Source organism: Aethalodelphis obliquidens, unplaced genomic scaffold (assembly GCF_003676395.1).
Source record: "Aethalodelphis obliquidens isolate GAN/ISIS:26980383/991018 unplaced genomic scaffold, ASM367639v1 scaffold32, whole genome shotgun sequence".
NCBI lineage: Eukaryota > Metazoa > Chordata > Mammalia > Artiodactyla > Delphinidae > Aethalodelphis > Aethalodelphis obliquidens.
This window is the reverse complement of record NW_020837976.1, coordinates 21705250-21777338: the sequence shown is the minus strand read 5'-3', so window position 1 is coordinate 21777338 and position 72089 is coordinate 21705250. Positions and strand designations below refer to the sequence as shown.

Below are 72089 nucleotides of genomic sequence, written 5' to 3'. Positions count from 1 at the left end.
CAACTAGTCTCAATAATTTTGTAGATAATATTTTTTATCAGATTAAGAATGTTCTTTTCTATTTTTAGTTTGTTAAGAGGTTTTGGGATATTTTAGGTTTTTTAAAATAATGATTAGGTATTGAAGTTGATTAAAAATTTGAAAGTATTAAGATGATTATATTATTATTATGTTAATGTGATAATTTACATTGACCAACTTTTTTTTTTGGCCAACTTGTTTTTAAAAATGGATTGACTTTTTAAAAATTGAAATTATTCAGATTTTCTAATTTGTTCTTGTACCAGATTTTTAAAGTTATGTTTTCTCTGAGCAATTTTTAATTTTACCTAAAATTTCATATTTATTGACATATAAGTATTTATATTCCACTCTTATTATCTATTGATATTTTAAGTATGTGTAGTGATATAAACTTTTTAAGACTCTTGTACCTTGTTTTTGATTTAATAGAGTTTTTGTTCTCATGTATACTTTTCTTCCTTCTACTCTTATTTGTGCTTCATTTGCAATATTTTTAAAACGTTTCTTTATGAAAAACCTTATAATTTTACAAATAGGTCTTGAAGGCAATAATTTCTCTGAAAGTACTTCATTAACTGCATGCCACAAATTTTGATATATTGTTTTCTTTAGTGATTATTTAACATATTTTCTAATGTTACTTTTTTATTGACCATTAGAGTATTCAGAAATGTTTTCTTAAAATTTTTGAAAATTTAGGGATTTTAATTTTCAAACATTCGTTTTTAGTTTCTATTTTGATTCATTACAATCAGTGAAGATATTCTGTATGTTTTAATTTGTTTTATATTTTATTTGATTTATGATCCAACATATTATCCATTATTGTAAAATTTGCATGGTTATTAAAAATGTGTTCTACATTTTTTGTGACCTAACTAGATCATTTTGATAACAGTATTTTTCAATTTCTCTATCTATCTACTGATTCATTGTCAGTTTGTCTATCAGTTTGTAAAGACAGTTATTATTTTTAACATCTTTATTGGGGTATAATTGCTTTACAATGGTGTGTTAGTTTCTGCTTTATAACAAAGTGAATCAGTTATACATATACATATGTTCCCATATCTCTTCACTCTTGCATCTCCCTCCCTCCCACCCTCCTTATCCCACCTCTCCAGGTGGTAACAAAGCAACAAGCCGATATCCCTGTGTCATGCGGCTGCTTCCCACTAGCTATCTACCTTAATTTTTTTAGTGTGTATATGTCCATGACTCTCTCTCGCCCTGTCACAGCTCACCCTTCCCCCTCCCCATATCCTCAAGTCCATTCTCCAGTAGGTCTGTGTCTTTATTCCTGTCTTACCCCTAGGTTCTTCATGACATTTTTTTCCCTTAAATTCCATATATATGTGTTAGCATATGGTATTGGTCTTTTTCTTTCTGACTTACTTCACTCTGTATGACAGACTCTAGGTCTATCCACCTCATTACAAATAGCTCAATTTCGTTCCTTTTTATGGCTGAGTAATATTCCATTGTATATATGTGCCACATCTTCTTTATCCATTCATCTGATGATGGGCACTTAGGTTGTTTCCATCTCCGGGCTATTGTAAATAGAGCTGCAATGAATATTTTGGTACATGACTCGTTTTGAATTTTGGTTTTCTCAGGGTATATGCCCAGTAGTGCGATTGCTGGGTCATATGGTAGTTCTATTTGTAGTTTTTAAAGCAAACTCCATACTGTTCGCCATAGTGGCTGAACCAATTCACATTCCCACCAGCAGTGCAAGAGTGTTCCCTTTTCTCCACACCCTTTCCAGCATTTATTGTTTCTAGATTTTTTGATGATGGCCATTCTGACTGGTGTGAGATGATATCTCATTGTAGTTTTGATTTGCATTTCTCTAATGATTAATGATGTTGAGCATTCTTTCAGGTGTTTGTTGGCAGTCTGTATATCTTCTTTGGAGAAATGTCTGTTTAGGTCTTCTGCCCATTTTTGGATTGGGTTGTTTGTTTTTTTGTTATTGAGCTGCATGAGCTGCTTGTAAATTTTGGAGATTAATCCTTTGTCAGTTGCTTCATTTGCAAATATTTTCTCCCATTCTGAGGGTTGTCTTTTGGTCTTGTTTATGGTTTCCTTTGCTGTGCAAAAGCTTTGAAGTTTCATTAGGTCCCATTTGTTTATTTTTGTTTTTATTTCCATTACTCTAGGAGGTGGGTCAGAAAAGATCTTGCTTTGATTTATGTCATAGAGTGTTCTGCCTATGTTTTCCTCTAAGAGTTTGATAGTTTCTGGCCTTACATTTAGGTCTTTAATCCATTTTGAGCTTATTTTTGTGTATGGTGTTAGGGAGTGATCTAATCTCATACTTTTACATGTACCTGTCCAGTTTTCCCAGCACCACTTATTGAAGAGGCTGTCCTTTCTCCACTGTACATTCCTGCCACCTTTATCAAAGATAAGGTGTCCATATGTGTGTGGGTTTATCTCTGGACTTTTTATCCTGTTCCATTGATCTATCTTTCTGTTTTTGTGCCAGTACCATACTAAGACAGTTGTTTTTCAGTCTCTGGTTCTGACTTAGGCTTTTCTATTTATCCCTTTGTTTCTGCTTTTATTTTATATTTTGGTAGCATACAAATTTATGTTAGTTATATCTTTCCCCTGAATTAGTCACTTTTATTATTATTAAATGTTCATCTTTTTCTCTAGTAATAAATCTTACCTTAAAGTCTATTTAGTCAATGAATTTATATACACAAGTTTCAGTTACTATTTGCATGGTATATCATATCTCCTTGATATTTTGAATTTTATTTTTCTGTGTCATTTTATTTTAGATGTAATCTACAGAGGATCAAATATTGTTTGTTTCTTTTTTGTCTATTACTTGGCCTATTTATTTTTATTGTCTGATAATCTTTGCATTTTAATTGGAATATTTATTTATTTTTAATTTAATTATAGTTAAATTTACAATGTTGTGTTAGTTTCAAGTGTACAGAAAAGTGATTCAGTTATACACACACACACACATATATACGTGTGTATAAATACACACACACACACACACACACACATATATATATATATACATATATATATATATTCTTTTTGAGATTCTTCTCCATTATGGGTTATTACAAGTTATTGAGTATAGTTCCCTGTGCTATACAGTAGGTCCTTGTCGTTTACTTATTTTATATATAGTAGTGTGTATATGTTAAACCCAAATACCTAATTTATCTCTCTTTCCATCCCCTTTGGTAACTTTTTTGTAAATAAGTTTATTTGTATCATTTTTTTTAGATTCTACATATAAGTCATCTCATATGATATTTGTTCTTCTCTTGATAATCTCTAAGTCCATTCATGTTGCTACAAATGGCATTATTTCATTCTTTTTTATGGCTGAGTAATATTCCATTGTATATATGTATGACAACTTCTTTATCCATTCTTCTGTTGATAGAGATTTGAGTTGCTTCCATATCTTGGCTATTGTAAATAGTGCTGCAATGAACATTGGAGTGCCTGTATTTTTTCAAATTAGTTTTCTCTGGATATACAGCCGGGAGTGGGATTGCTGGATCATAAGGAGTTCTATTTTTAGTTTTTTAAGGAATCTCCATACTTATCTCCATAGTGGTTTTACCAATTTACATTCCCTCCAACAGTGTAGGAGGGTTTCCTTTCCTCCACACCATCTCCAACATTTATTGTTTTTAGACTTTTTTCTTTTAACATCTTTATTGGAGTATAATTGCTTTACAATGGTGTGTTAGTTTCTGCTTTATAACAAAGTGAACCAGTTATACATATACATATGTTCCCATATCTCTTCCTTCTTGCATCTCCCTCCCTCCCACCCTCCCTATCCCACCCCTCTAGGTGGTCACAAACCACCTAGCTTATCTCCCTGTGCTATGCAGCTACTTCCCACTAGCTATCTATTTTATGTTTGGTAGTGTATATATGTCCATGTCACTCTCTCACTTTGTCACAGCTTACCCTTCCCCCTCCCCATATCCTCAAGTCCATGCCATTCTGACCAGTGTGAGGTGATACCTCACTGTAGTTTTCATCAGCATTTCTCTAATAATTAGCAATGTTGAGCATTTTTTCATGTGCCTGTTGGCCATCTGTATGTCTTCTTTGCAGAAATGTCTATTTAGGTCATCTGCCCATGTTTTGATTGGGTTATTTGGTTTCTTTTTTATATTGAGCTGCATGAACTGTTTGTAAATGTTGGAGATTAATTCCTTTTCAGTCTCTTCATTTGCAGATATTTTCTCCTATTCCATGGGCTGTCTTTTCATTTTTTTTATGGTTTCCTTTGCTGTGCAAACACTTTTAAGTTTAATTAGGTCCCACTTGTTTATTTTTGTTTTTATTTTCATACTCTAGGAGACGGATCCAAATACATATTGCTGCAATTTATGTCAAAGAGTGTTCTGCCTATGTTTTACTCTAAGAATTTTATAGTATCTGGCCTTACTTTTATGTATTTGATCCATTTTGAGTTTATTTTTGTATATCGTGTTAGAGATGTTCTAATTTCATTCTTCTACATGTAGCTGTCCAGTTTGCCCAGCACCACTTATTGAAGAGACTCTTTTCTCCATTGTATACTCTTTCCTCCTTTGCTATAGATTAATTGGCCATAGGTGCATGGGTTTATTTCTGGGCTTTCTATCCTGCTCCATTGATCTATATATCTGTTTTTGTATCAGTACTACACAGTTTTGTACTGTAGCTTTGTAGTATAGTCTGAAGTCAGGGAGCCTGATTCCTCCAACTTGAGTTTTTCATTCTGAATATTGCTTTGGCTACTCAGTATCTTTTTTGTTTCAATACATATTGTAAAAAAATTTGTTCTGGTTTTGAGAAAAATGCCATTTGTGATTTGATAGGTATTGCATTGAATCTCTAGATTGTTTTGGGTAATATAGTCATTTTGACAATAGTGATTCTTCCAATCCAAGAACATGGTATATCCCTCCATCTTTTTGTATCATTTTTTTATTTCTTTCATCAGCATCTTATATTTTTTTGAGTACTTGTCTTTTGCTTCCTTAGGTAGGTTTATTCCTAGGTATTTTATTATTTTTGATACAATGGTAAATGGAATTGTTACCTTAATTTCTTTTTCTGCTCTTTCATTTTTAAGGTATAGGGATGTAAGAGATATGTGTATTAATTATTTATCCTGCAAATTTACCAAATTCATCAATGAGCTCTTGTAGTTTTCTGTTAGTGTCTTTAGAATTTTCTGTGTATAGTATCATGTCATCTGCAAACAGTGACAGTTTTACTTCTTCTTTCAAATTTGAATTCCTTTTATTTATTTTTCTTCTCTGATTGCCATGGTTAGAACTTCCAAATCTGTGTTGAATAAAAGTGGCAAGAGTGGACATCTTTGTCTTGTTCCTGATCTTGGAGGAAATACCTTTAGTTTTTCACCATTGAGAATGATGTTAGCTGTGCATTTGTCATATATGGACTTTATCATGTTGAGGTAGGTTCCCTCTATGCTCACTTTCTGGAGAGTATTTATCACCAATGGGTGTTGAATTTTGTCAAAAGCTTTTTCTGCATTTATTGATTTATGGTTCTTTTAATGTATTGTTGGATTCAGTTTACTAGTATTTTGTTGAGGATTTTTGTATCTATGTTCAACAGTGATATTAGCCTATAATTTTATTTTTTGTACTATCTTTGTCTGGTTTTGGTATAAGGGTGATAGTGGCCTCATAGAATAAACTTGAGAGTGTTCCTTCTTCTGCAATTTTTTGGAATAGTTTCAGAAGTATAGGTGCTAATTCTTCTCTAAGTCTTTGGTAGAATTCACCAAGAAGCCATTTGTCCTTGACTTTCATTTGTTGGGAGTGTTTAAATTACTGATTCAGTTTCATTACTGGTAAATGATCTGTTCATATTTTCTATTTCTTTCTGGTTCGGTCTTGTGAGGTTGTACATTTTTAAGAATTTACTCATTTCTTCTAGGTTGTCCATTTTATTGGCATATAGTTGCTTGTAGTAGTCTCTGATGGTCCTTTGCATTTCTGTGGTGACTGTTGTACTTTCTCCTTTTTCATTTCTAATTTTATTGATTGAGCCTTCTCCTTTTTGTTTTCTTGATGAGTCTTGATAAATGTTTATCAATTTTGTTTATCTTTCCAAAGAATAACTTTTAGCTTTTAATTTCTAGGAGTTTAAGAAAAATAAATTTAGTGCTTTAGTGCACTGAAATTATTTTTTATTGCCAGATGACACTCCCCAGATGATTTTAAGGTTTATATTTTTCATCTCACTATAGCCCACTGTCATCCTGTTTTGTATGTTGAACTCATAGAAACTGATATCTATATTTGGCAGTGCATAACCTGCTATAAGGATCATCAGTTTTATGTCTATTTTATATTAATATTTTTCATATTTATTTATTTAATATGTATTAGAAACACTTAATGTGTCCATGTGTTATAAACATATTGTATGTCTCATCATGCCTACTGTAACATCAGACACCTAATAAGTGCTGGGATGATTGAATAGTTTGTGCAGCTTGCTGGGTTCACACATTATTGACTTAGACACAAGGGAGTAATGAAACTGGAAATGCTGAGGTAAGATTTCACACTTCTTTGGGGATACCACAGATAGAAAGTTGAGGAGACCATAAAGAAAAAGATTGATAGACTTATTTTGTTAATCAAAATACTCTATATTAAAAAAAGTCAATTTGTGAGCTGAGAAAAATTTATAAGAAAAATAATCATCAGTATCCTTTATATATAAAGAAATATTATAAATCTTTAAAAAATAAATGTAGGCACTATTCTACATCTGTGAAATACAACAATGAATAAAAAAGACAAATTGAACTTAGAGTCTAGTGGGGGAATAGACAGAATGCATTAAATATAAGTTAATTCTAAGAGGTTCTTGTCTTCTGAAAGTGATCTGGACCTGTTTAAACTACACTATTTGCTCAGTAAGTAAACAACTTTATGTACTTTATGTTATGTTATATATACACATGCACATGCACACAAGAAAATACTTTGAAGTCCCCTGATGGGGCTGCAGTGGAAAGTGCTAAGCAACTTCAGGCGTCTCTGGGGTATACCTTGCAGGATACAGAATAATAAGTTAGGACTCTACAGTACAACAGCATTGTTTGAAACAAGGTTCTTACTTTTCCAGACAGGGAGATTTTAATTAAGGTATGGTATCAGAAGAGAGGGGTGACTGTTATTTTGTTGGAGAAAGATAGAAAATTGTTATCTTATTCCTTTTTAAAGACCATTAACTATAGATAATGATAGATGCTCATTATAGTTATATTGAGTCATTTTTTAACTCCTTGAAAAATGGTAATCTACAAATGGTATAATTACTAAGTTTCAGTTAACCAAACTCTAAAGCTTGTGGATAGATGAGTGATGAAGATACTTTTTTGGCCTCAACCTGTTTAGTTCAGGAACGATGACACACAAAACCTCAACCAAAGCAAAAACTCTTTTGAACCAAAGATGAAATTTCAAGTTTAAATAAAATGATGCCATTTTGTTATGCTATGACAATATTTTACTAAATCAGTACAATCTGAAGCATCTATAATAATAGGCTGGCTGGGAATACTTCACTGTAGCTATCCCAAGTGAAAGCAGATACAAGCAAGATCTGTCTCAGTCTAAAATAACCATTGCAAGAGTGTAGGATTCAACTCTATGATATTTCTAAGGTGGTAATGTGGAATCTTTTTATAAAATGATTGATTGGTATTTCAAAGCAAATTTATTTTCTTGAAGTCTGAGCAAAGTGCTTGAGGCTTTTCACAAGTACAACATATGATATATTAATGTTTTTTTCAGTAACTCTGCATTTTACTCCAGTCAGGTGCAAAAAAATTTAATTTTAGAGGAATCAGTCAAGGTTTTCAAAGACAAGAAGATGATATTTTAAAGCATATTTAGATTTATTCAAAGTCCTCTCCTCACTGCTGGGTGAAATAGTTAAATACAAGCATCTCTTTCATATAAACATAATATTCAGTTGTAAAGCCCCGTAGCAAAACTCAGAGTCCAGAAATGCTCCAGTTTTGTCAACTTTTATAACTATGATAATATTTTAATGGGGAAAGGAAATACTATAGCTCTACTTTCTGTTTGGTAAACACGCATTTCTGAGGTAAAGAACCAAAGCTTCTCAAGGTATGGATGTTTCCTACCAAAGGGCACATTGAGATTTTTATAGCAATGTTTATCAAACTGCAGGTTGGAATGACTCATTAGATTGAGATTCAGTGACCCATTTAGTGACCCATGACCCATTAGAGGAACATGCAATCAGTTTTGTGAATTATTTTGCTTTTCTACTGCAAAGTAATAGAATAGGATGGAATGAAATAGAAGATAACACAAAGAATAGAACAGAATGGAATAGAATAGAATAAAATAGATCAGAATTAGTCACATGTACAGAGGTCACATCATATAGATATATGTGTGTGGGGGAAGACATATAGATTTCTTAACTGTGCTAAGGTGACAGGTGTTTATTAAAAGATAATGGATACAAGTTAAGAATAAGTTTACTTCTGGATATTCCAAGACACAGTACTATATTATTTCTTATTTCTTTGTATTTATTTTTAAATGAAGTATAATTGATTTACAATATTATATTAGTTTCAGATGTACAACATATTGATTTGATACATTTATAAATTAAAATATTTTAAATAAAATATTTTATTAATATATATTAACTCCGTTTAATGTTATTTCAAAATAATATATATTTCCCTGTACTGTATAATATATCATTGTTGCTTATTTATTTTATATGCAGTAGTTTGTTTTTCTTCATCCCATACCTCTATCTCTCCCCTCTCCACTTCCTCTTATTTATTTTATACATATAAGTTTGTACCTCTTAATCTCCTATCCTTAACTTGACTTTCCTCCCTTCCCTCTCCACACTGGTAACCACTAGTTTGTTTTCTATGTCTGTGAGTATGTTTCTGTTTTATTATATACATTTGTTTGTTTTATTTTTTTTAGATTCCACAAATAAGAAGTGATAACATACAGTATTTGTCTTTCTCTTATTTATTTCACTAAGCATAATACTCTCTAGGGGAGAGAGGGAAGATGGCGGAAGAGTAAGACGCGGAGATCACCTTCCTCCCCACAGATACATCAGAAATACATCTACACATGGAACAACTCGTACAGAACACCTACTGAAGGCTGGCAGAAGACCTCAGACCTCCTAAAAGGCAAGAAACTCCCCAGGTACCTGGGTAGGGCAAAAGAAAAGAGAATAAACAGAGACAAAAGAATAGGGATGGGACCTGCACCAGTGGGAGGGAGATGAGAAGGAGGAAAGATTACCATACACTAGAAGGCCCTTCGTGGGCGGAGACTGCAGGTGGTGGAGGAGGGGAGCTTCGGAGCTGCGGAGGAGAGCACAGCCACAGGGGTGCGGAGGGCAAAGCGGAGAGATTCCCAAACAAAGAATCGGTGCCGACCTGCACTCACCAGCCCGAGAGGCTTGTCTGCTCACCCAGTGGGGTGGGCGGGGCTGGGAGCTGAGGCTTGGGCATTGATCGGAGCGCAGGGAGAGGACTGGCAGCGTGAACAGAGCCTGAAGGGGTTAGTGCACCACAGCTAGTCGGGAGGGAGTCCCGGAAAATGTCTGGAGCTGTCGAAGAGGCAAGAGACTTTTTCTGCCCTCTTTCTTTCCTGGTGCGGGAGGAGAGGGGATTAAGAGCGCTGCTTAAAGGAGCTCCAGAGATGGGCGTGAGCCACGGCTAACAGCGTGGACCCCAGAGATTGGCATGAGAAGCTAAGGCTGCTGCTGCTGCCACCAAGAAGCCTGTGTGTGAGCACAGGTCACTCTCCACAACTACCCTCCTGGGAGCCTGTGCAGCCCGCCACTGTCTGGGTCCCGGGATCCAGGGACAACTTACCGGGAGAATGCACGGCGCGCCTCAGGCTGGTGCAATGTCACGCTGGCCTCTGCTGCTGCAGGCTCGCCCCGCACTCTGTACCACTCCCTCCCCCTGGCCTGAGTGAGCCAGAGCCCTGGAATCAGCGGTTCCTTTAACCCCATCCTGTCTGAGCAAAGAAGAGGCGCCCTCCGGCGACCTACATGCAGAGGAGGGGCCAAATCCAAAGTTGAACCCCAGAAGCTGTGCGAACAAAGAAGAGAAAGGGAAATCCCTCCCAGCAGCCTCAGGAGCAACGGATTAAATCTCCACAATCAACTTGATGTACCCGGCATCTGTGGAATATCTGAATAGACAACGAATCATCCCAAATTGAGGAGGTGGACTTTGAGAGCAAGAATTATTGTTTTTCCCCTTTTCCTCTTTTTGTGAGTGTATGTGTGTATGCTTTTGTGTGAGACTTTGTCTGTATAGCTTTGCTTTCACCATTTGTCCTAGGGTTCTATCCGTCCATTTTTGTTGTTGTGTTTTTAAAAAAATTTTTTTCCTAATAAATATTTTTTATTTTAATATCTTTATTTTATTTTACCTTACTTTATTTTCTTTTCTTTTATTCTCTTTCTTTATTTCTACTTTTTCTCCCTTTTATTCTGAGCCGTGTGGATGAAAGGCTCTTGGTGCCCCAGCCAGGAGTCAGTGCTGTGCCTCTGAGGTGGGAGAGCCAACTTCAGGACACTGGTCCACAAGAGACCTCACATCTCCATGTAATATCAAATGGTGAAAATCTCCCAGAGATCTCCATCTCAACACCAACACCCAGCTTCACTCAACGACCAGCAAGCTACAGTGCTGGACACCCTATGCCAAATAACAAGCAAGACAAAAACACAGACTCATCCATTAGCAGAGCGGCTGCCTAAAATCATAGTAAGGCCACAAACACACAACCAGACGGGGACCTGCCCACCAGAAAGACAAGATCTAGCCTCATCCACCAGAACACAGGCACTAGTCCACTCCACCAGGAAACCTACACAACCCACTGAACCAAGCTTAGCCACTGGGGACAGACACCAAAAACAATGGGAACTATGAACCTGCAACCTGCCCAAATGATACCCCAAACACAGTAAGATAAGCAAAATGAAAAGACAGACACACACACAGCAGATGAAGGAGCAAGGTAAAAACCTACCACACCTAACAAATGAAGAGGAAAGAGGCAGTCTACCTGAAAAAGAATTCAGAAAAATGATAGTAAAGCATGATCCAAAATATTGGAAAAACAATAGAGAAAATGCAAGAAACATTTAACAAGGACATAGAAGAACTAAAGATGAAACAAGCAACGATGAACAGCACAATAAGTGAAATTAAAAATACTCTAGAAGGGATCAATAGCAAAATAACTGAGGCAGAAGGACAGATAAGTGACCTGGATGATAAAATAGTGGAAATAACTACTGCAGAGCAGAATAAAGAAAAAAGAATGAAAAGAACTGAAGACAGTCTCAGAGACCTCTGGGACAACATTAAAAACACCAGTATTCTAATTACAGGGGTTCCAGAGGAAGAAGAGGAAAAGAAAGGGACTGAGAAAATATTTGAAGAGATTAGAGTTGAAAATTTCCCTAATATGGGAAAGGAAATAGTTAATCATGTCCAGGAAGCACAGAGAGTCCCATACAGGATAAATCCAAGGAGAAACACGCCAAGACACATAGTAATCAAACTGTCAAAAATTAAATACAAAGAAAACATATTAAAAGCAGCAAGGGAAAAACAGCAAATAACACATAAAGGAATCCCCATAAGGTTAACAGCTGATCTTTCAGCAGAAACTCTGCAAGCCAGAAGGGACTGGCAGGACATATTTTAAGTGATGAAGGAGAAAAACCTGCAACCAAGATTACTCTACTCAGCAAGGATCTCTTTCAGGTTTGATGGAAAAATTAAAATTTTTACAGACAAGCAAAAGCTGAGAAAGTTCAGCACCATCAAACCAGCTTTACAACAAATGCTAAAGAAACTTCTCTAGGCAAGAAACACAAGAGAAGGAAAAGAACTACAATAACAAACCCAAAACAATTAAGAAAATGGGAATAGGAACATATATATAGATAATTACCTTAAATGTAAAAGGATTAAGTGCTCCCACCAAAAGACGCAGACTGGCTGAATGGATGCAAAAACAAGATCCATATATATGGTGTCTACAAGAGACTCACTTTAGACCTAGAGACACATACAGACTGAAAGTGAGTGGATGGAAAAAGATTTTCCATGAAAATGGAAACCAAAAGAAAGCTGGAGTAGCAATACTCATATAAGAAAAAAATAGACTTTAAAATAAAGCCTATTAGAAGAGACAAAGAAGGACACTACATAATGATCAAGGGATCGATCTAAGAAGAAGATATAACAATTGTAAATATTTATGCACCCAAAATAGGAGCACCTCAATACATAAGGCAAATACTAACAGACATAAACGGGGAAATCGACAGTAACACATTCATATTAGGGGACTTAAACACCCCACTTTCACCAATGGACAGATCATCCAAAATGAAAATAGATAAGGAAACACAAGCTTTAAATGATACATTAAACAACATGGACTTAATTGATATTTATAGGACATTGCATCCTAAACAACGGAATACACATTTTTCTCAAGGGCTCATGGAACATTCTCCAGGATACATCATATCTTGGGTCACAAATCAGGCCTTGGTAAATTTAAGAAAATTGAAATTGTATCAAGTATCTTTTCCAACCACAATGCTATGAGACTAGATATCAATTACAGGAAAAGATTTGTAAAAAAATACAAAGACATGGATGCTAAACAATACACTACTTAATAACAAACTGATCATTGAAGAGATCAAAGAGGAAATAAAAAACCACCTAAGACAAATGACAATGGGGACACGACAACCCAAAACGTATGAGATGCAGCAAAGGAAGTTCTAAGAGGGAAGTTTATAGCAATACAATCCTACCTTAAGGAACAGGAAGCATCTCGAATAAACAACCTAACCTTGCACCTAAAGCAATTACAGAAAGAAGGACAAAAAACCCCAAAGTTAGCAGAAGGAAAGAAATCATAAAGATCAGGTCAGAAATAAATGAAAAAGAAATGAAGGAAATGATAGCAAAGATCAATAAAACTAAAAGCTGGTTCTTTGAGAAGATAAACAAAATTGCTAAACAATTAGCCAGTCTCATAAAGAAAAAAAGGGAGAAGACACAAATCAATAGAATTAGAAATGAAAAAGGAGGGCTTACCTGGTGGCGCAGTGGTTGAGAGTCCACCTGCCGATGCAGGGGACATGGGTTAGTGCCCTAGTCCGGGAAGATCACACATGCCATGGAGCAGCTAGGCATGTGAGCCATGGCCACTGAGCCTGTGTGTCCGGAGCCTGCACTTTGCAACGGTAGAGGCCACAACAGTGGGAGGCCAATATACCGCAGAAAAAAAAAAAAAAGAACAAAAAAAAATGAAAAAGGAGAAGTAACAACTGACACTGCAGAAATACAAAAGATCATGACAGATTTCTACAAGCAACTCTATGCCAATAAAATGGACAACCTGGAAGAAATGGGCAAATTCTTAGAAATGCACAATATGCCAAGACTGAATCAGGAAGAAATAGAAAATATGAACAGACCAATCAAAAGCACTGAAATTGAAACTGTGATTAAATATCTTCCAACAAACAAAAGCCCAGGACCAGATGGTTTCACAGGCGAATTCTATCAAACATTTAGAGAAGAGCTAACACCTATCCTTCTCAAACTCTTCCAAAATATAGCAGAGGGAGGAACACTCCCAAACTCATTCTACGAGGCCACCATCACCCTGATACCAAAACAAGAGAAGGATGTCACAAAGAAAGAAAACTACAGGCCAATATCACTGATGAACATACATGCAAAAATCCTCAACAAAATACTAGCAAACAGAATCCAACAGCACATTTAAGCGATCATACACCATGATCAAGTGGGGTTTATTCCAGCAATGCAAGTATTCTTCAATATTGGCAAATGAATCAGTGTGATATACCATATTAACAAATTGCAGGAGAAAACCATACGGTTATCTCAATAGATGCAGAGAAAGCTTTTGACAAAATTCAACACCCATTTATGATAAATACCTTCCAGAAAGTAGGCAATAGAGGGAACTTTCATCAATATAATAAAGGCCATACATTACAAACCCACAGCCAACATCGTCCTTAATGGTGAAAAACTGAAAGCATTTCCACTAAGATCAGGAACAAGACAAGGTTGCCTACTCTCAGTACTCTTATTCAACATAGTTTTGGAAGTTTTAGCCACAGCAATCAGAGAAGAAAAGGAAATAAAACGAATCCATATCGGAAAAGAAGAAGTAAAGCTGTCACTGTTTGCAGATGACATGATACTATACAAAGAGAATCATAAAGATGCTACCAGAAAACTACTAGAGCTAATCAATGAATTTAGTAAAGTAGCACGATACAAAACTAATGTACAGAAATCTCTGGCATTCCTATACACTAATGATGAAAAATCTGAAAGTGAAATCAAGAAAACACTCCCATTTACCAGTTCAACAAAAAGAATAAAATATTTAAGAATAAACCTTCCCAACGAGATAAAAGACCTGTAAGCAGAAAATTATAAGACACTGATGAAAGAAATTAAAGATGATACAAATAGATGGAGAGATATACCATGTTCTTGGATTGGAAGATTCAACATTGTGAAAATGACTCTACTACACAAAGCAATCTACAGATTCAATGCAATCCCTATCAAACTACCACTGGCATTTTTCACAGAACTAGAACAAAAAATTTCACAATTTGTATGGAAACACAAAAGACCCTGAATAGCCAAAGCAATCATGAGAACGAAAAATGGAGCTGGAGAAATCAGGCTCCCTGACTTCAGACTTTACTACAAAGTTACAGTAATCAAGACAGTATGGTACTGGCACAAAAACAGCAGTATAGATCAATGGAACAGGATAGAAAGTCCAGAGATAAACCCATGCACATATGGTCACCTTATCTTTGATAAAGGAGGCAGGAATGTACAGTGGAGAAAGGACAGCCTCTTTAATAAGTGGTGCTGGGAAAACTGGACAGGTACATGTAAAAGTATGAGATTAGATCTCTCCCTATCACCATACACAAAAATAAGCTCTAAATGGATTAAAGACCTAAATATAAGGTCAGAAACTATCAAACTCTTAGAGGAATACATAGACAGAACACTCTATGACATAAATCACAGCAAGATACTTTTTGACCCACCTCCTAGAGAAATGGAAATAAAAACAAAAATAAACATATGGGACCTAATGAAACTTAAAAGCTTTTGCAGAGCAAAGGAAACCATAAACAAGACCAAAAGACAGCCCTCAGAATGCGAGAAAATATTTGCAAATGAAGCAACTGACAAAGGATTAATCTCCAAAATTCACAAGCAGCTCATGCAGCTCAATAACAAAAATACAAACAACCCAATCCAAAAATGGGCAGAAGACCTACGTAGACGTTTCTCCAAAGAAGATATACAGACTGCCAACAAACACCTGAAAGAATGCTCAACATCATTAATCATTAGAGAAATGCAAATCAAAACTACAATGATATATCATCTCACACCAGTCAGAATGACCATCATCAAAAAATCTAGAAACAGTAAATGCTGGAGAGGGTGTCTAGAAAAGGGAACCCTCTTGCATTGCTGGTGGGAATGTGAATTGGTACAGTCACTAAGGAGAACAGTATGGAGTTTGCTTAGAAAACTACAAATAGAACTACCATATAACCCAGCAATCCCACTACTGGGCATATACCCTTAGAAAACCATAATTCAAAAAGGGTCATGTACCAAAATGTTCACTGCAGCTCTATTTACAATAGCCAAGAGATGGAAACAACCTAAGTGTCCATCATCGGATGAATGGATAAAGAAGATGTGTCACATATATACAATGGAATATTACTCAGCCATGAAAAGGAAAGAAATTGAGCTATTTGTAATGAGGTGGATGGACCTAGAGTCTGTCATACAGAGTGAAGTAAGTCAGAAAGAGAAAGACAAATACCATATGCTAACACATATATATGGAATTTAAGAAAAAAAAATGTCATGAAGAACCTAGGGGTAAGACAGGAATAAAGACACTGACCTACTAGATAATGGACTTGAGGATATGGGGAGGGGGAAAGTTAAGCTGTGACAAAGTGAGAGAGTGACATGGACATATATACACTACCAAACGTAAAATAGATAGCTAGTGGGAAGCAGCCGCATAACACAGGGAGATCATCTCGGTGATTTGCGACCACCTAGAGGGGTGGGATGGGGGGGTGGGAGGGAGGGAGACGCAAGAGGGAAGAGATATGGGAACATATGTATATGTATAACCGATTCACTTTGTTATAAAACAGAAACTAACACACCATTGTAAAGCAATTATACTCCAATAAAAATGTAAAAAATAAAACTTTCTAGGTCCACTCACATTGATGCAAATGGAAGAATTTCATTCCTTATTATGGGTGAATAATATTCCATTATGAATATAAATAAGATGTGGTATATATCTTTATCCATTTATCTGTTGATAGGCACTTAGGCTGCATCCATATCTTGGGTACTGTACATAAGACTGGTATGAACATTGGGATGCATGTATATTTTGAATTAGTGTTTTTGTTTTCTTTGGATACATAGACCCAGCAGTGGAATTGCTGGATCATATTGTAGTTCTATTTTTAGTATCTTGAAGAAACTGCATACTGTTTTCCATACAGGCTGTACTGAATAACAATCCCTTCCACAGTGTACAAGGATTCCCTATTCTCCACATCCCTACCAACATTTGTAGACCTTTTTTTGATAACAATTTTGACACGTGTGAGGTAATATTCTGCTTTTGATTTGCATTTCACTAATGATTAGTGATATTGAGCATTTTTATGTGTGCCTGTTGGCAATCTGTATATCTTCTTTGGAAAAAATGTCTCTGCAGGTCTTTTGACTGTTAATTGTGTTTTTTTCTTTTTCTGATATTGAGTTGTGTGAGCTGTTTATATTTTGGATATTAACCCCTTATTGGTTACAACATTTGCAAATATTTTCTTTCATTCAGTAGGTTTTCTTTTTATTTTGTCCATGGTTTCCTTTGCTATGCAAAGACATATTGCTATTTTAAATGACAAGATAGAAATAAGTGATTATGAAAAATGCTAAGCAGGGCCAAGTTCCTCCATTTAAAAAATAAGCACTGAAATGTTTGTCACATTCCAGGTCCTCTACTGGTGCTGGAGCTACAAAGATAAAAAATCTAATACCCTCTCCTTAAGGGTTAAATGAATATTTAATATTTGAATATTCACCATATTTGAATATTCACTAAATAGGTTGCATCTTTTTGGTCAAAATTTATTTGTAAATTATTAATTCTTACCTAATGTGTAAACACAAGTATTTAATTATATATGTTAGTATATTTAAAGATAAGACTATAAAACCCTGTAATTTCTGTTTATGGGAAATCCCTTAAAATTGACATTTTTACACTTTATCTTATACATTCTAGATGTAATGGCATCCTATAAATGCTGCCAATTTGAATACTGTATTGTCCCCATTTACTAGATTTTCATGTGATAGAGAGGTCTCCTGTCATGGAGATCACATAGCCTTCACACTCACTTTTGATATTCAGCAGATGTGGTTCAATTCTCTTGCTTATGGATTTGCATTTATCCAAATATTTATTAAGTTGACATATTGATATTGAAGGATTTTTTTCTGACAAGTCAGGTTATAAAAAGAAACACAGAAGATCCAGAATTTTGCACAAATTTGCTGAAACTCTTTTCTATATTGTCCCATACTGCTTCGAGAATTAGATTTGTGCCAGTACCATACTGTCTTGATTACTGTAGCTTTATAATATAGTCTGAAGTCTGGGAGCCTGATTCTTCCAGCTCCATTTTTCTTTCTCAAGATTGCTGTGTCTTTTGTGTTTCCATACAAATTGTGAATTTTTTTTCTAGTTCTGTGAAAAATGCCATTGGTAGTTTGATAGAGATTGCATTGAATCTGTAGATTGCTTTGGGTAGTATAGTCATTTTCACAATGTTGATTATTCCAATCCAAAAACATGGTATATCTCTTCGCCTGTATCATCTTTAATCTTCATCTTTAATCTTTAATCTTCATCAGTGTCTTATAGATTTCTTCATACAGGTCTTCTGTATCCTTAGGGAGGTTTATTCCTAGGTATTTTATTCTTTTTATTACAATGGCAAATGGGAGTGTTTCCTTAATTTCTAGATCAATGGAACAGGATAGAAAACCCAGAGATAAATCCATGCACATATTGTCACCTTATTTTTGATAAAGGAGACCAGATTATACAATGGAGAAAAGACAGCCTCTTCAATAAGTGGTGCTGGGAAAACTGGACAGCTACATGTAAATGAATGAAATTAGAACACTCCCTAACACCATACACAAAAATAAACTCAAAATGTATTAAAGACGTAAATGTAAGGCCAGACAATATAAAACTCTTAGAGAAAAACATAAAAAGAACACTCTATGACATAAATCATAGCAAGATCCTTTTTGAACCACCTCCTAGAGAAATGGAAATAAAAACAAAAATAAAGAAATGGGACCTAATGAAACTTAAAACTTTTGCACAGCAAAGGAAAAAATAAACAAAATGAAAAGACAACCCTCACATTGGGAGAAAATATTTGCAAATGAAGCAACTGACAAAGGATTAATCTCCAAAATTTACAAGCAGCTCATACAGCTCAATATCAGAAAAACAAACAACCCAATCCATAAATGGGCAGAAGACCTAAATAGACATTTCTCCAAAGAAGATATACAGATTGCCAACAAACACATGAATGGATGCTCAACATCCGTAATTATTAGAGAAATGCAAATCAAAATTACAGTGAGGTATCACCTCACACCAGTCAGAATGGCCAACATCAAAAAATCTACAAACAATAAATTCTGGAGAGGATGTGGAGAAAAGGGAACCCTCTTGCACTCTTGGTGGGAATGTAAATTGATACAGCCACTATGGAGAACAGTATGGAGGTTCCTTAAAAAACTAAAAATGGAACTACCATTTGACCCAGCAATCCCACTGCTGGGCATATACTCTGAGAAAACTATAATTCAAAAGGAGTCATGTACCACAATGTTCATGTCATCTCTATTTACAATAGCCAGAACATGGAAGCAATCTAAGTGTCTGTCGACAGACGAATGGATAAAGAAGATGTGGCATAGATATACAATGTAATATTACTCAGCTAAAGAAAGAAATGAAATTGATTTATTTGTAGTGAGGTGGATGGATCTAGAGACTGTCATATGAGTTATTTGTAGTGAGCTGGAAGGATCTAGAGGCTGTCATACAGAGTGAAGTAAGTCTGAAAGAGAAAAACAAATATCGTATGCTAACACACATATATGGGGTCTAAAAAAAAAAAAGTTCTGAAGAATCCAGGGGCATGACAGGAATAAAGACGCAGATGTAGAGAGTAGACTTGAGCACATGGGGAGGGGGAAGGGTAAGCTGGGAAGAAGTGAGAGAATGGCATGGGCCATTATATATATATATATAAAACCAAATGTAAAATAGATAACTAGTGGGAAGAAGTCACATAGCACAGGGAAATCAGCTCAGTGCTTTGTGACCACCTAGAGGGGTGGGATAGAGAGGGTGGGAGGGAGATGCCAGAGGGAGGAGATATGGGGATATAGGTATATGTATAGCTGATTCACTTTGTTATAAATCGGAAACTAATACATCATTGTAAAGCAATTATACTCCAACAAAGACGTTAAAAAAAAAAGAATTAGATTTGTAGAGAATGGTTTGTGCAGCATTTGCCACTATACAGGCTCAAAGTGAGATTTTCCTACCTGAAGGAACATAGGAACAATGGAAATTCAAGCCCTCTATACTTTGGTGTTATACAGAATATATATTTAAAATAATAAAGAGGGGCTTCCCTGGTGGCGCAGTGGTTAAGGATCCACCTGCCAATGTAGGAGACACGAGTTCGAGCCCTGGTCCTGGAAGATCCCTCATGCCATGGAGCAACTAAGCCTCGGACCACAACTACTGAAGCACACGCACCTAGAGCCCATGCTCCAAAAGAAGGGAAGCCACCGCAATGAGAAGCCTGCACACAGCAACAAAGCATAGCCCCCGTTTGCTGCAACTAGAGAAAGCCCACACGTAGCAACGAAGACGCAACACAGCCAAAAATAAAAAATGTAAATTTATAAAAAATAAGATAAAATAATAAAGAAAAATTAAGAATGAAAGTTTTAAAAGTTAAGAGGAAATCTTTACCTAATAGTAAATTCAAGTTCCTACATATGATGTCACCATCTTCTCGCTGTGTCTTCATATCACCTTCTTCTTTTTAGCTCTCTGTGTCCAAGTTTCTTTTTATAAAGACACTAGTGAAATTGGTAAGGCCCACCATAATTACCTAATTTTATTTTATTTTATTTAGTGTACCAATGCATATATTTAATCAGAAGAGTACATCATGTGTTCCCAGTTTCCTCATTTACACAATTTCTCTCAGTATATACTTTTCAGCCACCATATGAGCTAAAAAATTTTGCTCAATAATTTACATCTTTTATACATAGTATGTCTCTGAGTTTTGTTTTGTTTTTCTTTAACTACATAATTACCTAATTTTAACTTTATTGCCTCAGTAAAGACACTATCTCCAAATATGGGCATATTCTGAGGTACACAGATTTAGGACTCCAACATATGAATTTTGTGAAGGACATAATTCAGCCCATAACAATGATTAATGACTCTATATACCTTAAGAAACAGCTACTATGTCAATTTTACAAATGATGAAACCAGTACTAAGAAGTTAGGTGAATGATCTAAATTCACTCAACCAGTACAGAGCAATCCAGACTTTGAATCTGGGTATCCTGTGTCTAATTAGGCATTCTTCCTAGTTATGATTTATCTGTTCTATAAGGCACTCCAGAATATGACCCTGCATCACATTTTTCATTTTACCTCTTACTTACTTGCTACATAAGACATTCTTGCCTTCAGTCCTTTGCAAATCTCCTATCTACACCTCTATCTCTGCCTGTCAAGATTTTATATATCCATGAAGTTTTTACCTCAAATATCAACTATTTTATAATTTAAAACACCTGGTAAGATTTTTAAAAATCTCGATGTCCTCTCTATCATCCACGGCAATTAAGTCAATATCTCTGGAGGAAGAGACCAGAGAAGAGTATGTATTTATTAAAGCTCCCAGATGATTCTAATGTGCAGCCAAAATTGAGAACCACAGACTTAAAATCTTGCCTCATTCATAATCAGCTGATCTTTACCAACATTTTTCCCAATTAAATTTTTATATTGGAACTAAAGACATCCATTAACCAAAACCAGAATGCAAATATAAGTTCATATTTTAAGATTATCTTTTATGATATTTTCTGGCTTATTCTTTCATTTTCAAGAAAAACAATGCACACATATTGAAATTTACCACTTAAAGTAATTACCCATGTATATTATATATATATCTTATATTAAAAACAATATTATAATGAACTAAAACTCTATGGCTGTCATGCATCAGAGTATTTATATTCCCAAGAATACCAGATGAGAACATTTCATTCTGATTTGCTTTATATCTTTTATTGCAATGGACTTTACTTTTTGGTACCACAGAAGTGTTCTCATATTGATATAACTGTTAATACCATCCCCATCAACATCCTCCTTCTCATCAGCATCATTAATCACTTCCTAGCTATTGACATCAGGAAATCATTGCTTCTCACTTTGGTTATTGCAGTAACTTTCTGCCTCATCACTTGCTTCTTTTCCATTCTCTAATCTTTCTTCCACTTTGCTTCACAGGTAGCTCCCTACAGATTTTCTTACCTTAGTCTCCCATTGAAAGAACTTCAATGGCTCCATATACACATAGAAACATGTTAATGCCTGGCATTTAATACTTGGCATTCAAATTCCTGTCAAATGTGGCTTCTATGTGAAATTTGCAGTATTTGCTCCCATAATATACCCCCTTGTAACTTATGGTCTCTGGAGACCCAGTCATCCTTCCCTCAGTATATCCCAAATATGTTCTGCTAATTCCAGTGTCTGCCTGAGAAAATCCTAAAGTTTCCTTAAGATCAGATTATATCTATTCCATCAAAAAACCTTTGCATAATCTCCCCAATGGAATTAGTGTCTATTTATCATGTTTCTTTAGAACTTCTCTGGTTCTCTTAATACAGGACCATGGATGGGATTTAAAAGTTCATTAGTAGAATTTAAATTATATTTACAATTTTGTGTGTATATGCATTTCCCAACTGTACATTTTTCATCAATATCTTACTAATTCCATGACCCCAAAAGTGAGTACAACCCAATGATCTATGAGATAATTTACTTAACTGTATTTTCATTCAGACTATACTATCCTAGACAATAAGGTCTGAGTCTTAGTTATCTTTGTAGTGACCTCGGAATTTGGCTTAAAGTGTAAGCATGATCTGGGAACAAATGGAAACTGAGTTAGTTCATAAAATATTGTGGACATTTATTTATATTATGTGGATAATATATTATGTAACTCTCTTTAGCTGGTTAGACTATACATGTACAAGAATGAGGTAGCCAGGCCAAGTGAGCAATATCATAAAGGATATTTTAAATAAATACTAAGATCAGGAAACCTGGAGATTTCTTTCCAGGAACAAGCAATTGACATATGAAAATCATAGTGGAATTCATCATCAAAAGAGTAAGAATTCCTAAGGAGATAAAGAACTCTGCTGGGTGAGAAGAAATATGAGAGTTTTTATTTTCCTTTCTATATCTCTCTAACACCTTATCCAGTTCCTTGAGGTAACTGGTACTTAATATAAGTTTATGGATTACATGATTAAATAAGTAAATGAGAAATACCCATGTGGCTGAGACATATACATTTAGTGGAGGTAAGTTGTTGAAACAGGTGAGATTATCTCATCTGTCCTAGAAAGGGCTATGCTTTAGTAAAAAAAAAAAAAAAAGGAAAGAAAAGAAAAAAAGAAAAGACACATTTGGAAATGATTTTCCTTTACACCCCTAGTTCATAAGAATCAGTGAATTCTTTTTACAGACCATGTATTATTGCAATGAAAATGCTGAAACAAAAATAAGTAATATCCCAGATGTATTAATGGCTGAAGTTCAGCTCCATTTGACAACGATTTATCAATGTTATATTACTAGTGGGTTATAGCATAGGTGGTAATTGTGGGGATAAAGTCAGACAAGGGTGTGAGAAATTACTTTCAAATCAATTCTTAATGCCTAATCTTTAGCACTTTTGTGACCTTCTTCTAATTCTTTCAATATTCATCAATTGATAAAGCAAAAGAAAAATGATGTTAGCTTAAAGTTTCCACAATTTGGGGGGTTAACATAATATTGGAATAGGTAAAAGTGAATTTTATGACAATGATTGGTATCCAGGATAACTTCTTACCATTGCTAATATTTCTAAATGGAAACAATAAAACAGTACAATTTACAGAGAATTTTGAATTGGAGTTTTAAGAACCGCAGTCTTCCCCACCAATAGACACCATTATGAAGGAAAGAGAGCATAAAATATACCAAAGTTAAAAAGTTTGTGTTACACATTTCTTTTCCTTTAAATGTGCACATTGTTCCCAGTGTTTCGTTGCCCGTAGGCTTATCACCACCGTAGGAGAAATGAATCCAGAATTCTCCAGGAGGAGAAGCCTGCTAAAGCATGTTCTAAAGAGGAGAAAAAACAATCTGGATTCTTAGTTTGGTGTGATGTGTCTTGGTTTCAGAACAGGCAGATAATGCACCAAATGTACTAGCACATTTCATACAGGGGCAGAGTTGGAAAGTTTCATCTAGCCACAGGGAAATCCTAGTGGTAGTAACCATCTGATTAGAGGTACAGCAGGATGATAGCTCACAGCAGGGCTTGTCACGTTAGCTTATGATAGGCCAGAAAACTCTGCTGTTCAAGTAGTCTGCACTTGATCATTCCAAACGAGGTAAGCCCTACTCAGATCCAGTGCCTGTTAATAACTATCGTCATTCTACCACTTCAGGTGTTTGAGATGAGTAATTCCTCTAATTTTCAGCAGGATAAGTAAATATTTTTCCTAGTCCTTTTATAATTGTTTTGAGATGCAGTATATACAAATTGTTGTTGTTGTTGTTGTTGTTGTTAAGGTATTTTGTGTTTGATTTTCTCTCCTCAAATTTGCCATAAAATCAAAATTTCTTTTAAGTGCAGGTGTACTATAGAAATCTTTAGTGCTACAGGGAAAGAATATCTCAGCTAGGTAAAGGCAGTTGTTCTCAAACATGAGCATGCATCAGAAGCTCCTGGAGATGACTTGTGAAAACAAACATTATTGGACCCCACCACCAGTGTGTCAGATTCCCTGGGTCTGGAGTGGGGCCTAGAGTAGGAACAGGTGATCCTGATCCTGCTTGTCCAGGGACCACACTTTTGAGAACCACTGACATAAGGGAGTATGGATCAAATTTAGAGAAGGTGGTAAAATTATGAGGAAACTCATGCTGTTTCTAAGGTATCATGTTATTTTTATATGTGAAGCTCATGATGCTGTCCATGAACATGCTGGGCTTTGGTGTTTTTGTTCATCTATGTGTATTTACCTTCCAAGAGTGGAATAGGTTTTTTACATGTAGCCACTCTCTTCATCCACCCTCTTCCTGCAAGTGGCAGTGGTTGAGGATCATCTAAAACTGCTTTGCAAGACACTGACTCAGGCCAGTTTGGGGAAATAAGAACTTAGTAAATAAAATTTTCCACAATTTTCCATTCAAGATGATATAAAATATTAATGTTTTATCCTCCTACATTTTAAAAGGGAATAGTCTTTTCCTGTTTTTTCCTTTTCTTTCTTTTATTTTTACATTTGGATTTGCAAGTTCATCACTAAAGAAGTTCTTCATTGCCTTTCCTAAACATTTGTCCATAGGCAGCACTCTGTGAAATGTATTCCTAGGTCATGGTCTTATGGTAAATAACAGAAGGACTTAAATTCTAGGATAGCCAGGTGACTAACAAAACACACACACACACACACACACACGCACATGCATGCACACACACAGACACAGTCTTCGAAAATCACCTTCAAAGAGAAGAACAGAAATCTAATCTCTTCATTTAATGCTTAAGTAAATATAACTCTGTTTCTCAACTCACCTTTAAATAGCATGTTCTTTTGGGGAAGACACCACTTCTCTTGGTTAAATCTTATGTCCTGTCACTTGCATGACTCTAGAGACTGAGTTCAAGTTAGCATCTCAAGCCCTTGAAACTTACCACTACTTAGTTATGGATATATCAACTTAGGGTAAAATTACAATGACTATATACTTTCATAGCCTACTCCTGAAGAAATATAGTACTGTTTACTTCCTTTGCCTTCAGACTCTCCTTTCTGAAAATACTAAAAAATTTACAGCATACACCTGCATAAACAACCAAATATATTTTTCCTGAAATAGATTATTTCTTACTTGTTCCATCTAAACTTCTTTTTGACAGAGAAAGTCTTTTCCCTTATTTGTTTGGTTTTATTAGCTGATCTAGGATAAATTTAAACTTATCCCCCACTAGTAAGATGAGATTCACATTTGCTTATTATGCAGAGAGAGTAATATGTAAATCTCAGTTTATAACAAAAGTGTGTTCTTTAACAAAACAGCATTGTCAAAGAACACATTACTAACACAGACAGGAAATTTGGGCAAGCTTTTAGTTTTTTCTTGTAAATAATTCACAGTTTAGAGATTTAAAGTGGTGAATTATAAAATTAGGATTATCCAACTTGACATGTATACTATGCATATTAAATAATTACATTTTTACTTATAACATAGTATACCAATTGAGAGGTTGTAGGCCCAGAAGAATTTATTTTATATTTAAAAACTTCCTTTTCTATTTGTCAAGAGCCAAAAATTTAACAAGTATGAATGTATGAATAGATTGATATCAAGAACTAACATAATTTAAAGTGTGGAAAGTCTTTGGGAAATTGTGATGAGATAGATCTCTGGGTCACAGTGGACAAAGAACTAAATATGATTCATTCGTGTAGGAAAACTCCAAAATGATGTACGTAAAATGTTAACAGTGGTTTTGTTGTGGTTTTGTTTATTTTTCTGGGTAACAGAATGATTTTTTCTTCCACTTCATTTTACCTGTCTGTATTTGATAGGTATAATGTAGTGAATACATGTTGCACATGTTGCATTTGTAACATTTTTCGATATGTATATTCCTATTCCCATTTTCTAAATTGTTTTGGGTTCGTTATTATAGGTCTTTTCCTTCTCTTGTGTTTCTTGTCTAGAGAAGTTCCTTTAGCATTTGTTGTAAAGCTGGTTTGGTGGTGCTGAACTCTCTCAGCTTTTGCTTGTCTGTAAAGGTTTTAATTTCTCCATCAAATCTGAATGAGACCCTTGCTGGTTAGAGTAGTCTTGGTTGCAGGTTTTTCTTCTTCATCACTTTCAGTATGTCCTGCCACTCCCTTCTGGCTTGCAGGGTTTCTGCTGAGAGATCAGCTGTTAACCTTATGGGGATTCCCTTGTGTGTTATTAGTTGTTTTTCCCTTGCTGCTTTTAATATGTTTTCTCTGTATTTAATTTTTGACAGTTTGATTAATATGTGTCTTGGCCTATTTCTCCTTGGATTTATCCTGTATGGGACTCTCTGTGCTTCCTGGACTTGATTAACTATTTCCTTTCCCATATTAGGGAAGTTTTCAACTATAATCTCTTCAAATATTTTCTCAGTCCCTTTCTTTTTCTCTTCTTCTTCTGGAAGCCCTATAATTTGAATGTTGGTGCGTTTAATGTTGTCCCAGAGGTCTCTGAGACTGTCCTCAGTTCTTTTCATTCTTTTTTCTTTATACTACTCTGCAGTAGTTATTTCCACTATTTTATCTTCCAGGTCACTTATCCGTTCTTCTGCCTCAGTTATTCTGCTATTGATCCCATCTAGAGTACTTTTAATTTCATTTATTGTGTTGTTCATCGTTGCTTGTTTCATCTTTATTTCTTCTAGGTCCTTGTTAACTGTTTCTTGCATTTTGTCCATTCTATTTCCAAGATTTTGGATCATCCTTACTATCATTATTCTGAATTATTTTTCAGGTAGACTGCCTCTTTCCTCTTCATTTGTTAGGTCTGGTGCATTTTTATCTTACTCCTTTATCTGCTGTGTGATTTTCTGTCTTCTCATTTTGCTTATCTTACTCTGTTTGGGGTCTCCTTTTTGCAGGCTGCGGGTTCGTAGTTCCCGCTGTTTTTGATGTCTGTCTCCAGTGGCTAAGTTTGGTTCAGTGGGTTGTGTAGGCTTCCTGGTGGAGGGGATTAGTGCCTGTGTTCTGGTGGATGAGGCTGGATCTTGTCTCTCTAGTGGGCAGGTTCGTCTGGTGGTGTGTTTTGTGGTGTCTGTGGACTTACTATGATTTTAGGCAGCCTCTCTGCTAATGGGTGGGGTTGTGTTCCTGTTTTGCTAGTTGTTTGGCATAGGTTGTCCAGCACTGTAGCTTGTTGGTCATTGAGTGAAGCTGGGTGCTGGTGTTAAGATGGAGGTCTCTGGGAGATTTTCGCCGTTTGATATTATGTGGAGCTGGGAGGTCTCTTGTTGACCAGTGTCCTGAAGTTGGCTCTCCCACCTCAGAGGCAGAGCCCTGACTCCTGGCTGGAGCACCAAGAGCCTTTCATCTACACGGCTCCTCAATTTGGGATGATTCATTGTCTATTCAGCTATTCCACAGATGCAGGGTACATCAAGTTGATTGTGGAGCTTTAATCCGCTGTTTCTGAGGCTGCTGGGAGAGAGTTCCCTTTCTCTTCTTTGTTCTCACAACTCACAGGGGCTCAGCTTTGGATTTGGCCCTGCCTCTGCGTGTAGGTCGCTGGAGGGCGTCTGTTTTTTGCTCAGACAGGACAGGGTTAAAGGAGCCGCTGATTCGGGGGCTCTGGCGCACTCAGGCCTGGGGGGGGGGGCGGGGGGAGGGAGGGGCACTGCGTGCGGGGCGGGCCTGCGGCGGCAGAGGCCGGTGTGACGTTGCACCAGCTTGAGGCCTGCCGTGCGTTCTCCCGGGGAAGTTGTCCTTGGATCCTGGGAACCTGGCAGTGGCGGGCTGCACAGGCTTCCCGGAAGAGGGGTGGGGATAGTGACCTGTGCTCGCACACAGGCCCCTCGGTGGCGGCAGCAGCAGCCTTAGCATCTCCCGCCTGCTCCTGGGGTCCGTGCTTTTAGCCGTGGCTCGCACCCATCTCTGGGTTTCACGCTTTTAGCCGCCTCTCGCGCCTGTCTCTGGAGTTCCTTTAAGCAGCGCTCTTAAACCCCTCTCCTTGCGCACCAGGAAACAAAGAGGGAAGAAAAAGCCTCTTGCCTCTTTGGCAGGTTCAGACTTTTCCCCGGACTCCCTCCCGGCTAGCTGTGGTGCACTAACCCCTGCAGGCTGTGTTCACGCAGCCAACCCCAGTCCTCTCCCTGCGCTCCAACCGAAACCCGAGCCTCAGCTCGCAGCCCCGCCCGCCCCGGTGGGTGAGCAGACAAGCCTCTCGGGCTGGTGAGTGCCGGTCGGCACCGATCCTCTGTGCGGGAATCTCCCTGCTTTGCCCTCCGCACCCCTGTTGCTGTGCACTCCTCCGCAGCTCCGAAGCTCCACCTTCCGCCTCCTGCAGTCTCCGCCCGCGAAGGGGCTTCCTAGTGTGTGGAAACTTCCTCCTTCACAGCTCCCTCCCACTGGTGCAGGTGCCGTCCCTATTCTTTTGTCTCTTTTTTTTTCTTTTGCCCTACCCAGGTACGTGGGGAGTTTCTTGCCTTTTGGGAGGTCTGAGGTCTTCTGCCAGCGTTCAGTGGGTGTTCTGTAGGAGTTGTTCCACGTGTAGATGTATTTCTGGTGTATCTGTGGGGAGGAAGTTGATCTCCGCGTCTTACTCTTCCGCCATCTTCAAGGTCCCCCTCTGTAACATTTTTAAAGGAAAGTCTGTTATTAACAATATCTTGATGATGAAGATTATTGAGCATGACATTGTAATTTTACTTTTACTGAAATTGTTAGTATAGAAATTTTGGAAGATTTTTGGGTTTGGTGGTCAAAGTATAACTTTCTTCCAGAAAGAAAGAATGGCAGAACTTTTTTGCAGCTATATCTATGGCCCTATTATTAAAAGAGACACATATTAGGTGTCCATTAACTTATTAGTTTATTAACCTTAGATTTATTACTTTTTGGTCAAGCTATGTTTAAAAGATATCAAAGAACTATTAATAGCTGATAATTAGCTCCTTGAATTGGCAGGACTCTAGAGTATTCTGTAGATATATTTTAAACTTCTTTCTGACTCTTATTTCTAAATTAGGGTCAATAAGGCATATTTGTAAAGATGGTAATGTATTTATGACAGTATTCTTTTTAATTTCCATACTCATCTATCTTTTCATACCTGTGCTTCCATTTCTCCACTTCCATTGCCCTACTTCTCTTGGTTGAGGACAATAATTATAGCCTCCTTACTAGCCACTCCCCACCCTCAACACTCCGTTTTTTCTCCTTTTCAATCACATTGATGCCATATTAAACTTATTAAACGATGAATTTCTAGCTTAGATTTCAAATGACTCTATGAATTACCTCCTTAAATGCTTTCAAATTAATTACTCCTAAATCTCTCTAATGAACTGTATACTCGGTCTGAAATGAACTATTCATCTTTTCCCATACATCCCCTCATCTGCATCTGTGTACATAAAGCAAAGTGCTTTGCACAAGCTGGCCCAGAGAAGGTGCTCAGAAAATGCTCTCATTTCTATCTTTCGTTGTCCATATTCTCTCTATACTTACCACGATCAAGAGTCCTGAGAGGGCTTTCCTGGTGGCGCAGTGGTTGAGACTCCGCCTGCCGATGTAGGGGACTCGGGCTCGTGTCCCGTTCCTGGAGGATCCCACATGCCGCGGAGCGACTGGGCCCATGAGCCATGGCCGCTGAGCCTGCGCGTCCGGAGCCTGTGCTCCGCAACGGGAGAGGCCACAGCAGTGAGAGGCCTGCGTACCGCAAAAAAAAAAAAAAAAAGTCCTGAGAAAAATGTCGCTGCATTTAGGGAAACTTTCCTAAAGTATCCTAACTGGAGTTCATCTGTCCCCCTTTTTGATGGTCATAGAACTTGGTGGTATTATTCATAACTCTTATATTTTATATGCTGTGGCATAGTGATTTCTGTATTTCTCTTTATTGAACTGAATGCCCCTTAAATTCATATGGTCTCAGTATCACCAATATTGCCTAATATATACTTCCACATAGTAAGTGCTCAATAAATACCTGTTTAATTAAGGAGTAAAACCTGTAGCCTCTTGGAGATCCTTAGTGGGTTCCCTTATTAAACTAAACAGTAATCCTTTTCCTGACATTTTCTTGTCACAATTGAAAGATCATTCTTTTGAAATTGTGGTCTCAGGAAAGGTAATTTAAAACTTATCACCCAAAACTAAAATTCTGACTTTAGGGGGAAAAATTCTGTTTTAGTTCTATATTTACAAATATGTGTACCCAAATATTAACAACCTTTTCCATATTCTCTATATAATGACCACTCTGAAGGGTCCTAGTCTGGCAGAAAGAGAAGTGAGAGGCAAATCAGATTTATATTTCAGGGAAATATACCCAAAAGTTTAACTTCCTTGGACTGTTGTAGAAAGCTGTTATAAGGCCTTCACAATATGCTAAAATATTCCTTTCCCAGAAAGACAAATTTAACAGTGATTCTACCTGCCAATACTTCATTTCATTCACTTCCAAAAATGAGTTGGTAAATGTAAGATGTTTGGGGAAGTACTGATCAAATTTCCTCAGAAGGATTTTTACTGTAAAACTAAGTGTTCTAACTTTTATATTCAAATATTTTTAGTTTCTTGTCTGTCACCTATGTATGAACAAGTCTTTATATTAAAAAATATTTTGGCAAAATAATACTTTATCTTTTAAAAAAATTATTATGGCCATAAAAGCCAAAATTTCCTATTGGATTATAATCAGCAAAAATGTTATGTTCCTTAGGGAAATGATTTCATTGATTAATAACTATTTACCATTTTTGTATTGTTCTGCAAATCCCCACCCCCATCTTCCACATTGAAACTTATCTGCCATGACTCATTGTCCTAAAATCTTAGTTTGGAAACTTAAAACAATGTAAAATTAGTCTTGTATTGTTTCCCCAGTGAAACACTGGGCCACTTCTTCATAATCACTAGGGTCTTTATTTTATAAGCAAAACTCTAAGCACTGGGCTTATAAAAACCCAGACCTATACAATTTCTAGAAGTAGATATTGTGAATCTGTAATTTAATAAGCTCCAGAGATTTATTCATGCCAAACCTTGAGAACTGCAGATTTAATAGGTTAGTTCTCTTGAAGAATAGTGACATTTTAAAAACTATTTTAAAATGACCAATTTCTCTTTTTTGAGGTAACGTAAAATTAGTATGTAAGTTTCAGGTGTACAACACAACATTATATTTAGACATCTGTATACATTATAAAGTGATCCAACTTCTAAAGGCAGTGCTAACTAATGTTAAAAATATTAGCTCAAGCTACAACTGTTCTGAAGGGGTCCTGCATTGCTTTTCAGGGGCTGACTTGTTCCTTACAAATACTAGCCACCATCTCCATTGCTAGGATGGCTGCTTCTGTTCTACAGCCATGTGAGACTCCTTTTATAAGGAGAAATCAGGAGTTTGGAGATAAAGATACCAATTTGAATATTCTTTGGTTGTAGAAAAACAGTTGGAGCTGGAAAGTCTGCTTGCTCCTTGGTAAGAATTAACTGTGGAAGACAAGTAGGTAGAAATAAAGAAGACATGGGAAGAGTAAAATAAAAGGTACAAGATCACATTTGCTTATACCATTTTATTTGGTTACTTCAAGTGGTTTCAATTACACAATTTAATTCTTCATTCATTAAACTACTTTTTTTTTTTACATTGACGTTGCATATTCTTAAATCAACAAAACAATAAACTGGTGGTATTTCCTTCAGGGATCTCTGAGTACAATGAAAAGGCAGGGAATCTATGTACAATTTGGATAATTAACATTGATCTTCCATGCCATAATGTAAAGAGAAGTTTATGCCATTTTGCTTAGGTGAGAAAAGAGTAATTTCCAGGTGCTAGCATAAAGAAAATGATGACCCAAATCTGAACAAATTAACAGAGAATCTCTGCCTTTTATTCCTCTGATCATTATTGCCAGCAACTCATTGCATGCCAGCACACTGATATGTGTTGGGCATGTATTAAGAGTTATGAACAGTAGTGCAGTAAAGATACTACAGTAAATATAGGTAAACAGTTCATGAGTTACCAAGCAAATGAATTTTACAAGTTGCAACAGTAATAAATAGGAAACAAACAGGTATAAACAGTGATAACAGTGAAAACTAATTCAGAGATTGTGGTCAGAAAAGACTTTTTCTGACAAGGTCTGCTTTAAGTGTGGAGAGTAGATTATATACTTTGTTGTTCTTATATAACTATGTGCTCTTAAATTAGCATGCATATTTTGTATACTTTATTTACTTGTATATGATATGTTTCAGAAATAACAAGTTGATACAATGGTTAAAATTTTCCAGACATTTTTTACTATTGTCATTTAAAACCCAAAGCACATAACATGATATATAGAAATGGCTCTTTTTGATGAGCACTCTAATTTCTCCTCCATTATGTTATTGTTCATACCCTTCCCCCATGTCATAATGACCACTTGCATTTCCCAACTGTATTATTTTATGACTGTGTGCATTTGTAGGTCTTTTAACTTTATATGGAGGAGTGGCCCTACCTTATCCTGGTCACCCCTATCCTAAGCTTTCTAGCTAACTTGTATTTGTTCCATAATCCTCAGCTAAAATGTCTCCTTCATTTTGCCTCCCTCTTTTTTATTAGATTTATTGATTCCTATAGTATCTCATACAAATCTCTACTTAACAGTTTTTTTTACATACATTATGTTCAATTGTTGCTTTTCTTTTTTGCTTCTCCTACAAAAATGTGACTTCTTGAAAAGAACAATTGTCCATTCTCTGGATTGCCAGCATAATCCACAGTAATTGGCTTAGGGTAGTTCTCCAATAAATGTCAGGTAAATGAAGTTAGTGATTAATTGACTACACAATTGCTATTTAATTCCTGTTTTCTCATGTCACATCAGACTGGTTAAAAATAAGAAACTCTTCTGAGAAGATGGGGTATTTCCATATTCCTCATGTTAAGTACAACCAAAAATTCTGGACATTCAATACAAAACAAACACAAGAAGATGCTGAAAGGTGGAGAGCAGTTGACATGGTGATGAGTTCCCTTGGTTTTCTTTTTGTTGCATATATACTGTACTTGGAACTGAAGGAGCCAGCAACCTGGAAACAGAAATAGACATAGACAAATAAAGCCCCTTAAAAATCCAGCTCTCTTTAGAGAAAGAATGAGGAAAGCAGCAGCTTAGCAAGACAGAAAACTTTTAGATAAAAATTTGGATACAAGTTTATTTTAGGTAAATAATGATATTACTTCAGACAAACTCAACCCCCCAAATTGTGACCCTAACTCTAGCAAAAGCTGAGTGGGAAACTAAGTCTTCCATTCTTGTCACCCTATACCAAAATACCTAGATCCCTGTTGGAACAGTATCAGAGAAGGTCAACTCAGGCACCTGGCCTTTCATTCTCATTAGCCAGTAATGGGTCCCCCTTGAGCAATTCCAGTGGAGACCATGTCAAGTATCTAGGCTTTGATTCCCATCCATCAGTAACAAGGTGGCCCTCATCCACCACACTGGAGTGGTGCCATCCCTCACCCACCCCACTGGGGAGGTACAAAAGGAGGCCTAGTGGAGGGTCAGGACTTTCTACTTCCCAATGGTAAAAGGTCATGTCTTCCATGGTGTCAGGGGAGGTCAAGTGGAGGGCAATAAGGCAGCCTTCCTACTCCTCATAGCCAGGGAAGTACCACTGGAAGCCTAGTGGGATCTAGAACTCCCACAGCCATCAAAGAGTGATGAGGGTGCTTCCTCAGCTGTGTGTCATAAAAGGTGTTGGAATGGAAAACCTTTGCTGGGGCAATGCTATGAAAAGCCAACTAAAACAGAAGTTTTAATAAGAACCAGGATCTCCTCACATAATACCCAAAGTGTCCATCTTTTAAATGAAAAGCCTTTATTTTGCTAAAAAACAGGAAGATCTCAAACTGAATGCAAAAAAAGTCTAAATTATATATATATATATATATAAATCAGGTAAGCCACAGGAAGATGGGAAGAAATAGAGATAGAAAGCAGACAGAAAAAAACTGAAAACAAAAAATAAAATGGCAAATTTACTTATATTAAAAATAAATACACCAATTAAAGGAGCTATAAACTACTATAGATAATATAAATAATGGTATATTGTACAATTATTGTGCAATGGTATATTGTACAGCACAGAGAATACAGATATTTTATAATAACTATAAATGGAGTATAATGTTTAAAATTGTGAATCACTATGTTGTACACCTGAAACTTACATAATATTGTAAATAAACTACACCTCAATATACAAAAGATAGAGATTGACAGAGTGTATTAAAAATATCACCCACATATATTCTGTTTATAAGAAACATACCAATGCAATCTATAAGCAGATCAAAAGTAAAATATGTATCTCAAGTAAATTTTAATTTAAAAAACCAGAATGTTTATATTAGTATCAGATAGAGTAGACTTCAGAGCAAAGAAAATTACTACAGACAGAGATGTATGTTATACAATGATATGTATTAATATACTAAGAAGACTTTACAATTTTGAATGTATGTACCCCCAAATAGAACTGCAAAATATGTGAGCAAAAACTGATAGAACTGAAAGGAGATATAGAAAGATCAACAATTATAGTTAGAAACATCAATACCCCTTTCTCATCAATTGATAAAATGAGACCGAAAATCCACAAGGATTTGAAGAACTCAACAACACCATCAATCAACAGTATTTCATTGACATTTATAGAACACTTCATCCAACAAGAGCAGACTATACATTTTTTTCAAGTGCCTATGGAATAATATATACCAAGTTTGACCATATATAGGGTTATAAAATAAATCTCAATAAAATTAAAAGAATTGAAATTATATAGATTGTGTCCTAAAACTATACTGATATCAAACAAATATCAGTAACAGAAAAATAATAAAAAATATTTTAATACTTGAAAAATAAACAACAAACTTCTAAATAATCATGAGCCAAAGAGGAAACTTCAAGGGAAATTAAAAAAAAATACATTGAACTGAATTGAAAATGAAAATTGAACATATTATAATTTGTGAGAGATAGCTAAAACAATACTGAGAGGAAAATTACAACACTAAATGAATCATTAGAAAAAAGGAATGTCCCAAATGTATAATCTAACCTCCCACCTCAAGAACTTAGAAAAATAAGACCAAAAGAAAGGTAATAAATATCAATGAAATTAAAAAATAAAACAACAGAAAAAATCAATAAAACAAAGGCTATTTCATGAAATGATGAATACAATTGATAAACTTCTAGTAAGTCTGACAAAGAAAATAATCTACCACAACTACCAATAGGCAATTTGAATAGTCATATAAATACTAAGGAACTTGGTTTTACAGTTTAAAAACTCCCCCCAAAGAGAAATATCTAGACTGAAATGGTTTCAATGAAGAATTCAACCAAACATTTAAAATACCATAAGAAGAATTAACATCAAATATGTAAATAGAAGTGGATGGGACACCTCTCAATTTAGTTTATGAAACTAGGATTACACTGATACCAAACCCAGGTGAGGATGTACAAAAAATGAAAACTAAAGAACAATATTCCTGATTTGGGGCAAGATGGCAAAGTAGGAGGAACCTGTGCTCACCTTCTCCCATGGGTGCACCAAAATTACAATGGTTTACAGAGTACTATCAAGAGAAAAAACTGAAGACTAGCAGAAAAGATTTTCCACAACTAAAGATATAAAGAAGGAACAATGACATGGGTAGGAGGGGAGGAGATGCAGTAGCATCAAGACCCACATCCCTTGGTAGGCAACCCACAAATGGGAGAATAATCACAATTGCAGAGGTTTTCCCCAAATAGTAAGGGGTCCAAGCCCCACATTGTGATCCACAGGCCAGGAGTCTTGCACAGGGAAGCCAAGCCACCAAAATAATTGGTTTTGAAGGCCAGCAGGGTTTGTGTATGGGAGGCCTGGATGACTGTAGGAAACAGAACATCTGCTCTTAAAGGGCAAACACAAAATCTTACACACTCAGTGCAAAGGCAGCAATATGAAAGGAGTCTGGGTCAGACCCACTTGCTGATCTTGGAGACTCTTCAAACAGAGGCAGGAGGCAATTGACATTCCTCCAGGGAATTTTTGTGATCTTATTCTACCACAAGGACACTGGTACTAACAAGTGCCATATTGGAGTCCTCCCTTTAAACTGTTAGTGGTTGAGACCTGGTCCTGCCCAAAAGCCAGTAGGCACCAGTTCTAGGTTTCCCTCAGGCTGAGTAGCCAACTTCATGGGGACAAAGCCCCATCTACCAGTGGGCCAGCACAAACCTGGGATCCTGGACCCCTCAGCCAATCATGCTGGAACAAGGCCCCAGTGACCAGCAGGCTGGCACCAGCCCCCAGAACCCCCCAGGCACAGGACCCACAACCAGCTGCCCTGAGACCTGGCTCCACCTATAAGCAGGCAGGCACCAGCCCCAGGATATCCAGGTCAAACTGCCAGCCATGCCAGGAAAGAGCACTACCTAATACCAGGATGGTATCAGCCTGGAGACTCCATGGGCCATGCAGCCAGCCATGTCAGGACCAGACCTTTCTCACCTGCAGCCAGCAGCCTCTGAAAAGGCAGGACCTGGCAGCCAACAGAGCTAAGGCCAGCCCTTCCTACCAGCATTCCCACAGTAGTTGACCTCAGTAAAACAGAAGGTCCCACTCAGTCCACTTAGGGTGCACCCTTAAGCATACAGCTATGGTTGTCAGGGGGGAGTGTGCTGCTGGGCCCCACAGGAAGTCTTCTACTTAAGATCACTTCTCCAAGATCTGTAAATGTAACCAACCAACCTAACACATACAAATAAACACAGAGAATTAGACAAAATGAGGTGACAAAGGAATATGTTTCAAATGAAGGAAAAGGATAAAAATGCCATAAGAAGGACTATTCGAGGTGGAAATAAGCAGTCTACTCAATAAAGAGTTCAACACAATAATCATAAAGATGTTCAATGTATTTGGGAGAAGAACACAGTAAGAAGTTTAACAAGAGCTAAAAATATAAAGAAGAACCACACAGAACCTGAAAAATACAAGAACTGAACATTTAAGAATACACTATAAGGAAACAACAGTAGATTAGATGATACAGAGGAATGGATAAGTAAAGTGGAAGACAAAGCAGTGGAAATCACTCAAGCTGAACAGAAAACAGAATAAAGAATTCTTAAAAATGAGGACAATTTAAGAGACCTCTGAGACAATATCAATAGTACTAACATTTGCATTATAGGGATCCCAGTAGAAGAAGAGAGAAAGAAAGAGGCAGAGAACTTATTTGAAAGGATAATAGCTGAAAACTTCCCTAACCTGGGAAAGGAAACAACATCCAGGTCCAGGAAGCACAGAAGGTCCCAAACAAAATAAACTCAAAGGGGTCCACACCAAGATCTATTATAACTAAAATGGCAAAAATTAAAGAAAAACAAAATTTTAAAAACAGCAAAAGAAAAGCAATTAGTTACATTGAAGGGAAGCCCCATAAGACTTTCGGCTAATGTTTTAACAGAAACTTACAGGCTGGAAGAGAGTGGAATTATATATTCAAAGTGTTGAAAGGAAAAAAACCTACAATGGAGAATACCTACCCAGCAAGGTTATCATTCAGAAGTAAAGGACAGATAAAGAGTTTTATAGACAAGCAAAGCTAAAAGAGTTCAGCATCACCAAATCAGCTTTTACAAGATATGTTAAAGGGACTTCTCCAAGTAAAAAGGAAAAGGCCACAACTAGGAATATAAAAATTATGAAGGAGACTCACTTCAGATATAAAAAACTGAAAGTGAGGGGATGGAAAAAGGTATTCTGTTCAAATGGCAAAATATTTTCAACATCATTAGCCAAATGATGAAAATTAACAAAACAATAAGATATCACTACACTCCTATCAGAATGACTAAAATGACTAATCATAACACCACTGAATGCCAATGAGGATGCTGTGAAAGTGAATCACATTTACTTGGGAACATAAAATTACACATCACTCTGGAAAAGTTTGGCAGTTTTTAAAATAAATTGAGCATGTACCTAGTATAACATCCATTGCCTACTGATGGCAATGATGAAAGCACCAGCATGAAATAATTTCTCATTTCTCACCTAATCCTAGTGGAAAATGTTCCATCTTCATGCTTTTTCCAAGGCAAGCTGATAATTTTGCCAAATAGAATAAAAGGTCTTCTCCATTGTATCACATAGTCTTTCATTGTCCTATAAAGCAGTATTGCCTTGTCCTATAAAGTTATAGAGATTTTAAGGTTTCCTTTAATTGTTATAATTTTTAATGTACTAAATCCCTACTACCACCCAAGTAAATTCTTAACAGGATTTCAAGGGCTTTCTGCTACACCATAGCCCAAGTTTTACATTACACTACTCCCAGAATGGCCAATTCTGCCACTCTTCCTTTTTCTTCGATCAAGGCCTATGCTCCCTAGCAGCTCTATCCTTGTGTTTCCTTTCATAATCTATGTGGGAATGTGAAACCAGCCCTGACCACATGCCAAGACCAATAAGAACAAGGGTAAACATGCTTTTGCCTCCACTTTGTATTACCTTATACAAAGTGGCCATGCCACAGAGAATTGCCACTATAATATAAAGGACTAAACTTGTTCCTTTGTGATACACTCTTGAATTTTACTCCATTAAGGAGCAAGGAGTTTCTGTTTACTTCTGACAAGTATAAAACCAAGACTGGATGGCAGCAGCATTAATTACTAAGTAACCAATACCCAGAATTACCTTTTAGAAATGGGAATTTCTATCCCAAAACTGTCTAAAAGATATTAATGAACTATATTAATTATCAAAGATAGAATGAAACAGCAATCAAGATATTGCTTACCAGATGAAAATGTATAATATTTCAATTATAACAAGCTATTGAACATATAAATGCAATGAACCTTGTAATGCATATGAATTATTTTCCAGTCATGGGGAACAATATCACAGCCTCTCCACTTGGTAGAGTAAATAGCATCCCATTTTTTAATAAAGGCTGTCAATGAAATGCTAAAAGGCTGCTGGAGTGCATGCACACACAGCACTCATCAACAGTATATTGGTCTCCTAGGTCATTTCCTTTTTCACCCACTACCTCCTCATCATGTTTCAATGTCAGTGACATCTTTGTGAGAACTTCCTGTTTTTTTCCTTCCTAACTTCAACTAATAATTAGACAATGACTATTATGAACTTGGGAAATCCATTTGATCCTTAAGTTACTTTCTATTACTCTGATATCAGCCCTCCTTGCTCCTTTAATCATAAAATATATCAACAATTTCAGCCCACTTGCCATGAAGATCAACTTTCTGAGAATTTATGTGAGAACTGGATATATGTCTTTTCAATAATTTAATGTATTTTGGTATATGTGACATTATTTTTTTCCTAAAATTTAAAAAATATTTTAAATTCATTTTCTGTTATATGACAATATATGATAATTTCTCACTTGCTGTTTCTTGTATCCTTGGTAATTAATATACTGTATTAATATACTTTGGGCAGGTTCAGAATGGCAAGGAGAATTCATGACAATGGTGAAGAATTGCTACAGTAACAAAAGTGTATGAAGGGTGGCAGGATATGCCACCAAAATATATCATTTTGGCATCAGGATTATTTTGAGCTAAAAATACTTTAAAAACATTGGATGCACAAAGAGTATTCTAAGGATATTCCCTTTTCTTCCTAAAAAGCATTAGTTTAAAACTCCCATGTGAAAGATAAAAGTATTATTCTTCTATGAGGAGTCACAGCTGACAGAATTCTGTACAAACATGTTGTTAAAATAATTCTTACTTTCTTTTAGCTTCACCACATAGTTAAGTTACTTTTCCACATTGCTTCTCTTTGTTCAACCTAATATAAAAGAATCTAAGTTTTGCTATGTCATTGAATCATTTCCTTATGAGGGCTCCCATGTCACATGAAAATTATATAATTTTTTTCTCCTGTAAATCTGTCTCACATCAATTTAATTCTCAGGCCAGCTGCAAAACCCTAAATTTTGCCTCCCCTACATGTATATAGAGAAAAATATTATATCCTCCTATACACTTCCCAGAGGACACCATATTACATACAATAAAGCCAATGTTTTATTTCTTCCACCACAAAGCCTTTGTTTATACTGTTATTATTCCCAATATAATCTCTTGCGTAGATGGAGCTAGTTTTAGACTATAGCCTATACCCTTCTCTTGAAGAAAAATGTTGTGAAGCTAACCCCACCCTCAAATATTGGGTGTCTCTCTAGGTGTGTGTCAGGGCTGTTACTCATTAGCTTGTAGACCTGCACAATCACCATTGTTGTAGGCTACCCCAGACCTACTAAATTTCAATCTCTTGTGTGGACCCCAGCAATCCTTGTTTTAAGTCTCTTCAGGTGATTCTTATGCACCCAAAAGTTTGATAAGTCCCTCTTTGATTGCACTTTGTATCATTGACTCCATCAGGAAATATTTATTGAGCACTTATTCATCAATGTATCTCTCACAATGTCTTGCACATAATATGTGATCAATAAATAAATGTTTCCTTTAATTAACTAACCACCCAGAGAAAAGCTTGGGACAGCCAGATTCTAGGAGGTTTTAAAGACATTCTAAGAGACCCCGAATAGCCAAAACAATCCTGAGAAAGAAAAACAGAGCTGGAGGAACCAGGTTCCCTGATTTCAGACTATACTACAAAGCTACAATAATGAAAACAGTATGGTATTTGCACAAAAATAGACACATAGATCAATGGAACAGGATAGAAAGCCCAGAAATAAACCCATGAACCTATGGCCAATTAATCTGAGAAAGGAGGCAAGAATATACAATGGAGAAAAGACAGTCTTTTCAATAAGTAGTGCTGGGAAAACTGGACAGCTACATGTAAAAGAATGAAATTAGAAATTCTCTAACACCACACACAAAAAATAAACTCAAAATGGATTAAAGACCTAAATGTAAGACTGGATATTATAAAACTCTTAGAGGAAAACAAAGGCAGAGCACCCTTCGACATAAATCACAGCAATATCTATTTGGATCCATCTCCTAGAGTAATGAAAATAAAACCAAAAATGAATGGGACCTCATTAAACTTAAAAGCTTTTGCACAGCAAAGGAAACCATAAACAAAACAAAAAGACAACCTACAGAATGGGAGAAAATGTTCACAAATGGTGCAACTGACAAGAGATTAATTTCCAAAATATACAAAGATCTCATGCAGCTCAATATCAAAAAAAGCAAACAGCACAATCAAAAATGGGAGGATGATCTGAATAGACATTTCTCCAAAGAAGACATACAGATGGCCAACAGGCACATGAAAAAATGCTCAACATTGCTAATTATTAGAGAAATGCAAATCAAAACTACTATGAGGTATCACCTCACACCAGTCAGAATGGTCGTCATCAAAAAGTCTACAAATAAATGCTGGAGAGGGTGTGGAGGAAAAGGAACCCTGTTGGTGGGAATGTAAATTGATATAGGCAGTATGGAGAACAGTATGGATGTTCCTTAAAAAACTAAAAATAAAGCTACTATATAATCCAACAATCATACTCCTGAGCACATATCCACAGAAAACTGTAATTCAAAAATATACAGGCACCCCAATGTTCACCCAATATATATATATATATATATATATATATGTATATATATATATGTATATATATATATATCTCTGAATCACTGTGCTATATACCTGAAAGTAACACAGCATTGGAAATCAACTATACTTCAATTAAAAAAAGTTTAAAAATACATTATAAAGTAATAATAAATTAAATGAATAAATAATAAATAAAAATTTCTGAGTTACAGAAGTTTATATTTGCAATGGTAGATGGAGGTGGGGAGTCACTATGGAGGAAAAATACACAGTCACCTGTGCTGGGAAGTCAGAGTGTCAGCAGACTGACCCATGTCTATCTATAATCATAATTTTATTGTTGTTCTGGGATTTGGACAGCAAATGGAGATATTTATGAAGCCTCATTTTGCGAACAAAATACCTCCTCCTGAAATGAACCAGAATGGTGCAGTTATGGTCATTTCCTTCCCAGAAAGGGGTCGAATTGTGCTTAGAGCTCCAAGACAGAAACTAACAATGTAATGGGACAGATCTGCTTCTTTTCTTCTTTTCCAACCTGTGCCTCAGCAATATAGCAAATTTTGTGATAATTAACCCTATGTGAGTCTCTTTCTTTTTCCAGAGCCTCCATAAGAAATAGAAATGGAAGTAATGACTGACTTACACACTATTTTGTTGTGAAGAATAGTCACCTCTTCCTGTAAAGCTGCTAGAAGGCCAATCTGTTTCATAAAATAGGGCTCGAATTTCATGGTCTTAAAAAGAAAATAATATTTTCAGGGCAAAGTGAACAAGTTCTTTCCCTCATCCACTTCTCTTTTTTTCCTCTTCTCTTCCAAAAATTAGTGACAGCTCTATTAAATATCTCCTTGCCTAACCAGGGAGACTAACAGTTTATCACAGAGATTGCTTATCCCAGCAGACATTACACCTTTGTCTACCAGCCTGAATGTGCTCTCTGTAGGACTGAGGAAGGTAACTTGTTAGAATCTGAGTCCTTGTCTATATTCTGAACACAGATTCAGAATCCTATTTCCTATGGTGGAGCTAGCTAACTCCAGAGGCTCATAATATTTCTTGAGGTCTCTGAAGTAAACATGAAGAGTAAAAACTGTCATTTTGAATTGCTTATAGGCTGTTATTTAAAGCAGTGTGTCCTTTTAATGTTTTGAAGACAACTTGAATGTAGTAGCATATGAGAACACTATGAGTTTCTTAGAATTGAAACACCCTTTTCCCTAATAATATTCCATATTACAATTTCAAAATATAAAACACCATCCCTAAGTCCTTATTATATGCCAAAGAAAATGTTAATCAATTACATTCATTTTCCCACCCTCTCTCTCTCTCTCTCTCTCTCTCTCTCTCTCTCCCTCTACCTCTCTCTCTCTCCCCATCAAGTTTTTCAGGACATTCTTTACATGTCATATCTCATTAACCATTACCTCTCTACCACCCCATCCCCCAAACTACTACCACTACCCAGAATATAAGCACCAAGACAGCAAGGCTTTTTGTCTGATTTGTTGACATCTGCCTCCTCAATGCTTAAGACCAAGCCCAACACTTAATAAAAGTGTTTTGAATAAATTATTCTCATTACTAATAATGACCAGACAAGTTTTTTCCTACACAAAGTCACAGAGTCACATGGAGCTGAATTCCATTCTGTGCTTGGCAAAGGTTTGCCTCAGCCTGAGGAAGAAAAATGTTCCTTTTTATAATACTCACACAGACACCCTAATCACTTCACATCACTCTGAGATGAAGTGATTAGCTCAGTATTCTAGCACTAAAGAACTGTGGAGCTGGGGAAATGATGAGTTATGACTGACTCCAGCCATGTTCTCCCCATTATATCAAAAGGGAAGTGTTCACTTTTTAGCTATTGGTCTATACCCAGCTCAGAGGTATATGGCAGTGAGAGTGGAAGCATTACTCTTTGAAAAAGTAATTGGAGCTGGGAACTGTCTCTGGACACACACACACACACACACACACACACACACACACACTGTACACAATTTTTAAAGGTTCAAAAGAAGACCTGAAGCAAAGATTAAGAATCCTTATTTTAGTCATTATTCCTATATAGTCATTACTCTTGTCTGCTGTGAGCTAATTAGGAAATTGCATTAGAACACCTCCCAATTCTAATAAACATGTGTACTTGATTGTTTATATAAACTGTAAAAGTAACTTTAATTTTTCTCACCAGCTACAGAAGCCTTACGGTCAGTATTATACTGTTCTATACCACCCTTGTCCCCTGGGCAACAACTGGTACTCATACACTCCCACAATAAGCACTGAAAAGTACATTTTTCAAGGACAGATTTTATCAGAGCATTGATAATTTAAAAAAATATATTGGTGTATAGTTGATTTACAATATTATGTTAGTTTCACATGTACAGTATATTGATTCAGTTAGACATATACACATATTCATTATTTTTCAGATTCTTTTCCCATATAGATTATTACAGAATATTGAGTAGAGTTCCCTGTGCTATAGAGTAGGTTTTTGTTGATTATCGATTTTATATGTAGTAGTATGTTAATCTCAAGCTCCTAATTTTTCTCTTCCCCACACCTTTCCCCTTTGGTAACCTTAAATTTGTTTCCTAAATCTGTTAGTCTGGTGAAATGTGTCTTTAATCCATTTGGAGTTTATCTTTGTGTATGGTGTTAGGTAGTGTTCTATTTACATTCTTTTATATGTAGCTGTCCAGTTTTCCCAACACCACCTATTGAAGAGGCTGTCTTTTCTCCATTGTGTGTTCTTGCCTCCTTTGTCATAAATTAGGTGACCAAATGTGCATGAGGTTATCTCTGGGCTTTCTATTCTGTACCATTGATTTATATTTCTGCTTTTGTGCCAATACCATACTGTCTTAATTACTATAGCTTTGTAGTATAGTTTGAAGTTCGGGAGCCTGATTCCTCCAGCTCCATTTTTTCCCCCTCAAGATTGCTTTGGTTATTCAGGGACTTTTGTGTTTCCATACAAACTGTAAAAATTTTTGTTCTAATTCTGTGAAGAATACTATTGGTAGTTTGACAGGGATTGCTTTGAATCTGTAGATTGCCTTGGGTAGCATAGTCATTTTGACAATACTGATTCTTCCAATCCAAGAACATGGAATATTTTTCCATCTGTTTGTATCATCTTTGATTTCTTTCATCAGTATTTTATAGTTTTCTGAATATAGGTCTTTTGCCTCCTGAGGTAGGTTTATTCCTAGGTATTTTATTCTTTCTGTTGTAATGGTAAATAGGATTGTTTCTTTAATTTCTCTTTCTGATTTTTAGTTTTTAGTGTATAGGAATGCCAGAGATTTCTTTGTGTTAACTTTGTATCCTGCAACAGTATGAAATTCATTGATTAGCTCTAGTAGCTTTCTGTTGGCATCTTTAGGATTTTCTATGTATAGTATCATGTCATCTGCAAACAGTGACAGTTTTACTTCTTATTTTCCTATTTATATTCCTTTTATTTCTTTTTCCTCTCTGATTACCATGGCTAGGACTTCCAAAACTATGTTGAATAAGAGTGGTGAGAGTGGACATCTAAATAGATAACTAATACGAACCTACTGTATAGAACAGGGAACTCTACTCAATACTCTGTAATGGCCTATATGGGAAAAGAATCTAAAAAAGAGTGGATATATGTATATGTATAACTGATTCACTTTGCTGTACACCTGAAACTAACACAACATTGTAAATCAACTATACTCTAATAAATGCTTTTTAAAAATCTGTGAGTCTGTTTCTGTTTGTACATAAGTTCATTCATATCATTTTTATAAATTAGATTCCACACATGGGTGATATCATATGATATTTGTCATTCTCTGTCTGACTTACTTCACTTAGTATGATAATCTCTAGGTCCATAAACATTGCTGCAATTATTTCATTCTTTTTATGGTTAAGTAATATTCCATTTATATATGTACCACATTTCCTTTATCCATTCATCTGTCAATGGACATTTAGGTTGCTTCCATGTCTTGGCTATTACAAATAATGCTACAATGAATAATGGGATGTATGCATTTCTTTGAATTATAGTTTTTTCTGGATATACAGCTAAGAGTGGGATTGCTGGATCATAAGGTAGTTCTATTTTTAACTTTTATAAGGAATCTCCATACTGATGTCCATAGTGATTGCACCAATTTACATTCCCATCAACAGCGTAAGAGGGCACCGTTTTCTCCACACCCTCTCCAGCATTTATTGTTTGCAGATTTTTTTGATGATGGCCATTCTGACCAGTAGGGGTGATAACTCATTGTAGTTTTGATTTGCATTTCTCTGATAATCAGCACATTAAAATTTTTTTTTGACATAGAGCTGCATGAGCTTTTTGTATATTTTGGAGATTAATCCCTTGTCCGTCTCTTCATCTGCAAATATTTTCTCCCATTCTGTGGGTTGTCTTCTTTTTTTGTTTATGGTTTCCTTTGTTATGCAAAAGCTTTTAAGTTTAATGAGGTCCCATTTGTTTATTTTTGTTTTTATTTTCATTACTCTAGGGGGTAGACCCCAAAATTTATTGCTGTGATTTACGTCAAAGAGTGTTCTGCCTATGCCTTACTCTAAGTGTTTTAATAGGGTCTGGCCTTACATTTAAGTCTTTGATCCATTTTACGTTTTTTTGTGTGTGTGCAAGGTGTTAGAGAATGTTCTAATTTCATTCTTTTGCATGTAGCTGTACAGTTTTCCCAGCACCATTTATTGAAGAAGCTGTCTTTTCTGCATTGTATATTCTTGCCTCCTTTGTCATGTGTTAATTGGCCCTAGGTGTGTGTGTTTATTTCTGGGCTATCTATCCTGTTCTGTTGATCTATATTTCTGTTTTTGGACAGTACTATACTGTTTTGATGACTGTAGCTTCCTGGCCTGATTCCTCCAGTTCCGTTTTTCTTTCTCAGGTTTGTTTTGGCTATTCAGGGTCTTTTGTGTTTCCATACAAATTCTAATTTTCTTTTTTTCTAACTCTTTGAAAAATACCATTGGTAATTTGATAAGGATTGCATTGAATCTGTAGATTGCCTTGGGTAGTATAGTCATTTTGACAATATTGATTCTTCCAATCCAAGAACATGGCATATCTTTCCATCTGTTTGTGAAATCTTCAGTTTCTTTTATCAGCATCTTATAATTTTCTGAGCACAGATCTTTTCTTCCTAGGTATTTTAATCTTTTTGTTGCAATGGTAAATGGGATTGTTTCCTTAATTTCTCTTTCTGATCTTTTGTTATTCTATAGTAATCCAAGAGATTTCTGTGTATTAATTTTGTATCCTGCAACTTTACCAAATTCATTGATGAGCTCCAGTAGTTTTCTGGTAGCATCTTTAGGATTTTCTATGTGTAGTATCATGTCATCTGCAAACAGTGACAGCTTTACTTCTTCTTTTCCAATTTGGATTCCTTTTATTTCTTTCTCTTCTCTGATTGTAATGAGTAGGACTTCCAAAATTAGGTTGAATGAAAGAGGTGACAGTGGATATCTATGTCTTTTTTCTGAACTTAGAGGCAATGCTTTCAGCTTTTCACCTTTGAGAATGATGTTTGCTGTAATTTTGTCATATATGGCCTTTATTATGTAGAGGTATGTTCCCTGTATCTCCATTTTCTGGAGATATGTTATCAGAAATATGTGTTGAATTTTGTCAAAAGCTGTTTCTGCATCTATTGAGGTGATCATTTGGTTTTTATTCTTCAGCATTTTAATGTGGTGTATTACATTGATTGATTTTTAGATATTGAAGAATCCTTGCATCCCTGGGATAAATCCCAATTTGTCATGGTGTATGATCCTTTTAATATATTGTTGGATTCAGATTGATAGTGTTTTTATTGAGGACTTTTGTATCTATGGTCATCTGTGAGATTAGCCTGTAATTTTCTTTTTTTGTGGTATCTTTAGCTGGTTTTGGTATCAAAGTGATTGTGGACTCATAGAAAAAGCTTGAGGGGTCTTCCTTCCTCTACAATTTTTTGGATGAGTTTCAGAAAGATAGGTGTTAACTCTTTCTAAATATCTGCTAGAATTCACCTGAGAAATCTTCTGGTCGTGGACTTTTGTTTGTTGGGAGTTTTTGAATCACTCTTTCAATTTCAGTACTTGTGACCTGTCTGTTCATATTTTATATTTCTTCCTGGGTCAGTCTTGGAAGGTTGTACCTTTCTAGGAATGTGTCCATTTCTTCTAGGTTGTCCATTTTATTGGCATATAGTTGTTTGTAGTAATCTCTTATGATCCTTTGTATTTCCATGGTGTCTGTTGTAACTTCTCCTTTTTTATTTCTAATTTTATTGATTTGATCCCTCTACCCCCCCTTTTTTTTGTGGTGAGTCTGACTAAAGGTTTATCAATTTTGTTTATCTTTTCAAATAACTAGATTTTAGTTTCATTGATTTTTTTTCTTTCTCTCTATTTCATTTGTGTCTGCTCTAATCTTTATGATTTATTTCCTTCTATTAACTTTGGGTTTTGTTTTTTCTTCTTTCTCTGGTTGCTTTAGGTGTAAGGTTAGGTTGCTTATTTGAGATTTTTCTTATTTCCTGAGGTAAGGTTGTATTGCTATAAACTTACCCCTTAGAACTGCCTTTGCTGTGTTCCCTAAGTTTTGGGTCCTCGTGTTTTCATTTTCTTTTGTCTCTAGGTAATTTTTGATTTCCTCTTTAATTTCTTCAGTGATCCATTTGTTATTTAACAACATATAGCTTAACATCCACGTTTTTTTGTTTTTAAAATTTTTTTCCTGTAATTGATTTCTAATCTCATAGCATACTGGTCAGAAAATATGTCTGATAAAATATCAATGTTCTTAAATTCACCAAAGCTTGATTTGTGACCCAAGGTGTGCTCTATCCTGGAGAATGTTCCATATGCAGTTGAGAAGAAAGTGTACTCTGCTACTTTTGGATGGAATGTCCTATAAATATCAATTAAGTCTATCTGGTTTATTGTGTCATTTAAGACCTGTGTTTCCTTGTTGATTTTCTGTTTGAATAATCTGTCCATTGATGAAAGTGAGGTATTAAAGTCCCCCACTATTATTGTGCTACTGTCAATTTCTCCTTTTATAGATGTTAGCATTTGTTTTATATGTTTAGGTGCTCCTATGTTGGGTGAATATATACTTACAATTGTTATGTATTCTTCTTGGATTGATCACTTGATCATTATGTAGTGTCCTTCCCTGTATCTTGTAACAGTCTTTATTTTAAAGTCTATCTTTCCCGATACGAGTATTGTTACTCCAGCTTTCTTTTGATTTTAATTTGCATGGAATAACCTTTTTCATCCCTTCATTTTCTGTCTGTGTGTGACCCTAGATCTGAAGTAGGTCTGTTGTAGACTGCCCATATATGGGTCTTGTTTTTGTATCCATTCAGCCGTCTTTGTCTTTTGGTTGGAGCAATTAATCTATATACATTTAAGGTAATTATTAATATGTATGTTCTTACTGCCATTTTGTTAATTGTTTTGGATTTGTTTTTGTAGATCTTTTTTCTTCCTTTCCCCTTTTGTTCACCTCTCTTGTGACTTGATGACTATCTTAGTGCTGTGTTTGGATTGTTTATTCTTTTTTGTATTTGTATCTATTGTAGACTTTTTGTTTGTGCTTCCCATGAGGTTTTGATATAGCAGTCTGTATATATACAAGTTGCTGGTCTCTTAATTGCCAATGCATTTCCATTATCCTGCATTTATACTCTCCTCTTCTCATGATTGCTGGTTTCAATATCATATTTGTGTGTGGATGATTTCCTACCTTTACTTTTTATTTGCCTTACCAGTGAGCTTTCCCATTCATAATTTTCTTGTTTCAAGTTGTAGCCTTTTCTTTTCCACCTAGAGAAGTTTCTTTAGGATTTGTTGTAAAGCTGGTTTGCTGGTGCTGATATCTCTCAGTTTTGGCTTGTCTGTAAGTCTTTTGATTTCTCCATCAAAACTGAATAATATTTTTACTGGGTATTCTTGGGTGTAGGTTTCCCTCTTTCATCCCTTTAAATATATTGTGCCACTTCCTTCTGGCCTGCAGAGTTTCTGTTGAATAATCAGCTAATAACCTTATGAAGATTCCCTTGTATATTATTTGCTTGCCTTTCCCTTGTTGCTTTTAATATTTTTTCTTTGTCTTTAATTTTTGTCAGTTTGATTAGTATGGGTATCCGTGTGTTCCTCCTTAGATTTATCTTGTATGGGACTGTATGCACCTCCTGGACTTGAGTGAGTATTTCTTTTCTCATGTTAGGGAAGTTTTCAGCTATAATCTCTTCAAATATTTTCTCAGGTCCTTTCTCTCTCTCTTCTCCTTCTGGGATCACTATAATATGAATGTTGGTGCATTTGATATTGTCCCAATGGTCTCTGGAAATGTCCTCCTTTCTTTCCATTTTTTTTTATTCTGTTCAAGGACAGTGATTTCCACCACTCCATCTTCCAGCTCACTTATCTGTTCTTCTGCCTCATTTATTCTGCTATTGGTTCCTTCTAACATATTTTTCATTTCAGTTATTGTATTGTTCATCTGTTTGTTTAAATCTTCTAGAGAGCATTGTTAATTTTTAAGGAACCTCTCTTTTGGTCTGAAAAGGCATAGTCATGATAGCACTATTCTGACAGTTAGTTCCAAACATAGATAACCCAGTGAGATTCATTAATTATAAAATGGAGGGTATACACATAATTTTAATTTTAGTTTTAAATCTAGTAGAAAATTTTGGTATTTGAAAGTCTATTCATGAATGCATTACCTCTTAGGATTGAACATCCTGATTTTATTACTAGGAATCTAAATTAATAAAATTATAACAAAAAATTTATTTTATTTTATTATTATTATTTTTGCGGTATGGGGGCCTCTCACTGTTGTGACATCTCCTGTTGTGAAGCACAGGCTCCAGACGCACAGGCTCGGTGGCCATGGCTCACAGGCCCAGCTGCTCCACAACATGTGGGATCTTCCCAGACCGGGGCACGACCCGTGTCCCCTGCATCAGCAGGCAGACTCTCAACCACTGTGCCACCAGGGAAGCCCATAACAAAAAATTTAAATATCAGAATACATTTATGAGCTGAACTTATGATCTTAAAACTTGCCTTGCTGACCTAATAATTGGTTAGAAGTACACCTAGGCAAGAATCCTACTTTTGATCTAAAAGGAAAATAAGGATATTTGCTACAGAACTTCATTGAAAAAATCTGTTCCAAATGGTAAAATATATCACTAAGACAATTATTGCTTAAAAGCCCATTGGAATTGTATGCAATATCTTTTTAAATCTAGTTGATATAACTTATATGCAGAATCTAAATAGAAATGGTACAAATGAACTTATTTCCAAAACAGAAACAGGCTCACAGACTTAGACAACTAACTTACCAGGGAGGAAGGGAAGGAATAGTTTGGGAGCTTGGGATTGACATGTACACACTGATATATTTAAAACTGATAACCAACAAGGACCTACTGCATAGCACAGGAAACTCTGCTCAATGTTATGTGGAAGCCTGGATGGGAAGGGAGTTTGGGGGAGAATGGATACATGTTTATGTATGGCAGAGCCACTTTGCTGTGCACCTGAAACTAATAATACAATATTAATCAGCTCTACTCCAATATAAAATAAAATGTTAAATAAAACACCTAGTTGTTCATTCAAAAAGAGAATTATAGTATGCTCTTCTTCCTAGACAAATTTTTGTTTGAATCAAGATAAGTGATTACTTTCATAATGACATTTCCTAGGTAGTTTCATTATACTCACATATAAAGACTATTTCCTGGACAGTAGTTACTTAACTTGCTTTTATCTAAAGTGGTTCATGGATTTTTCACCACTTATTTAAATCTCTTCAATGCAAAATTGTAATATAGCACATAAATAAAATGAGAATAAGGGCTTTAGCAAAGTGTTTTCTACTAACTGGAATGATTATGCATTTTTGCTCATTTCTTTATCTAAATCCTGATTGCACTCCCACCCTGTGTTGTGACACAGTAACATATCTCAATGTATTCCTAATTTAAGTGTTAAAAATTAAGGCATTTTAAAAACAAAAATCTGGGTTTTGTTCTTAAATAAAAAGCACTATAATTACAGTTTACAATATAAACTGTAATTAGGGACAAATACTGCTGTGGTTTTCTTACTATAGTGATAGATCAACATTATAACAGTTGGGTTGGCCAAAAAGTTCATTTGGGTTTTTCTCTAAGATGTTATGGAAAAACCCGTACAAACTTTCTGGCCAACCCTATACATTGTTGGCTTCTAAATAAAGTTTAATAAGTACTATCAGCAAAAGATGGTTCTCTTTTAGATATGAATACGTTTTTCCTATAAAAACAAAAATTTTTCACTATTATTAATTATTTGTTATACAGAGTATATTTAAACCATACTTTATGAGATAAGGGTTTCACATTGCCCTGCATCTTTTGGTCCCAAAGAATTCTCCATTTCTACCAAAGTATAATAACTAGGATAACAGAAATCTAGTCAGTTAGAGTGTTAAAGACAAGCATAGGAGGTAACTGATTGGGAACGGCTGTTGGTCCCTTTCTTTGGCCATCTCATCTCATCTTGTTCTTTGTTAGTGTACTGATTGCTCACTGCCTGATTTGTAGGGTGGAATGGTAGCTTGCTTATACAGAGAGGAAATAATCATAAGAACACTCTCTGCTGAATTATAGTATAAATAGTCACAAATTTAAAAGTAATATCCAAACAGGTAATTTAATCACAAGTGTGTGGAGACTCTGTCTCAAACTTTTATGTATTCCTTGACTATGGGTTAGAACACCTTTTCCTCTAACAGGCCCTTGAGGATATCATGGGGTCATTGTTTTGCATTTTGCTTTTACAGCAAGATTCCTTATGCTCACTTTTTGTGAATTGAACTCTGACCCACAGTAATTTTTTTCTTTGTGTTTGGAATTGAGGGCAGGGGAATACATTGGAATGCATTTACATCCAATCAATATTTATTGCTTACACAATAAGCAATAAGGTAAAATCTGGTTGCAATTTAAGCTATAAGATGCTAGAATCTTCCTAAATTATGGTATATATGTAACTGGAGGAAAAATGAGTAAAGGTACAGCCCAAAGGTACAAACTTAGGGGTTCTTTTATAGAAATCAAATGGGAGCTCTTGAAAACCACCTGGGGTACTATTGCCTTTTCACCCTTCAATTTCTACATCCTCTATACCCACATATAACCACAGCTTTCTAGGCAATATGTAGCACATACATCATTCCACGTAGTACAAAACTTCAGAAAAAAATATAAATTACATAATTATTATATATATTATAAAAATAATTATATATAATATATTATAATACATATTATATATATAATTGCAGCTATATATATATATATATATATATATATATATGGCTGCAAGAGAGTAAATTTTGTACACTCCTGCAGCTGAAAAGCATTTTATCATTGAATTAGTTGATTTGAGCACTGGAAATTCAAATCACATACACTCTCCTTATTTGCATGTCAGAAGGCAGAGTCCACCCAGAGACTTCCTGCTCACAGTTGCTTTAGAGAACTACTTTTCTGCTTCTCAGTGCAGAGGTGGGGCCATCTGCACTGTTTGAGGTTTTCTGGTAGGCGCATTCATTACTCTGCTGCAGCATTTTTAATTAACTGGCAGCTAGCTAAAGGAATTTTCAGGTATTGAAGCTAGATAGTAGGAAAAACAGAATAAAAGAAAATGAAGAACATGAACATTATTATTATTATTAGTTGACTCATATTCTGCAACAATACCTTGGATGCAGACCCTATATTTTGAACCAGCCACCAAGGAGCACAAGATCAATTACACGAGAATGAAAACATTTTGCTGTATTATGAAAGAGAACAGATCATCACAATTATGCAAAGTAGACCAAGCATTATGCTGTAGGACTTTATCCATAAAGTATAAGTGTTTGATAATTTCATAAAGGTAAAATATGTTCCCTAAAGTAGAGTGCCCTGGAAAGCGTAATGTACCACACAGTTTACTTTTTTTATATATAAATTAATTTATTTATTATTTAGTTATTTAGTTATTTTTATTTTTGGCTGTGTTGGGTCTTCGTTGCTACGTGTGTGTTTTCTTTAGTTGCGGCGAGCAGGGGCTACTTTTCATTGCAGTGTACAGGCTTCTCATTGCAGTGGCTTCTCCTGTTGTGGAGCACGGGCTCTAGGCACATGGGATTCAGTAGTTGTGGCACGTGGGCTCAGTAGCTGTGGCTCATGGGCTTATTGGCTCCATGGCATGTGGGATCTTCCTGGACCAGGGCTCAAACCCATGTCTCCTGCATTGGCAGGCAGATTCTTAACAACTGCACCACCAGGGAAGTCCACACAATTTACTTTTGATTTTGCTGGAGGTGCTTCTAAATAGCTCAATTAAAACAATTGTTTCCACTTGTGATTTAAACTCACATAAGTACAAATCTGTGAATATAATGGCATAATTCAAACCTACATCCATACCTATGTAACTTACAAGGAATTTCATAATTCTCTTTCTTACTGCATTTTCCAATTCCCTGTGCTATGATCCTCTTTCACAATAGTATTCTCTCCATGGTCCCACTCCTCCAGGTCTTACTCTCACCGATCCTCTGTGATTTTTGCTGGAGTCTTATAAAGAAAGGTCTATTATTTAGATTTTCTTTAAGCACTAACATAAGTTATTAAAAGGTGAGTGTTGATGGAATTCTAATGAATAAAGATGTAGTTCTTATTCTGTATTAATAATCATAATGTTTAAATGTCATAAGTACTATTCATCACAACCACCATTTTTTTCAGACCTTCACAATGAGTAAACTTGAAAAAAATCTCCCTGCCTGGTCTGATATAACCTCTGAGGCAACCAAGTTTCATTTTTCTTTTGATTCTTAAAAAAAAAAAAAATGGAGTTACTGCTATCAGATTTAATCTGTGTAAATAACCCCTACTGTTGGTAAGAAAAGATTTCATAAAAAGGCAAGAATTTTTTACTTCAACAATTTCAGTCAGTAGTCCTGGCCCATGTATATTCCTGGAATTGACCAGTATTTACTGAACATACTGAGTCAAGTGAATCACTACTTCTTCATGGATTTTTTTCTTGAACCTTAACTTCAACACTGGGTTTCACTCCTATAAAAGATTTTTGGGTATTCCTTTTTGCATTTACTACTGCTCTCTAACACTTAGCAGCACCTTTATCACTAAACCTACTTCCTTTTATGACTACCCTTGATCCCATTTCTGTCACTATTGGGGTAAACTACTAGCAACAAACATTTTAAATATTGTTGATTTTCCCATCTTTTTCTGTCACCTACATGACATTGATGCAATTTTTGCTTTATAATATTGTTTGAATGTGTATGTTCTTGCCTGTTATCACTGCCTCCACCTTGGGGCAAGAAACTCATGTCTCACAAATGGGAAATTACAATAGATTTCAAAGTATACTTCTGTCTTCAGTGGTTTGTGGCTGTATAATAGCCAATGCATTTTTATTTCTAGGATTTTTAATATTTTTTAATACTGTAGCTTACCCCATGCTCTCAGTATGGACTACTGCATGGTTTTCTTTCTCTTACTTCTAGGAATAATGTCACAACAGGACCAAAGAAGAATGAAGATAATATTTTTTCAAATAGAATTTTAAATTAATGACAGAGGCAGTAGAATTGTAAAAGCTCTTGATTTGTCAGTTCCACAAGAAAGGCTAGCCCGTCCCTCAGAATAATTATGAAGAGAAGATGGCGGAAGAGTAAGACGCAGAGAAAACCTTCTTCCCCACAGATACATCAGAAATACATCTACTGCTGGAACTGCTTCCATAGAACACCTACTGAATGCTGGCAAAAGACCTCAGACCTCCCAAAAGGCAAGAAACTCCCCAGGTACCTGGGTAGGGCAAATGAAAAAACAGAGACAAAAGAATAGGGACGGGACCTGCACCAGTGGAAGGGAGCCGTGAAGAAGGGAAGGTTGCCACACACTAGGAAACCTCTTTGCAGGCGGAAATTGTGGATGGCGGAGGGGGAAGCTTCAGAGCCACGGAGGAGAGCACAGCAACAGGGGTGCGGAGGGCAAAGTGGAGAGATTTCCGCATAGAGGATCGGTGCTGACCAACACTCACCAGCTCGAGAGGCTTGTCTGCTCACCCGCCGGGGTGGGTGGGGGCTGGGAGCTGAGGCTAAGGCTTTGGTCAGATCGCAGGGAGAGGACTGCGGTTGGCGGCATGAACACAGCCTGAAGGGGGCTAGTGCGCCACGGCAAGCCGGGAGGGAGTCCGGGAAAAAGCCTGGACCTGCCGAAGAGGCAAGATATTTTTTCTTCTCTCTTTGCTCCCTGGTGCGCCAGGAGAGGGGATTAAGAGCACTGCTTAAAGGAGCTGCAGAGACAGGCGCCAGCTGCAGCTATCAGCACGGGCCCCAGAGTCAGCATGAGACGCTAAGATGCTGCTGCCACCACAAAGAACCTGTGTGCAAGCACAGGTCACTATCCACACTTCCACCCTGGGAGCCTGTGCAGCCTGCCACCACCAAGGTCCTGTGATCCAGGGACAACTTCCCCAGGAGTACCCATGGTGCGCATCAGGCTGGTACAACTTCACGCCAACCTCTGCCACTGCATACTCAACCTGCACCTGTACACCTCCCTCACCCCGGCCTGAGTGAGCCAGAGCCTCCAAATCAGCTGCTCTATTACCACGTCCTGTCTGAACAAAGAACAGATGCCCTTAGAAGACCTACATGAAGAGGTGGGGCCAAATCCAAAGCTGAACCCCGGGAACTGTGGGAACAAAGAAGAGAAAGGAAAATCTCTCCTAGCAGCCTCAGGATAAGCAGATTAAAGCTCCACAATCAAATTGATGTACCCTGAATCTGTGGAATACCTGAATAGACAATGAATCTTCGCAAATTGAGGAGGTGGACTTTGGGAGCAAGATATATTATTTTTTCCCCTTTTCCTCTTTTTGTGACTGTGTATGTGTATGCTTCTGTGTGAGATTTTGTCTGTATAACTTTGCTTTCACCACTTGTCTTAGGATTCTGTCCATCCATTATTTTTCTTTTTAATTTTTTAAAATTTTTCATAATAATTATTTTTTAATTTTTATAACTTTATTTTATATAACTTTATTTGATTTTATCCTCTTTTTGCCTTTCTTTCTACTTTTCTCCATTTTATTCTGAGCTGTGTGGATGAAAGGCTGTTTGGTGCTACAGCCAGGCGTCAGGGCTGTGCCACTGAGGTGGGAGAGCCAACTTCAGTACACTGGTCCACAAGAGACCTCGAGCTCCACATAACATCAAATGGCAAAAATCTCCCAGAGATCTCTATCTCAACACCAACACCCAGCTTCTCTCAACAACCAGGAAGTTACAGTGCTGGACACCTTATGACAAACAACTAGCAAGACAGAAACAAATCCTCCATTAGCAGAGTGGCTGCCTAAAATCATAATAAGGACACAGACACCCCAAAACACACCACAAGATGTGGACCAGCCCACCAGAAAGACAAGATTCAGCCACATTCACCACAACACAGGCACTAGTCGCCTCCACCAGGAAGCCTACACAACTGAACCAAATTTAGCCACTGGGGACAGACATCAAAAACAATGGGAACTATAAACCAGCAGCCTGTGAAAAGGAGACCACAAACACAGTAAGATAAGCAAAATGAGAAGACAGAAAAACACACAGCAGTTGAAGGAGTAAGGTAAAAACCCACCAGACCTAAAAAATTAAGAGGAAATAGGCAGTCTACCTGAAAAATAATTCAGAATAATGACAGTAAAGAAGAAACAAAGTCTTGCAAATAGAACAGAGAAAATGAAAGAGACATTTAACAAGGATGTAGAAGAACTAAAGAGGAAACAAACTGTGATGACAACACAATAAATGAAACTAAAAATACTCTGGAAGGGATCAATAGCAGAATAACTGAGGCAAAACAACAGATAAGTGACCTGGAAGATAAAATAGTGGAAATAACTACTGCAGAGCAGAATAAAGAAAAAATAATGCAAAGAACTGAGGACAGTCTCAGAGACCTCTGGGACAACACTAAATGCAGCTACATTCGAATTATAGGAGTCCCAGAAGAAGAAGAGAAAAAGAAAGGGGCTGAGAAAATATTTGAAGAGATTATAGTTGAAAACTTCCCTAATATGGGAAAGGAAATAATTAATCATGTCCAGGAAGCACAGAGAGTCCCATACAGGATAAATCCAAGGAGAAACATGCCAAAACATATATTAATCAAACTATCAAAAATTAAAAACAAAATATTAAAAGCAGCAAAGGAAAAATAAGAAATAACACACAAGGGAATCCCCATAAGGTTAACAGCTGATCTTTCAGAGAAACTCTGCAAGCCAGAAGGGACTGGCAGAACATATTTAAAGTGATGAAGGAGAAAAATCTACAACCAAGATTACTCTACCCAGCAAGGATCTCATTCAGATTTGATGGAGAAATTAACATCTTTAGAGACAAGCAAAAGCTGAAACAGTTCATCACCACCAAACCAGCTTTACAACAAATGCTAAAGGAACTTGTCTAGGCAAGAAACACAAGAGAAGGAAAAGACCTACAATAACAAACCCAAAACAATTAAGAAAATGGGAATAGGAACATACATATCAATAATTACCTTAAATGTAAATGGTTTAATGCTCCCACCAAAGACACAGAATGGCTGAATTGATACAAAAATAAGACCTGAATATATGCTGTCTACAAGAGACCCACTTCAGACCTAGGAACACATACAGACTGAAAGTGAGGGATGGAAAAATATATTCCATGCAAATGGAAATCCAAAGAAAGCTGGAGTAGCAACTGTCATATCAGACAAAATAGACTTTAAAATAAAGACTATTACAAGAGACAAAGAAGGGCATTACATAATGATCAAGGGATCGATCCAAGAAGAAGATATAACAATTGTAAATATTTATGCACCCAACATAGGAGCACCTCAATACATAAGGCAAATACTAACAGCCATAAAAGGGGAAATCGACAGAAACACAATCATAGTAGGGGACTTTAACACCCCACATTCACCAGTGGACAGATCATCCAAAATGAAAATAAATAAGGAAACACAAGCTTTAAATGATACATTAAACAAGGTGGACTTAACTGATATTTATAGGACATTCCATCCATAAACAACAGAATACAAATTTTTCTACAGTGTTCATGGAACATTCTGAGGGATAGATCATATCTTGGGTCAAAAATCAAGCCTTGGTAAATTTAAGAAAATTGAAATCATACCAAGTATCTTTTCCGATCACAACACTCTGAGACTAGATATCAATTACAGGAAGAGATCTGTAAAAATTACAAACACATGGAGGCTAAACAATACACTACTTAATACACAAGAGATCACTGAAGAAATCAAAGGGGAAATAAAAAAATATCTAGAAACAAATGACGATGAGAACACGATGACCCAAAACCTATGGGATGAAGCAAAAGCAGTTCTAAAAGGGAAGATTATAGCAATAATATCCTACCTTAAAAAACAGGAAACATCTCAAATAATCAACCTAACCTTGCACCTAAAGCAATTAGAGAAAGAAGAACAGAAAAAAACCCAAAGTTAGCAGAAGGAAAGAAATCATAAAGATCAGATCAGAAATAAATGAAAAAGAAGTGAATGAAATGATAGCAAAGATCAATAAAACTAAAAGCTGGTTCTTTGAGAAGATAAACAAAATTGATAAACCATTAGTCAGACACACCAAGAATAAAAGGGAGAAGACTCAAATCAATAGAATTAGAAATGAAAAAGAAGTAACAACTTAAACGGCAGACATACAGAGGATCATGAGAGATTGCTACAACAACTCTATGCCAATAAAATGGACAATGTGGAAGAAGTGGACAAATTCTTAGAAATGCACAACCTACCGAGATTGAACCAGGAAGAAATAGAAAATATGAACAGACCATCACAAGCACTGAAATTGAAACTGTGATTAAATATCTTCCAACAAACAAAAGCCCAGGACCAGATGGTTTCACAGGCGAATTCTATCAAACATTTAGAGAAGAGCTAACACCTATCCTTCTCAAACTCTTCCAAAATATAGCAGAGGGAGGAACACACCCAAACTCATTCTACGAGGCCACCATCACCCTGATACCAAAACCAGACAAAGATGTCACAAAGAAAAAAACTACAGGCTAATATCACTGATGAACATAGATGCAAATATCCTCCACAAAATACTAGCAAACAGGATCCAACAGAACTTAAAAGGATCCTACACCATGATCAAGTGGGGTTTATTCCAGAATGCAAGGATTCTTCAATATATGCAAATCAATCTACGTGATACACCATATTAACAAATCGAAGAGGGAAAACCATATGATCATCTCAATAGATGCAGAGAAAGTTTTTGACAAAATTCAACACCCATTTATGATAAAAACCCTCCAGAACGTAGGCATAGAGGGAGTTTTCCTCAACATAATAAAGGCCCTATATGGCAAACCCACAGCCAATATCGTCCTCAATGGTGCAAAACTGAAACCATTTCCACTAAGATCAGGAATAAGACAAGGTTGCCCACTCTCACCACTCATATTCAACATAGTATTGGAAGTTTTAGCCACAGCAATCAGAGAAGAAAAAGAATTAAAAGGAATCCAAATTGGAAAAGAAGAAGTAAGCTGTCACTGTTTGCAGATGACATGATACTACACATAGAGAATCCTAAAGATGCTATCAGAAAACTACTAGAGCTAATCAATGAATTTGGGAAAGTACCAGGATACAAAATTAATGCACAGAAATCTCTGACATTCTTATACACTACTGATGAAAAATCTGAAAGTGAAATTAAGAAAACACTCCCATTTACCATTGCAACAAAAAGAATAAAATATCTAGGAATAAACCTACCTAAGGAGACAAAAGACCTGTATGCAGAAAATTATTAGACACTGATTAAAGAAATTAAAGATGATACAAATAAATGGAGAGATATACAATGTTCTTGGATTGGAAGAATCAATATTGTGAAAATGACTCTACTACCCAAAGCAATCTACAGCTTCAATGCAATCCCTATCAAACTACCACTGACATTTTTCACAGAAGTAGAACTAAAAATTTCACAATTTGTATGGAAACACAAAAGAACCTGAATACAAAAAGCAATCTTGAGAAGGAAAACCGGAGCTGCAGGAGTCAGGCTCCCTAAGCCTGATTCAGACTATACTACAAAGCCACAGTAATCAAGACAGTATGGTACTGGCACAAAAACAGAAATATAGATCAATGGAACAGGATAAAAAGCCCAGACATAAACCCACGCACATATGGTCACCTTATCTTTGATAAAGAAGGCAAGAATATACAGTGGAGAAAAGGCAGCCTATTCAATAAGTGGTGCTGGGAAAGCTGGACAGCTACAGGTAAAAGTAGGAAATTAGAACACTCCCTAACACCATACACAAAAATAAACTGAAAACGGATTAAAGGGCTTCCCTGGTGGCTCAGTGGTTGACAGTTCACCTGCCGATGCTGGGGACACGGGGTCGTGCCCTGGTCCAGGAAGATCCCACATGCCACGGAGCAGCTAGGCCTGTGAGCCATGGCCACTGAGCCTGTGCATCTGGAGCCTGTGCTCCACAGTGGGAGAGGCCACAACAGTGAGAGGCCCACGTACCGCAAAACAAAAATCAAAAACAAACAAACAAACAAAAAACGGATTAAAGACCTAAATGTAAGGCCAGACACTATCAATCTCTTAGAGGAAAACATAGGCAGAGCACTCCATGACATAAATCATAACAAGATCCTTCTTGATCCACCTCCTAGAGAAATGGAAATAAAAACAAAAATAAACAAATGGAACCTAATGAAACTTAAAAGCTTTTGCACAACAAAGGAAACCATAAACAAGACCAAAACACAACCCTCAGAAAGGGAGAAAATATTTGCAAATGAAGCAAGTGACAACGGAGTAATCTCCAAAATTTACAAGCAGCTCATGCAGCTCAATAATCAAAAAGCAAGAAACCCAATCCAAAAATGGGCAGAAGACCTAAATAGACATTTATCCAAAGAAGATATACAGACTGCCAAGAAACACATGAAAGCATGCTCAACATCATTAATCGTTAGAGGAATGCAAATCAAAACTACAGTAGGATATCATCTCACAGCGGTCAGAATGGCCATCATTAAAAAATCTAGAAACAATAAACGTTGGATAGGGTGTGGAGAAAAGAGAACTGTCTTGCACTGTTTGTGGGAATGTAAATTGATCCATCCACTATGGAGAACAGTATGGAGGTTCCTTAAAAATCTACAAATACAACTACCATACGACCCAGCAATCCAACTACGGGCATATACCCTGAGAAAACCATAATTCAAAAAGAGTCATGTACCAAAATGTTCATTGCAGCTCTATTTACAATAGCCAGGACATGCAAGCAACCTAAGTGTCCATCAACAGGTGAATGGATAAAAAAGATGTGGCACATATATACAATGGAATATTACTCAGCCATAAAGAGAAAAGAAATTGAGTTATTTGTAGTGAGGTGGATGGACCTAGAGTCTGTCATACAGAGTGAAGTAAGGCAGAAAGAGAGAAACAAATACTGTATGCTAACACATATATTTGGAATCTAAGAAAAAAAAAAAGGTCATGAAGAACCTAGGGGTAAGACAGGAATAAAGACACTGACCTACTAGAGAATGGACTTGAGGATATGGGGAGGGGAAGGGGTAAGCTGTGACGGAGTGGGAGAGTGGCGTGGACATATATACACTATGAAACGTAAAATAGATACCTAGTGGGAAGCAGTCGCATAGCACAGGGAGATCAGCTATGTGGTTTGTGACCACCTAGAGGGGTGGGATATGGAGGGTGGGAGGGAGGGAGACGCAAGAGGGAGGAGATATGGGAACATGTGTATATGTATGACTGATTCACTTTGTTATAAAGCAGAAACTAACACACCATTGTAAAGCAATTATACTCCAATAAAGATGTTAGAAAAAATTATGATTTTATGACATGGGAGAAGGGATTGTTGAAGAAGAGAGGATGAATGTTTGATAAAGGTTAGTGAAGCTTGTAATGGTAGGTCCTGACCTGAACAGGAGTGTATGGTGTAAGGATGGAATCAAATTTTATTTTTTATTTATTAAATGTATAATATTATTTAAGCTTTACTTACTATAAGAGCCATACTTTTTCCAATGATCTCCAATACCAGTTCAGCCAGCTTATCAATGAAGTTTCTCTACATGTATGGGTCTTTTTGACTTTTATTCCATAGCTGTAGTCTAAATACTAATCTCATGCTCTACAAACACTTTATCTTATTTGATAAGAAAAGTCATACTATTTGGCTGATTTTCTCAATGATTCTTTGTTATTTGCTCCTTCTTATAAATTTCAGAATCTGTTTATTAGATTTTATGAAAACAAACACACACAAGAACCAACTTAGGTGAACTGATAGAACATTAAATCCACAGATTCATAAATTTTTGGTAGAATCTTATACCTCTCTATTTATTTAAATCTGCTTTAAATTTTTTAATAAAGTGTTATAATTTTGTCCATTTCAGTTTTGTGTCTTTTGTTAGATTTATTTGTGGAAATTTATATAACTTATACATTATTAAATGAGAGTTTTAAAGTTACATTTCCTCACTATTTGTTGCTAGTGCATATGCAATTGCTATGTATCTATATATTTTTTATTGCAATTCTGTTGAACACTCCTATTAGTTATCTTATTTGACTTGTAGATTCTAATTTTATCCGTTATGATTGCTCACAAATATTCCAGTCTCTTCAATCTGGGAACACAATAGGATTGCACTCTTGTGCCCATTTGAAGTTAGGCATATTCCTGACTTGCCTTGGCCAATGAAATAAATAAAATGTGAGTGGAAATGACACGTCATTTCTGGGTGGAAAAATGCAATTGCTGGGGATCAATTTCAATTTTCGTTTCCACTCCCACTGCAAGTGTTATTGTGAAAATCATGTATGAAAGCTTTCATCTTAATTGGGTAACCATCAACTGGAGTTCCTGATGAAATGTCAAGAGCACTTCTCTGCTCAGTCTTGTTAGACATGAAGTGTGAATAAAATATGTTTTTGATTTTTAAGCTTCTGAAATTTTGTAGGTCTTTGTTATCAGAAAATAATCCAGCCCATTTTAATTAATACAATCCTACTGAAGTTTTACATATAAATTTGTCTCAAGAACAATAACAACTTAATTGTCTTTCTGTTAAATAATCATATTTCTATAGGTTCTTCTTGCCATAGCCAGGACCACTAGTATATTATTGAATAAATCAGAGTACAGTGTACACTCTGGTATTGTTCCTAATTATGAGGAAAATACCATTTAGTATGAGGTTTGCTTGGCAATTTTGTAGATACTTTTTATCATATTAAAAAAAATTTCTCTTCCATTCCTGGTTTGCTAAAAAGGAGTTTAGCTTTTTAAAAAATCATCAGTGGTTGTTGAATTTTATCTGATAATTTTTCTACATCTATTGACTTACAGATACAGCTTTTCTCTTTTAATCCTTTAATGTGGTTAATTATATTACTTGATTTTTCTAATGTTAAACCAAATTTACATTTCTGGGTTTTATTCAACTTTACCATTATTTAAAATATATTGCTAAATTCAATTCATTAACCTTTTGTTTAAATTTTTGTCATTTATTTTCTTGATCAAGATTGGTCTTATAATTTTCCTTTCTAATATTTTCCTTGAGATGTTTAGTTATAGAGATTATAAAATGAGTTGGAAAATATTCCTTATTTATCTAGACCCTGCAGAATTACATTAAGATTGAATGTATTTTTTCTATGTGTATATAATTCATAAGTGAATAAATATTCACATAGTGAGGACTGTGCTATACTTTTGTAATGATGAAGGGATGTTGAAACTGTTTGGTGGCTAGTGGTATATATAAAATGTATGACTCCCTAGTTTGGCATTTGAGGTTCTCTACAGTCTAGCTCTAGTCTCTTTTTTAAAATCTTAAGTCTAAGGGAAAATATTATTCTTGATTTCCATTAGCTATTCATTTTCTTTGTATAAATGTATAGAGTTGATATTTTAAGTACATAAGAGAACTTGTGTGGTCTTTCATAAAATCTTATCCCTTTCCAGATAGTTCTCTAAGGTCATGTAAATAAGGATTCACCCTTTAAATTCTAATTCCTTTTTAAGGTTGTTTCTTGTTCTACTACTCAAACTCCTACAACAGGAGGATGTTTCACCACTCTACGATTACAATGCATCATATCAAACTTATCCTCTCTCATAATATATGACCTCCTCAGAAGACTAATAAAATTCATTACAGTCCATTGTTTATAAGGGTAAGAAAATAGAAATTATATTGTAGACACACAATAAATACTTGTGGATTGGATACACTATTGAATGAATGACTATGTATTCTATACCTTCCATTAAATTGTAAGATTCCTGAAGACAGATTCAATACAGAGGTGTTCCATACACGTATATTAAACTGAGGAATGCATGGAATAAACCAGTGCTAGAACTGACCCAGCTATTTTTCCCCCATTCTATTTTGCTATCCTGTATGTGAAGAATATAAATTCACAAAAAATACATATTTTAAACACCTCACAATTTTTTTTTTCCTGAAATGGAACTGAATGTGCAGAAGGAGTTAACAGGAGAAGGGATTCCCTAAGGAGGTTTTCTCTAAAAGCAGCCTTTTTTTAAAGATTGCCTCAGGGATTATTACACTAAATGCTCATAGTAAAATACAGAGTAATGTGGCTTCCGTGTGCTCCTCATGCAGTCAAAAGGACTATGATATTCATGTGTGTGTGCTTGTTTGTGTGTGTGTATGTGAGTGTGTGTGGAACAAGGTAGAATTATAAATAAATATTTACATAATATAATCAAAAGTGACATGTTGTTCCACAGTTAGGGATCATGAGACATGCACAAGACCAAATGTGTGGTATTTTCTTTAATTAAACATTTATAAATTAACAACACAATCAGATATTCTCCAATTAAAAGCTAAGGTTTTAAATAATTAGAGATGACAATGTGCTCCTTGTTCTTTTCTAATCTGTGAATTTCAAGTGTCTACTAGTTATCAAAATGAAAATTTAGGCACTACCCTAAAATTGAGTCATCCATGTCTTTTAGAAGACACAGATGCAGAGAAATTTCATGTGTCTGGTTGTGATCCCAGTTATCATTATGATGTGAGTCTAATCATGTGGAGATTCTCTAGGGCCAAAAGAACAGCAAGGTCCAGTGAGGAGAACCCTTGGGAGATTTGAAAGAAAACATGATGCAGAAGTACTTGGGCCTCATTTATATTTCAAGCTGCTGAATTTGAACTTTATTTAAGAAATAATAGTACTGACAGAAATAATATCAGTTTATACTGTTAATTGTATGATTTTCAGTATAGTACCTTGTTATGAGATGCAGTGTTGGGTAGTGGATAAGAATATGGACTTTGTAATTATATTGTGTGGGTACATACCCACTTCTACTGCCTATAAACTGCATGAACTTTAGCAAGCTTTACAATTTCTTAGTTTCCTCACCTCTAAACAAAGACAATAATAGTAAGTACCTCTTTGGGTGGTTTGAGGAATTAATGGATTAATAAATATAAAGCACTTATGACAATGCCAGGTATATTGAAGCAGTTTATAATAATTATTATTATTGAGGCATAATATTAAAATAGAGTTAACAGTGAGCTCCATACCTGGGGGCAGAGAGGCATGTGGAAAAGCAAAATTTCACCTTAAAGAAAATGACTTTGAATAACTATCAGATATGTTCATTGTATTTAATCTTTGTCGCTTTTCTTCTAGTCAAATTGTGACCAAACATAAATCTTGTTAAATAAAAATTTTGGAAAGAAATGTGACTGGTATATAAAATCTAGAATTTAGATGACTGAGATTTAGAATGGACAAGAAAATGTGACCTTACAGTAGCAACTTCTCCTGAGAAATTCTTTATATTTCCTCCTATCAAATAAGGGCAGGAGTTATAATATATACTAAGAGGAGAATGACATTTAAGGAAGAAGGTTTGGGAAATTAACATGATTAAATCTTTTTGAAAGGCTCTTTCTTTCTCCCTATCTCTGTCAACTTTTGTCTTAATTATTGTTCAACTCCCTTACAATGGCAGGCAACATGGTTTTTCAAATAGGCCCCAAACAGTTTCTGTTAAACTTATGTTACACAGGACTGTGTAGCATAAGCAACCAACTGCTTACTAGACAGTTTTATTTCAATATTCCACAGGCAATTCAAACTCCTCAAAGGAGCCTTTCATCTGACCCCATTAAATCAGATACTTATTTTTTGCCTCTTTTTTTAGTGAAAGACACCATTTTTCACCCAGTGACTCAAGTCTATATAAAGCTCTGGTTCATTCTAGCATACTTCTCTTCCATATTTTCCACATGTAAGTTTCCTGCATTCTGGGAATTTTGTACCTTTTAGAGCTTTTTATCCAATCCTTTCTATTAATTAACCAGTCACTCCCTTTTGAATTAAGCTTTCATATTTTGTTAATCTCTTGGCTGCACAATTTCATACTTGTTTATCCTCCAGGCTCACCTCCCTCTGCTTTGCCCCTCTAATTCTTTATGTCATTTCCTTGCATAAAATGTAATAATGGCTTCCCATGGATAAAATCAAATTCTTTGGAATTGAACATGTTTGGAATAAGCAAGATTTGGTCCTTGACTACTTATTGAGCTTTCCATATCACAATTCCCTAAATATGAAACTCCTAATATACCATGCTGGCTTGAATTTTAGAATGATCTGTTATAACTGATCATGTATACATATTTGATTACTTGAAATCTCTAAATCTATGGTCAGCAAACTACAGCCTGTGGCTAGCATGTGCTTTTGTAAGTAAAATTTTATTGGAATAGAGCCATACTTCTTCTTTTACATATAATCTATGTATGACTTCACACTATAAGGCAAAGTTGAATAACTGTGATAGACACTAGCTGATCCCTCAAACCTATAATACTTTCAGGCCATATATAGAAAAAGCTTCCCTTACTCAGGTCTAAATTTTTGTCATAAATAATAAGGAAACTTGATTCAAAGCAGGATTTTAGAAGTCAAGCGTTATAAGAAGTGTTCTTTTGTTTTGTTGTTGTTGTTTTGTTTTTACTTCATCAACTTCATATAAGTGAATAAGTTTTATTAAAAAAATACTTGGTTAACATTTATTATAGGCAGAGCTTATATCTACTGTTTGTTCTTTATCCACAAGAACTAAGATGCTATGTCATCTTCCAAAATTCCATTTTGACCACATTATTCTCTGCTTTGAAAATTCCCATCATTGATGGGCCAGAAATCTGAAAGTCAAACACTTCCCAGCTGGTGGCAGCTATGAGAAAAGACTTCACAGATATCCAAACACAGGGACCATAATTTACTGAGAGCCTAAACTGCTGAGCTAATATCTATGGCTGATTTTGCACTGAGGCCATGGTTCCCATGGGCTCTTCTAGCCAGTGACTGAGTTCAGCATCTATTCTAAGGCAGACTTTTTCCTACAAAATGTATGTTCCTCAGATGCTTGCTTTGGCTTGAGGATTCCTTGAAGGGATTGTCAAACATTCTTTAGATTGCATGGTGGTCTAGGATGCTTATACCCAAACTTCCTTCCTTCTTTCCTTCACTCAAAGTCAGACTTGCATCAAGATCTGACAGCTCTGCCAGGCTTACATGGATTCCTCCTCATTTTTCTTTCACAGGCATTTCCTATTACATTCTAATATCACTATCTCTACCTGTCTAATCTCTACATCTCAAGACCCTTAGCAATCTTTCCATATATAACCTTAATTATCCTTTGCCATGTAATTAATATATTCCCCCAAACTTAAAAATCTTTTGCACAACAAAGGAAACCATAAACAAAATGAAAATGCAACCTAAGGAAAGGGAGAAAATATTTGCAAATAATGCGACCAACAAGGGATTAATCTCCAAAATATACAAATAGCTCATACAGCTCAATATCAAAAAAACAAACAACACAATCAAAAAATGGGCAGAAGTTCTGAACAAACATTTCTCCAAAGAAGACATACGGATGGCCAACAGACACATGAAAAGATGTGCAAATCATTAATTATTAGAGAAATGCAATTAAAAACTATAACAAAGTATCACCTCACAGCAGTCAGAATAGCCATCATCAAAAATTCTACAAATGATAAATGCTGGCAAAAGTGTGGAGAAAAATAAACCCTGTTACACTATTGGTGGAAATGTAAATTGGTAGAGCCACTATGGTGAACAGTATGGAGGGTCCCTAAAAAACTAAAAATAGAGTTACCATATGATCCTGTAATCCCACTCCTGGGCATATATCTGGAGAAAACTGTAATTCAGAAAGACATATACACCCTACTGTTCATTACAGCACTATTTACAGTAGCCAAGACATGGAAGAAACCTAAGTGTCCATTGACAGATGAATGTATAAAAAAGATGCAGAGTACATATGAAATGGAATATTACTCAGCCATAAAAAAGAATGAAATAATGTCATTTGCAGCAATAAGGATGGACCTAGAGATTATCATACTAAGTGAAGTAAGTCAGACAGAGAAAGACAAATATCATATGATATCACTTATATGTGGAATATAAAAAAGAGATATTTATGAACTTATTTACAAAAAGAAAGAGACTCACAGACATAGAAAACAAACTTATGGTTACCAAAGAGGAAAGGGGGGAAGGGATAAATTAGGAGTTTTGTATTAACATATACATGTTACTGTGTATAAATTAGATGACAAATAAGGACCTACTGTTAAAAACAACAACAAACAAGTAAACAAAAACCACACATATTCCTAGGTTCTGAATATTAGGACAGGGATGTCTTTGGTCGCCATTATTCTGCCTACCACAGTATACAACCATCAAAAGAAATAAACTACAGTGGTGTAACCTCATAGGAAAGAATCCTAGCAATAAAATATTAAATGGAAACAATTATCCTCAAAAGATTATATATAACATGCCATCCTTCTTATAAAGAAAGAAAAAAACCTTTAAAAATGTATATACTTAATAAACAATGAAGCATTATAGAAATTGGAGTGTGGGGCACTCTAGTGGTATTGCAAGAAGAGGTGGATGGGGAATAGGGACTGGAATGAGGGAGGTGAAATTTTGGAACACCTGCAGTGATGCCTCAGGTATAGCTTACTTTGTCTTATTCATCACATAATTTTTAACAGTATGGATTTTTAAAGCTGATCATTTTTTGTGATATGGAAAATTTTATACATCCCATAGGAAATTTAAGTCAATATTGCTTCCCTTTAGGTTAAAAAGTACATATATTAAACTTTACATATGTAACTCTACATGTGAAAACAATTATAAGAAAATAAATGGAAAGGTAGATTAGTGAATTTGAAAGCACTGATCTGGGTTTTCAGAGTCAGGCCATACAACATCATCTTGCTGAGTGCTCCCATTGCACTTTGGTGGTTTTCTCAGTGATATTAATCTGATTTTGGCCTGAGTGAATTTATAGATAAGATTATGATTGACTTTGATTTTCAATTTAGTGTTTTTCCTTTGAACAATCATGCACAGGAGAGTATCTCTATACTGTGGTGTGAGAGGCAGGACTAAATGGGACCATGTGTTAACTCTCTCTTCACAACATCTGAACATAGATTCATCTATGCTAATAAGTATTTCAGAAACTGAGCAGGAAATCATTCATATATATAAGAATCAAGATATTTTGTTCAGAATGGAGATATCAATTCAATTTACTGGTCACTTAAGAGGTCTGGGCACCCTAAATTATTTTATAGCACCTTGTACACATATCATATATCATGCTTTTCAGTGTCTTCTCAGATCCATCATCTTATTAGGGCTACCCTGTGATCTTGTATGATAGTTGAAAAAGCATAATTAGTGCCATTCTACAGATGAGGATGCTGAGATATGACAAGATTAAATAACTCATATGAGTATAAACCTCATCATCTGATGATGATAGAGATTATACTAGAATTCAAGTCTTCAAAATCCTAGCTATATTAATTAAATTAATGCTTGTTGCAACAAATATCAAAATTCATAATAGCTAACATATGATAGAAGTTCCTCACTTGGATAAAGTCCAAAGTAGGTGCTCCTAATTGGCAGGCAATTTTCTCCAAGTGTGAATTAGGGACACAGACTTTACCAGTAGCTTCCAAATTCATTGTCTTTATCTGCATCAAGCAAGTGTAAGAGTAAATAATATGGAAGATTTATACAAGCCAGGCCCAGAAGTGGCATGCATCACTTCCACTCACATTACATTTGTAGAACTCAGTTTAATGCCAAGAAAAGTCTGGGAAATATCATCTAGTTGTGTCCCCAGAAAGAAGAAACTGTTCACAAGTTTAGTGAGCAGGTAGTCTATTTTTGCCATACGAGCCAAGCACTCTTTTCACTATTCCAAGTTATGACACAGGTTAATTTATATCCATTTCCCCCCCCAAATTCATGAAACTCTGAAGACTGATAAGTTTATTTCCTGTTAGAATCTCTAATAGGCCCAGTGAACATGTTCAATACATGTTATCAATGTTTTTGTTGACACATATCTAAAGGGGGTTCTCCAATAAGGAGACAGGGCTTTTATGTCAACCTTACCATGGTTAACATTGTAATGGCCACCTGAATACAGCTATAGATAAGCATATCGTTTCTACTCACAACACTCTGACACCAAATGTGTGTGGTATTTTTTCACACTAATCAATTCTCCAACTCTAAATACAAACTGGGTGACCTATGATTCAACTCA

General features: G+C 35.9%; 1 long non-coding RNA gene across 1 annotated transcript; it reads right to left on the bottom strand.

Annotated features, from left to right (window-relative positions):
- Positions 1 to 49376: 49376 nt before the first annotated feature.
- Positions 49377 to 62835, bottom strand: LOC113631272 (uncharacterized). The gene is made up of 3 exons (XR_003437242.1): positions 62825 to 62835; positions 55363 to 55370; positions 49377 to 49687 (listed from the first exon to the last, which is right to left on the bottom strand). It is a non-coding gene; the product is annotated as an uncharacterized LOC113631272 (long non-coding RNA).
- Between the last annotated feature and the right edge of the window lie 9254 nt (positions 62836 to 72089).